The 59,314-nt window shown below is 36.8% G+C and overlaps 3 protein-coding genes across 5 annotated transcripts in view; 1 reads left to right on the top strand and 2 right to left on the bottom strand.

Moving 5' to 3' along the window:
• Positions 1–22,343: 22,343 nt before the first annotated feature.
• Positions 22,344–32,055, bottom strand: LOC306858865 (uncharacterized protein). The gene is made up of 7 exons (XM_079399636.1): positions 32,006–32,055; positions 31,359–31,505; positions 28,102–29,820; positions 26,423–26,503; positions 24,868–24,906; positions 24,705–24,746; positions 22,344–23,370 (listed from the first exon to the last, which is right to left on the bottom strand). Exons 2-7 carry the CDS (start codon positions 31,441–31,443, stop codon positions 23,156–23,158), a joined length of 2,181 nt encoding a protein of 726 aa, XP_079255762.1. The 5' UTR covers positions 31,444–31,505; positions 32,006–32,055; the 3' UTR covers positions 22,344–23,155.
• Positions 32,056–34,784: 2,729 nt separating this feature from the next.
• Positions 34,785–46,336, bottom strand: LOC306858942 (membrane-spanning 4-domains subfamily A member 4A-like). The gene is made up of 9 exons (XM_079399756.1): positions 46,267–46,336; positions 45,617–45,816; positions 43,639–43,749; positions 41,966–42,034; positions 37,939–38,103; positions 37,499–37,630; positions 37,009–37,089; positions 36,468–36,855; positions 34,785–36,206 (listed from the first exon to the last, which is right to left on the bottom strand). The coding sequence occupies exons 2-8, from the start codon at positions 45,788–45,790 to the stop codon at positions 36,787–36,789; spliced, it is 801 nt and encodes a 266-aa protein (XP_079255882.1). The 5' UTR covers positions 45,791–45,816; positions 46,267–46,336; the 3' UTR covers positions 34,785–36,206; positions 36,468–36,786.
• An 11,871-nt stretch (positions 46,337–58,207) lies between these two features.
• Positions 58,208–59,314, top strand: part of LOC306858860 (NACHT, LRR and PYD domains-containing protein 3-like) — a 16,241-nt gene continuing 15,134 nt past the window's right edge. The window contains exon 1 of one of the 3 annotated variants that reach the window (XM_079399628.1): positions 58,208–58,355. The gene's annotated coding sequence lies outside the window, so the exon portion shown is untranslated. Of the gene's footprint in view, positions 58,386–59,074; positions 59,177–59,314 lie in introns of those variants that run through there. The other 2 variants (XM_079399629.1, XM_079399630.1) reach the window with 2 other exon arrangements.

Raw genomic sequence — 59,314 nt, 5'->3', positions numbered from 1 at the left:
TTTTCATTAATTTTTAAAATATGTGATACAGTGAGGTAAATAGCATTTGTCATGACTGCTATGCAATTATTAAAACGTGATACAGTAATACAACATGAAAATCACCTCAGTGGTACTTGGGGAGATGCAGAACAAGATTCTGGTGGAGTCTGCAGAAAACAATTTGATTTTATATTTTTATGAATTTTTTAAATGTCTATATAGCAATGTACATAGCATTTGCCATGACTTTGGTATGCAATTATTAAAAAATGATTAAAAAATTACCACTGTGGTACTTGGGAGATGCATAACAAGAATTTGCAGAAACTATTTATTTATTTATTTTTTCAAAACAAACACATTTTAAATGTTTTATTGAAAATGTTATGAATACGATTAAACAATAAAATACCATTAAATAAGAAGTGCTTGTATAATGTGTTTTTTTAATCAGCTTATTGTTATCCAGACTGGGCTTCAGTTTGATACGTGATCCGACCCACTCTTTAAAAAAAAAAAAAAAGATTTGCAAAGGTTTGGAAGCTCCACGGCTAACACTACCACGCAACGCCATGTAGGCGCGCAACAAAATTTTCTCCGAAGCGCAGATGGCGTGACAGCAGTCCTGTAGCTGTTGCGGCCCGACATGACACGAGCCTGTCGCAAAAATGATGAGTATAAATAACATAAGTAGACACTGAACATCCTGCGATGCGACTATCGCGGATACACACATCACGATATCGATTCTGAAACGATGTATCGTGCAGCCCTATCTATCGCTATTTGCACTTAATGTAAATAGCATCTATCGCTAAGAAAATATGCTATTTGCACTTATTGCAAACAGCCGCTTACAATAATAAAAGCCCTAATGGAATTGTTTGTAATCACATATAAACATAGCACCTACAACCCAACATGCATGGGTGTTCTCTTTTTATATGAAATAAGGATAAATATGACAAATTAATAAATTGCTATGTTTTTGTCATAAATTATGCATGTGCACCACCACACTAGCTCTCAATGATGATTAGTTAATGAGTAGCCATAGTGATACTAGAATAAAAACAAAAAAATCTTTTTTTTCTCTGAGGGGTTTTCAAACCCGTCCTGGAGGACCCCATGCACTTCACATACCGCATGTCCCACTTATCCTTATCTGACACACTCAATTCAGGTCTTGCAATCACTATTAATTTTACTTTCACACAAAGAAATATTAAAGCACGTGACTTTGCAGCTGCATCTCTAAGTGTGATGGCAGAATACATTTTCCACATGAAGCCTCATGTGTACGTTAAAGTTTCCTTTAAACCCGAAGCTCTTTCCACAATGATGGCAGGTGAATGGCTTCTCTCTAGAGTGAACTCTCATGTGAGTCTGAAGGTTCACTTTAACGGCAAAACTCTTTCCGCACTGTTCACAGGTGAAGGGCTTCTCTCCAGTGTGAACTCTCATGTGATTCTTAAGGTGTTCTTGCTTTGTGAAACTCTTTCCACAGTGATTGCACATGTTAGACTTCTCTCCAGTGTGAGTTGTTACGTGAATCTTAAGATGATTTCTGTCTGTGAAACTCCTTCCACACTGATGACATTTAACACTGTTCTCTCTAGAGTGAATTTTCATGTGGTTACTAAGAGTTGATTTACATCTGAAACTCGTTCCACACTGAACACATGTAAAGGGCTTCTCTCCTGTGTGAATTCTCATGTGAGTGTTAAGATTTCCTTTAAATGAGAAGCTCTTCCCACACAGTTTGCAGTTGTGAGGACTCTCTCCGGTGTGAATTCTCATGTGGGCATAAAGGTCTCCTTTACGAATGAAACTCTTTCCACACTGATCACATGTGAACGACTTCTCTCCAGTGTGAATTTTCATATGAGTGTTCAGATTTACTTCTTGTGAGAAGCTCTTTCCACACTGTTTGCAGGTGAAAGGCCTCTCTTCCGTGTGAACTCTCATGTGATCCGTAAGGTATTTATTGAAATGGAAAGTCTTTCCACACTGGTGGCACATGAAAGGTTTCTCTACGGAGTGACTTATTACATGCATTTTAAGGCATTTTGCATCTGAGAAACTCTTTGTGCACTGATGACATCTAAAGCTGTTCTCTCTTGAGTGAATCCTCACATGGTAGTCGAGCTTTTGTTTACATCTGAAACTCTTTCCACACTGATCACACACAAATATCTTCTCTCCAGTGTCAACACTCTTGTGGATCTCAAAGTTTTGTTTTGGTATTCGATTGTTAGGTTTAGTCTTCTGAGCTCTTTTTCGAGAGGAAATTTCAGTTTGTCTGGGTTCTTCACCAGTCATGAAATCATGGTGTATGTCATACTGATTTTTCTCTTCCACTTCATTGAGTTCTTCACTCTCCTTTTTCAGTGCCATCGGGTCTAAGGTGAAAAAAAGAGACAAATATATATTAAAACCAATGTCACAATTTCACCCATCTATACAGTCTTGATGAATGATGGTGAACAGATTTGGCTGTCAGTGTGTAATCATTGGACAGAGGGGAGCTGTGAGCATAGAGCATAACCATTCATTCAAAATGAGCATAGAAATATGCAAACCCAATTTTCTATGCATAGACTTGGCGAAAATATGTATGCACCGTACAGACAATTTAGACCAGGGGGGTATTCCAGAAAGCAGGTTATGTGACATACCCAGGTAAGTTAGTGGATAACCTCAACTTTCGGTTCCAAAAACGGAGGTAACTTTCTGGGTATGTATGTAACCATAGGAACTTACTCTCTGAAGATAACCTGCTCGGTAGCAGGTTATGTTCCAGGGTTAGTTTGTTTCAGAAGGTTACTGAGCATGGCGTGCCCTTTTGATGACGATCCTGTGGACGTGGAGGCACAAATTATACAAGGTTTTTTTCGCCGGGAGAGAGTTATAAGACCGCAAATTGATGTATTTTCATTTCCTAATGATTATTTGAAAGAGCGTTATCGATTTTCAAAAGATTCGCTAATTTATTTAACACATCTCGAGACCACATATTGCAAATGTCACAAACCGCGGGTACAATGTGGGCGATGCAGAGCATGTGGGAAAGGCAACTGTGTGTAGAGCCGTTCGCACAGTATGTCTGGCACTTAAACGATTCTTACACACGTTTGTACAGTTCCCTGGCCATAAACCTCTGCGTGTTATTAAAGAGGAATTCCACAGAGTGGCAGGTTTGTCCTTTGTCGTAAAATCTATGACGCATATTAAATATGTAGTCATACTATTTATATCTATACATGTATTCATCCTGCACACACACACTTTAAACTTCCATATATGACTTTCTATTTCAGGATTTCCAAATGTAATTGGGTGCATTGATGGCACACACATTCCTATTAAAGCTCCTTCAGTAAACGAGGGAGACTATGTTAATAGTATAAATATTCATAGTATCAATGTGCAGGTAACAATTTCATTTTGTGTTTCTAATTTTTTGTCTAGTTAAAATCATTAAACTCATTACTTTTTCCCACTAACTATAGGTAATATGTGAGGCAACCCACATCATTACTAATGTGGAGGCAAAATGGCCAGGATCGGTGCATGATGCCAGAATTTTCCGCGAGTCATCATTATGTCAGTCATTTCAAGAGGGTATGTTTTGCTGTATACAATTTTTTTTACTATATTTGTATTGTACACTTGAATCATTACAGGACAGTACAATGGTTACTTGCTGGGGGACAGAGGATACCCTTGTCTGCCCTATTTAATGACACCCTACCCTGAACCTGATCCCGGACCACAGACCCGCTTTAACCTGGCTCACAGCCGAACACGGGCCAAGGTGGAGATGACCATAGGGATCCTGAAGTCTAGGTTTCCAGGGTTTTGCACACAACAGAGATGGAAGACTATTGAGAGACAGGATTTGTCAAAATTACTTTTATTAAAATGTTTGCACTGGTCTGCTCTGCAGTTCATTTCTTGATTTCCTGCAAAACAATTAAAGTAAAAATGAAATAAAATGTTTTTTTTTTTTGTTACAATGCTTTATATACACAACACTTTTAACATGCAACAGATTAATCAGAAGTTCTCACCTTAAGGCGATGCACCAGTAATTCAATTTCAAGTTTTGCTTTTTTAATTTGAAGCTGTATAAGGTCCATCTCCGTGTCACTTTTTCTTATTTGTTTTTGAAGATGGACCTTATACAGCTCCTTTGCTGGCAACTAGGAAGGCAAAAAAAAGTTAAATAAATGAGATTCTGTCAGACAATAAAAGTAAAATATGGACAACTGCACTATGTACTGTGAAAGGACAATGACAGTTTGTTACTCTAATGTAAAAAGGGGGCATGCATTATAATGGTGTGCATCATACCTCAGTGGATCTACCAGCATTGTCCACTTCTGTCACAGCAGCTGTGGTCTCTTCATCGTCATCTTCATCCTTCAGTGGAAATATGCAAGTATACATTATCTGGCAAAAATAAACATAAAAAAATATCTAAAAGCAACTAAAGGTACCTGACAACAAAACACTTACAGCTGTGACAGACTGTGTTCTTTCTGTAGGGTCCAATAATACAATCCCTCTGTCACTAGCTATAAGAAAATACAACCCATACAATTCTCAATATTATCAATGAGAAACCAATAATGCAGGAAAAAAAAATATCAAAGCAATATAACTAAGACCACAGTAGCCTATACATCATATAAGCCTGCATAAAAACGTTAAGCATGTTCAAAAAGCCTTTATAAGTGACAGAGTAATTTATTAAGTCGTAATGAGAACAAATCACAGTGGCAAACTTACATTTCACCATGTTACTTGTGGTGCATGGTGTGTGTGATGAAGTGCCCCCTGGTCGCCCTTTATTAAGGGACAGAGCCAGCTCCTCAGATGGGGTGAGGGGAGGTGGTGGTGGGCCCCCGCCAGTTAGACGGGCTTCAGCCTTCTTTCTATTAGCTACATGATAGAAAGAATATACTAAATCGTGTTTAATAAATAGTTCAGTAATTGTGTAATCAAATATTACCTTTTTGCAGAATGTTTTTGTGTTTCATTTTGACTTGGCTCAAAGTTCTTCTGGCTCCAGAAGGATTACACCTTATTAAATAAGAAACCGTATATTCCTAGTCAATATACACTGGTATTTTAATCTAAAGAAATGAATGGCAGGAAAAGTAAATGCTTTCGTAGTGATTTAACAGCCAAAGGGATGCGGAAGGGGTGTTTAATTATTGTGCACTATAATAAAAGGGGAGGCAATATCAAATTTGCAATTTAATACACTCACGCATTTACTCTGTCCGTTATTTTTTGCCAAGCCAACTCTCTTTCTTTAGCCCATGCAGCCGTATTGCTTTTTTTCATTATTATTGGCTTGAATTCTTCGTATGCGTGCATTAAAACCTCCAACTCCGCCTCAGTAAAGTATGCCGCTCTCTTTTTTTCATTGTCATTTTCCATTTTGACTCGTGAAATCGGCGATCCATTGAAAACGCCTTTATGCACGCGCATTAACTCTGGGTAACCAGTAGGAGGTTGATTAAACTAACTCTTCTCAGGTGTTTTGGAACCGACATACTCATGGTATGCGGGTTTGGGGTAAATCAACCCAGAGGTTATGATTTACCAAATGGTAAGTTAACCAAGCTTTCTGGAATACCCCTCAGGGGCGTCAAACTCCTGGAGTTCCTGGAGGGCCACAGACCTGCAGAGTTTAGCTCCAACCCTAATTAAACGCACCTGTTCCAGCTAATCAGGGGTGTATTCCAGAAAGCACGGTTAACTTGCCTTCAGCTAAACCCTGAACTTTGGGTTGATTAACCCTAAACCTTGCTTACTCAAGGTATGTGGTTCCAAAAACGCGTCCGGGAGTAAGTTAATTCAACACAGAGTATGTTCCTGGTTAAGACGAATCGACGAGTCACTATGGAAACGGACACCATGCCGTTTCTTTCTTCTTTTGTTCAATGGTCGTTTACATGCTTAGTGCATATCGCCACCTAATTGGTGGTTGTGTAATGATTTTTTTTTCCCATTTAAACTTTAATCCTTGAGAATGAGACTTATATTTTTAGTTTGATGCTAATTATATATTAAGTCACAGCAGATATGTATTTTTATTATAGAAATACATTATAGAAAATGCCAATCCATGTGTGAGATGATAATATAAAATGGAATAAGAGTAATATAATAAATTAAACATTACCTTGTCATAGTGTTTTATAATTCATACAAATAACTCTTATTTATGCCAATAAAATAACCATATTAGAATAATATATTACCTTATTTATTACACACATATATATATATATATATATATACATATATATATATATATATATATATATATATATATATATGGCTATTTTATATAATCTAATGTTGTGCGCTATCTGCCAGGCCCACTGAAGGATGGTCAGTATGTCACGCGTGCACTGATAGCACTGAAGTGAACCCTGGAACATATCTTCAGAAAGCAAGTTACTATGGTTACTTACATACCCCGAAAGTAACCTCCGATTTTGGAACCGAAAGCTGAGGTTATCCGCTCGCTTATCCTCAAACTTACCCGGGTATGTCACATAACCTGCTTTCTGGAATACACCCCAGGTCCTTCAGACTTATTTGAAAAATACATGGTTTGTGTGTCGGAGCAGATTTGGAACTAAACTCTGCAGGGCTGCGGCCCTCCAGGAACCGAGTCTGACACCCCTGGTTTAGACCATACGTACAAGCTCTTTTTCCTAGAGTGAGAAATGTAATGTAGTAACAATGATTTTAAACTCATTTACATTAAATATTGTACTCTTATTAATGGAGATTAGCACTGAAATTACATTAGTAATTTGAAATAAGAAGCTTAACAAAAATTATATTTAGACATATTTGTAGTGGATGCGCAAAACTGCAATGTAATTTTGATTTGAGTTCTTTAAAACAATTAAAGTGCCCCTATTATGGATTTTTGAAAATGATGTTCATGCAGTAACACAGCTCTAAGCGAATTAAAATATCCAGCAAAGTTTTAAATCTGAAAGTGCACCATATATAAAGTTAGTGTCTCTTAAAAGAAAAAGTCGACTCGATCATTGATACAAGTTACTTTTCAAACAAATCCCAAGCCATTTCATGTTGACGTCAACATGAAACATTAGCATATTGCCCGCCCACTTGTTGGTCTTTTCGCATTGGTCTGAATGAAAATGCTAATTCATTCTTTGCCACTAGGTGGCGCTTTTTGAGCGGTAAAAATAGCCGTTTTCCCGGTAATGCTGTACACAAAGCAGCACTGCGCTCAATGAAATCTAATCGATTCACTGTGCTGCATTATGCATGATGTCGTCTTACAGCGGGGAATTAAAATCACATGAAAGAGCTAACGCACTGTCAGTTCACCTCTGCAAACTTGACCGTAACAATATTTAATATGAGAGCTGTTTCTGCGCAAATGTTGCGATGTGTTTAACAACACTAGCTGCGCGGATCATAGTTCATATCCCGACCGGTGCAAGTTTATGTAAACATATTTCATATTCTCCCATGCTCCAAACATGATCCAGCACGCACCCATATCATATATACGTCTTCTTCAAGTAAGGGCATGCGCTGATACAGCGGCGGTGGCGGCTTCTCTGATTATGAACGCGATGACAAAGGGATGTTTGCACAAGTTCTGTCATGGTTTTAAAAGCCCAAAACACAGCACGATTTTAGCAATCCTATAAGATCACTGCATGTCACACTGTGCGACATGGATCTAATAAACTTGGTTATGACATGGCTGTAGAAAGTACAACGATGACACCTATCGACTCGTACACTACAACGCACGTTACTACAGAAGAAAAACGTCATGATCACCATACATGCCTTGATTGCATACATGAGATGCAAAAGATAAGAACACTATCCATTACCAAAGTCAACATGGTAAATACAACAGCTTGATCAGAAAAATCATATAGGCTATCACAACAGTGTATTTATTTGGTTACACATTTTTTTTCTATCAATAAATCTAATCTCTTTATACCTGACTGATGTTCATATTTAGATCATAATATATATTTTTTTTGTTTGGGTGCTCCCTCTCTTTCTCTGACAGAAAAAATAAATGGTTAGGGACTGGAGAAAAAAAGCTACTTGCATTTCTAATATAGGTTGTATTTTTTTATGGGAAAATTCTAGAAATAATCATTCTTATATGTGATGTTGACCTAAAAATACTGTCTGTGACTACAAATAAACAGAATCATGCGCGTCTTTCTTTTGTTAAATAACAATAAATACCATTTTATTTCAGTGACGACAAAAAATGCAAACAAATGGCCGCTTTTATCATGTTTGTTTTGTGATCTTGCTAGCTCCAGTGATTTATTTCAGATTAGTTTTGCAATAAATTCTCTTTGTTGGTGAAATGATGGGGTTGCGTTATGTTGTTCCTGAGAGGCGTGTAAAGGGCGGGTTTTAGTGAAGCGCTGCGGAGCTTCTGACCCGACGGTGGAAACACAGCATGATTTTGGGCTCGGTGCCACAGGTTTGAGGTTATTAAAGCATTGGCTCGCACTGGCTTAAGCCACACATCCCAACCATTTTTCCAGCATGGGACTAGCTGAAAGAAAACTAACTAGATCACAAAAAGTAACATGGTTGTACTTTTCAGAATCTCCATCAGATCACAACTGGAAGTTATTTCAGACACCCACTGCTGTATGAGATTAAAATAGTTTTAAATGTCTTAAATGGGAAAACATGGAAAATGAGAAGCAGTTTCGATTCAGTTTCAGATTAACTTTGTTCATGAAAACGCCAAAAGCCCGCCTGCTGCCCAGAGGCCTGATCAAGCCCTGGATGTGAGCGTGGAAACACATACTAACACACTCACTTACTGCCCGACAACAGACATGATAGTGTGCAGCCTACAGATAAAGCATCAAAGAGTGTGTTCCTCATTTCTGTCGTGTCTTAACATGAAGAAGATCCCACACAGAGTACATGAGAAAAAAAAAATGCCAGATCAGCTTAACTTCATAGGATGAGGTAAAAAACTACTGATTTGCATATTCAGGTGTGTTAAAGTGTATTATGATAACTAATTGTTTTGACTATCTGAATAGTTTTTACTATAGACTCCATGTATTTGTTTGATACTGTTGCATAGTTCAATTAAAAATAATAATGGTGTTTTCAATTCAGAAGTTGATTTGGAGTTTAATGTTACAGACAATAATGTAATCATGGGCGGCGCCAGGGAGGGGCTAGCAGGTGCTTCAGCACCCCCAAGAAAGACCAAAGCACCCCCAAAAATAAAGAAGAAAATATTAAATATATTAAAAAAAAGATTTGACTCATTACGCAGACATAACATGCAAACAATACAACATGACGTGATTTGCAGTCGCACTTTTCGTAATGTCATAGCATTTTATTTGAAAAAATGAGCCCGGTCTCATGAAAATGCATATAAATAGTACTACAAATAAAAACAAAAACTCGTGGTATCGATACGCAAAAATATGATACGAACGTGTTTGGCGTGCATATGATACGCATCTACCGCACAACCCTAGTCCTACCCATCGCGTCGCATATACACACCAAAGTCCATTGCGTATCAATAACACAAGTTTTCATTTTTATTTGGCGTACTATTTATACGCACTTCCATGAGATCGGGTTGAAAAAATGGATTGGCTCCTTCTATGGGATTTTTTATCCATTTAACTATCCACCATACAAAAACCACAAGTCTGATCACTTAGGCCTGTGCCACTTCTTCTAGTCAACTATAGTCCCACGTTTATGTTAAATTGATTAATAAAATAACCTACTAAACCATCCTTTAATATAGGCTAGTCATACTTGGGTATTATAGCAGATTACGCGCTCAAGTGCGCGCATAAAGCTTGCTGCAAAGTAATGATTATGAATGCGTCTGGGAAAAAGACGACTTTTTTTTATTTATTGTTTATTACTAAACTAGTGCTTTCTCAGTGTTGGCTGCAAACATGAAGTTGCCGAATGCTGACGCTGACTCGCCATCTCCACAGTAATGGAGATAAACCTTTTCATACAGACTACATAATTAAAGAATATCTGTTTTTATTTGAACTGGTTCGTATAATAGTATAGCCTACATTTCAAGCTTTCTATAGGCCTAGATTTATTTATGTCTGTGGGCCGGTTCATTGTTGCGACGCGGTGAATTTCACGGAGACAGCAGAAAGCGCATCCAAAAATGACGGATCAGCTATGTATTTTAAGTTCTGTCCACAGGAAAAAAAACAAAGCAAGGGATTGTGCAGACGCCTCCATGCCTCGATAATACTCCCACACTCATAAACAGTTGACATGTGACCTGCGCAGCGCATATTCATCAAAATTAACGTGTGAAAGGCCAAATATATATATATATATATAAATTCTCTGTAATTTAGGCTACTTTTGTTTTATTTCCAAATCTAATGCAATGACATATCGTTAATAATGAATGCATCCTAATGTGGAAGCAGGGTCTTCTCAGCTGCACTCGAAGGCAGCATTAGTGTCTGTGTGGTCATGCTCCATGACAAATTAAACCACTTAAATTACAACGATCGTTTGAGTTTCTTCAACAATATCATTAATTTCTGTAGAGCTGCACAGTTTAATTAGGATCAAATGATTGAGTTCACAATATAAGGATGTAAACCAACCTGCTTGTTCCTCAGTATCATCTTCTTCTTTAACCCTGAATGCGTCTTCAATCTTCTCTTCAATAAACGCCATCTTTATAATAGTTTGTCACAAGGATCTCTGTGTTTCGTCCGGTTTAAGAACAATATACCCAAACTGAATCTCTGGGTGTGTCTCAATCAGCTCCCTAGTTCAGTAGTCAGCACACTAGTGAGGGAGTGACTCAGAGTGAGAGCTAATGGACTTCAAATCACCTGATAAGACAAAAACAACAACAAATGGCATTCAGAACACAACATATTAAAGATTTGGTATTTTCTGATTTGTAGACTATATTTAATAGATTCAATTTCCATAAACACGTCAAGTTGGTTTGTAAAAGCGGTCTGTGTTTGTTCTCGTTGTATTTTTGAGCAGCAGACTCGAGTGATTCAAAACAGTGAATCATTTTGAGAAGCAATTGATTCATTTGACTCGTTTCTCCATCATTAATTCCCAGTGACTGAATTCATGTTAATAACAAACTAATTCACGATACCGGGAGCGAAATGAGACGCACCGTTTCTGTGTGTGACTGAGCTTTGCTCACACAACTAACCATTATTAATATCACTAGATCCATTATTAATATCGCTAGATAAAGCAGATATGAGACGCACCTCTTCTGCTCCTCACGTGCGGGAGCGCGTTACTTATGCACATATCCTTTATTAATGTCACTAAGCATTAAAATGTTACATTCGATAATAATTTAGTTAAACGTTATATATATATTTCTCTAAACGAGTGGTATTGATTTAAATACTAAATGATTAAAAGCCCACACCTTTTCTTCAGCCGAGCGAGAGCGCGACGCAGCCTTATGACGCCGCACCACGAGACCAAAATAAAAGCATTCTGGCTAAAATCATAGACTGTATCCGAAATGAAGGAATTTGTTGACAAAATTTTAAACATGCTTGCTTTTTAAAAGACATTAGAGTTTTGGTAACAGGACTGAGAAAAATGAATCCATCTTCTATTTAAAAATTGTGTAAAAAATGTAATAGAGTTACCTGAGATGGACCAATACAGATTTTGAATAGTTGAATACAAGTTGATTTAAGACGGCACTCTTCCTGCGGCCAACGGAGATAATCCTTAACATGTTTCTCAGCCTCTGCTTCAGTTGGCGAGGGAAGCACGGGATTCTTCAGAGCTGCTCCTGTATGTTAAAAAGGTCAAACTAGAATAAGTTTAACAAATACAACTTTCTTCCCTTATTGGTTACTTAAATCCGCAAAATATGTTTTATTTAACTGGGTTCTTATGAATTAATATAGAGAATTGATGTGCAGTTAATGCTTGTCAACTGTTTTTAATGTCAGTCAAATTGATTGGTCGCTGTTCATTTTCCAGTGGTGCTGAAATTCTGCTTCAGTCATAAAAACTTTACACTTCGCTGCTATTGTCTCTCATGTAATCTGTTTCAGGTTCTTTTACTGTGACTCCCAACACTAAACATTAGTGGGGAGACAGCCTGAGTCAAATATTAATAATTGTATATTAAGTCTACTTCAAAAACTGGGCTGGTCAGATTCAAGGAATCGACTCTTTTGGAGTCGACTCCTCATCGCTACTGCGTACATGCTTCGCCGCGGGAAAACTGAGATACGTAGCCTGATTCATTGTCATTAATATGTGTGGTGGTCAGTCAAATATATATTTGATTTTATATAAAGTAAATCGAACAGATAAAGCATTACCTTAATTTTGACAAATAGGTGTTTCTGTGGTTTAACCAAGTCGTGGTAACAGCAGATTACAGACAAGCACAAACATTATGGCCCTGTTTCACAGACAGGGACAGAGCTGGGTAGTTAGCAATGAAATCCATTACATTACACATTTTAAATCATGTAATCATGTAAATAATTTTATTTGTTTACCTGCACTTCATGTGACCATAACCAATGTCAGAGAACCAATGAACATACACAAGTGATACTTAATTATTCAAATATTCAAATATTTATTTTAAAATCTCAGGAGTACTCAGGAATCATACTCAGGGGTTCCCTTAAGCATTTATGCACATGCACACTTTTCAAAAACGGCAATTACAAAAATACATAATAAAAATGCATTTTATATTTAGATTGAATGGAATATACAGACAGTACTGCATGTTCGCTTGCTTGTTGTGCCCAAGAGCATGTTTAATTAAGCCATATGTCTTACAAACAAGAAACTATGCTCCTAACCACAGGTCGAGAACTGTAGTTCCAACCACGCAAGTTTGTGAATAAACTTTCATTATTAAGAACCTCATGCTATGTTCATAAACAAATGAAAAGTGTTTATTCATAAACTCTTACAAATGTTTGCATTTTTCTTGCAAGTCTTGTTTTTGTTTCTTTGCTATATTTTCTTTTCAAATCATCAAATGTTTTCTGAGGTACAACTCATCTTCACTGTCAGAAAACTCCTCTCTTTTTATTTGTCTGTCCGTAAATGTGGGGCTTCTCTCGTTCTAGGCTTTCTTTCTTCAGTGCTTTTCAAACGCCTCAGAGTCTTTAGAGTTTTTTGTAAAGCAACATTATCAATAAAAATAATGTAACAGATGTACAGAGATAACAAAAATGTTGTACAAAATTGTAATAAGTCACCAGCCAAAAGTGTCATTGTCAAATAGATCACCAAAGGCTACCATCAGTAACACACTACGCCGCCAGGGACTCAAATCCTGCAGTGCCAGACGTGTCCCCCTGCTTAAGCCAGTACATGTCCGGGCCCGTCTGAAGTTTGCTAGAGAGCATTTGGATGATCCAGAAGAGGATTGGGAGAATGTCATATGGTCAGATGAATCCAAAATAGAACTTTTTGGTAAAAACTCAACTCGTCGTGTTTGGAGGAGAAAGAATGCTGAGTTGTATCCAAAGAACACCATACCTACTGTGAAGCATGGGGGTGGAAACATATGCTTTGGGGCTGTTTTTCTGCAAAGGGACCAGGACGACTGATCCGTGTAAAGGAAAGAATGAATGGGGCCATGTATCGTGAGATTTTGAGTGAAAACCTCCTTCCATCAGCAAGGGCATTGAAGATGAAACGTGGCTGGGTCTTTCAGCATGACAATGATCCCAAACACACCACCCGGGCAACGAAGGAGTGGCTTCGTAAGAAGCATTTCAAGGTCCTGGAGTGGCCTAGCCAGTCTCCAGATCTCAACCCCATAGAAAATCTTTGGAGGGAGTTGAAAGTCCGTGTTGCCCAGCGACAGCCCCAAAACATCACTGCTCTAGAGGAGATCTGCATGGAGGAATGGGCCAAAATACCAGCAACAGTGTGTGAAAGCCTTGTGAAGACTTACAGAAAACGTTTGACCTCTGTCATTGCCAACAAAGGGTATATAACAAAGTATTGAGATGAACTTTTGTTATTGACCAAATACTTATTTTCCACCATAATTTGCAAATAAATTATTTAAAAAATCAGACAATGTGATTTTCTGGATTTTTTTTCTCATCTTGTCTCTCATAGTTGAGCAGTGGCGATTTCTTTAAGACTGCAAGGGAAGCTCAGCTTCCCCTATAATGTCACAAAATTAATGGTCAAATTATGTACTATTGTATTAACATTTTATTGACTAAAAATGCGTTAGAAAACGTTCATCTCAAAGACGAGTTCGTTCAGAATCAGTTAGATATAGCAGGTCGGCTGACTTGATTTTCTTCTCATACATTCCCGTAGCGTCACAGTGCATTTCCCCGTTGAAGCCCAGCGTCCATTGACTTCAATGCGGCTGCTTTGAATGTTTTTTTTCAGTGCTTTGAAACTAGACGGTCATTGGATAAACGCTGCGATTATGTCCCGCCCACGGACGCTCAGCGTCTCTGGGGGTGAAAGAGGAGTGGGCTGGCCTGGACTCCGAGCTTCTGCGTGATGATTGGAGGGTCTGTCGAAAGATTGCATCTCCTTTTGACTGACAGCGATTTTGTACTATAAGGAATCGCTGAAGCTATTCGCGCTCAGTCCCATCGCGGATTTCTCAAGTTCAGTCGAAATAAAAACTGCTGCAACCTATTTCTTTATATTTGCTTGGCGAAATTGCTTGATTTTCATCATACATTTCACACAATTATACACCACATTCCTTGTTTCACTTTTACAGAGTTTAATATTTTTTTTAGATCGTTCATTCATTCATTCATATAGTAGGCTAGGCTAGCGTCGTGGGTGAAACTGCACACGATGGCAGACAGTGCTAATATTGTCGACCTGATTTTGGCGAAGCCATTTGAAAGTGTTCCTTATGAGGAAAAACTTAGAATTAAACAGCAGGGCAGATCAACACCTAAGATTGATTTAGTGCAAAAGATAGGGAAAAATAACAGGTCTTTTCAGCTCTCCTGGTATGACAAAGTTAGCTGGCTGACTGGAAGTGCTGTGACAAAGAAAATGTACTGCTGGCCATGCCTCTTGATGAAACCATCTCACGGATGCGTTGTTTGGTCAAAGGTGGGGTTTGGAGATCTGTCTAACTTTGACAGGGCATATAAAAGACATGAAAAGAGCAATGAACATGTGAGTGCATGTGCAAGATTAAGTTGCATGGGAAGGATCAGGGTTGAGCATGCAATAAATGAAGGTGCTCGCATTCAAGTGGCTAAACATAATGAAACAGTCAAACAAAACAGGGCCTTCCTAAACCGCCTTATTGATGTGACATCCTTGCTAGGCCGGCAGGAGCTGTCATTTAGGGGACATGATGAGAGTAGTGAATCATCCAACAAGGGGAATTACAGGGAGTTCACAGAAACATTAGCTAAATATGACTCTGTCCTGTCCACACAATTCCAGTCCTCAACTGTGTTTTCTGGTATGTCCCATACTATTCAAAATGACTTGATCTCTGCTCTTGCAGCCACCATTTCTGATCAGATCAGAGATGAAATTCAGGATGCTCACTTTTTTGGATGGCAGGTGGATGAAACAACTGATATATCCTGCCGTGCCCAACTCTCTGTCATTGTTCGCTATGTGGATAGTGCAGGTAAAATTCAGGAGCGCTTTATTGGATTTTTTTATATTTCTGGGGGGCGAGATGCCCAGTCCGTTTTTGAAATATTAAATGAGAACATGCAGGGCTACAATTTTAAGGATAAGCTTGTGGCACAGACCTATGATGGGGCTGCTGTCATGGCTTCAGATCTCAATGGTCTGCAGGCCAAAGTGAAAGCAATAGCCCCCAGTGCAATGTTTGTGCATTGCTATGCACACAGGCTGAATCTGGTGCTGTCACAGGGGGCTAAATGCTTGCCTGAGTGCAGAATCTTTTTTGCATCACTCTCTGGATTTGCCACATTTTTTTCAAAATCCACAAAGAGGACATCTTTTCTGGAGTCTGCAGGCTGTTCAAGGTTGCCCAGAAACGCTCCTACTCGATGGAATTTCACATCACGGATAGTGAGCACTGTGGCAAACAATTATGATGGCCTCCTGCAGACATTTGAGAACATCATTGCAGATACAACAATGGATGATGATATGATATTTTGTATTCAAAAGCATTCATGAATTATTACAATTTAACTTTAAATAGTGCACTTTCAAAAAGTTTTCAAAAAAGGGGGGGGGGGGGGGGTGACAGTTAAGGGGTTAAAAAAAAAAACACCAAATAAATTTTTAAATAACCAAGATATAGATAAAAATAAGTTAAAATGTTCCATACCTGAGAACAGTAGCAGTGAAATTATGGCTGTGGAGAAAAACTGTGTTTTATTGTAAAAAAAAAATTATACATTTGTTAAAAATTCACCAAAGGATTAACCAAGAAAGCTAAACAATTAACTTTGGTTAAGAATTAACCAAATTTAGTAATTAAGTTGCCTGTCTCACTAGCCAATTTCTTTCTATCGCTCTCTCTTTCTCTCTTTATTTATTTATTTTTGTAATTCTCTTTATAGCAAAATGCATGTGGGTGTGACTACTTTCTTTAACATCAGAAAACCTGTTAGGTGGCCTATAATTAAGCTACCAGCTTAAAGAATACATGAATGATTTTTCAGCCACTTCCCATTCAGTTTCTTAATTTTATATTTAAAAAAAAATGCAATCAGGATCTTTATTGTTTATGATGATTTAAATTCTAACTTATACATTTTAAATTTCAACTTTATTCTAATAGACATAAAACATGCTGTCACACCCCATTGGACTTTTGTTGTGTTTTCTTTCATAAAACAAGTTTTCCAAATAAACCAGGCTTATTTCTTAGTCTGACTTATTTTGAACCAAATCAAATCAAATGACAATAAGTCTGACTAACTGAAATAAACCTGGCTTATTTGGTAAACTTGTTTTATGAAACAGCCCCCTGTTGATACCTTCCAGTTCCTGTTTGCCTTTATTTGGTTCCGTTCCTGATCTAATTAGTTCATCATTAGTTAATATTCAGCTCACCTGTTTGTCCCTCGTTAGTCAACCTACTTAAATTCTCCTCTCTGTACAGGTTTTTTGTCAACTATTATGTTGTTTCATGCTGCTTGTGGTTCCCTGTGTCTGGATTGAGCGTCATCTTCTTGGATTTTTATTAAACGTTATATTGGACTATCATCGTCTTCATGAGTTCCTCTTCTACAAGAGCGTGATGCATAAAAGGCAAGAAAACCACCTACCTAAAGTATAATTTAAACTGGAAATCAATCTAAACAAAGAAAATTGACAAAGATCTAAATTCTGCACTGTTTCAAGGTCACAAATCAAAAAAGCCCATTTGTGACAATGAGCCTGTGAAGGACCGAGTTTCCTGCTAGCATTGCAGTACTTACACAAACACGCATACCAAAAAAAAAAAAGTAATAATTTGGCAAGAATGCAGAAACAGAAATATTTTTCAGTGGTTGACTGCCGGACCCCGTCCCTCCACATATAGTTTTAAATAACCAAGATAAGGATTCAAAATAAGTAAAAAGATTCCATACCTGAGAGTAATATCAGCGAAAACATGGCTCTGGAGGAAATTATGCCTGTTTTATTGTAATTTATGTGTTAAAGTAACTAAGTACCAGTTTTGTATTTATTTATGTGAAGCACTCGTATAGTTGTATTTTTTATCCTTTTAGTTTGTATAGGGTAAATACATTATATATATATATATATATATATATATTAGTATACTTATAGTTAAATCTGTTAGTAGTGTATAGGTTTATAGTGTTTTTTTACTTCATTGTTGTTATGTCTGTATTTATGTAGCACCGTGGTCCTGCGAGACACGACATTTCGTTCCACTGCATGTCCCCACATGTAGCGGAATGACAATAAAGCTCAACTTGAACTTGACAAAATTGTTGTTGACTTCAAGTCCCCTGGCTGGCTCACCAGTTTATGTTTGGGGCTGTCTTTATATTTAATGCAAAATGTGGGTGGGATCTTCTTTAAAATCACAAAACCTGTTGGGTCACCAAGCAGTATGAGTTTGTTCTGCATAAATTTACAAAATAAAGATGTGATCTGTATCTTAACACGACATAACCAAATCTATTGTAAACTATGGATTTCTGTTCATCAGCTTTCCATTCAATTCCTATAGCTTTTCATACAAAAAAGGCACTGGCTCTTCAAGAAATATGAAACCAGAACTTTATATCATGAAAAACAAGGGAATCATGTACCAAAGTCAAGACCTGACAAAGCACAATTAGTCAGGAAGATACATATATATATATATATATATATAAAAAACAATATACAATAACAATATATAGCAAATCAAAGTAACACCCACATGAAAACTGGCAAGAAACACAAGACCAGTACAACAGGAAGTTAATTTCTTTCAAAAGATTTTTTTAATGTTATACCAGGTCTCTTCTTCCATTCTATAGTTAAATACAATACAACGATAATACAGATTATGTCCAAAGAGGAATTTATGTATCAGATGTCTGTGAGCCATGGTTGTGTCTTAACAAATAAATATGATATAGCTACTGGCTTGAATGTAGACTGTTTGCACGTTTTAGTGAAAGAAACCCTCCAAAAAAAAATATACACAGATTGTTTCAGAATGTGAACTGTTTACCTGAATTCAGTAGCAACATTTATCTAACCTACTCTCCTAAAACGGACCAGCATTTACTGAATTTTTGTTTGGTATTTGCAGCACCAGACCCATTATATATATTTTTTTTTTAATCAACAACATTGCCGTGTAACTCACCACTACCTTTTACAATGTTTTCACAGCTATTTTTGACTGGTCTGTAAGTTCTTATTGCATTAATTTGTACTAAATGATCGGGCTGAAGCAACTGTCTGCGCTCACACAATGCAAAACCGAACAAGGTGCCAGAGATTTGAAACAAACCCTGTGAGTTCACATTACTGGCTGCTATATGAAAACTAAAAGTGAGGAACACATGATATCGTATAAAAACCATCGATTATCCCAGTCCTTAATCAAAAACACCTGTGTATGCATGACCTTTATCTCATCCACCTGAATCTAACAGCTTTGTTAATGAAGTAATAAGTCCATCATCAATCTTTTTTTGTCCTGTATGCATGACAGCCTCCATCCTGTACATTCAGTCACTGACTGTAACACTTCGGCTTCAGCTAAAAAACCTAATAGATTTTAAATGTTACAGTAAGGATCCATGACTAAATATTTAGGCACAGAACACCTGATCCACCTATTGTGCCATTAGCACCCTATTTTTATTAATTTAGTACTACCCTTCAGAAGCTTCATAAGGTTGTATTGTTTTTTTAAGCCGGGACGTGTCACTTATGTATGTGTGTGGCACGGCGCCAATTACAGACGTCACGAGCGTCATAGTAGCCACTATCAACAATCATAAAGCCCCACCACATGCCACAAGTGTATAACAACTTCCCAAAATTTTTCAGATAATTTTTGTACTTTTATTGTGATTATTTTTATTTATTTTTTTTCTCCACTTTGTTTCACTTCTGGTGTTCCCGGTCAAAAATGACGAGCCTACAGAAATATCATATAAATCTCTCGTTATGCTATATTATCACCAAATATTTCAGTTAGGACATGTTTTAAATTGTTTTTACTGATCTGATTGATTGAAAGCCTCATTAATATGAACTTATGCACCTCTGTTTTTGAGTGAAAAAGCATTATTTGTACATAATTGTTAATATTCAGTAAAATATGGGGGGAAATGCACTGTTTATCACACTAGTGTGCCTTAATATTTAAGCAGGAAGTTTGTTTTGAAAGGCTTTTATCTTGTAAATGGAACAAAGTCATGTGTGGTGTTCCTGTTGTAAAAAAAAACAAATAAAAAAAAACTTCCTGTTTAAACATTAAAGAGCATTAGTTTGATAAACTACATTTCCCCCCATATTTTACTGAGTATTAACAAAATTATCTTCAAATAATGTATATTTAACAGTTAAAATCTTCTCACCTGATTAATTGTTTGTTTTCTCACGATGTGGGGCATGCTTTAGGACAGGGGTTTTCAAACAAATGAAACCATTCTAAATGTGTGCAAACTCAGCAATCTGAAGGCGGCTCGATGTCATCAGTCAGCAGCCAGGTCCTCCTGGAGCGTCTGATACCCACAGGCCTACATAAACATCACTATTCCTCACAAACTTCTCCAAAACACACTTCTTCTGCGAGCATCCGTTACAAAACACTCGCTGTACATCAATTTTGACAGCAATGTGAATATACTGAAGTGTGTTCAAGCAGAAATATGATGATTTAGATGTGCCAAGAGCACACATACACGGTTTGTTTGCGCATTAATATAACGGATAAACGCGCGCATAATGCACGACTGCTGTATGTCACTAATCGTCCTTACCTTGATTACAAAACCTCGCTAGTGCAATACTGGGTTCTTTTATCCAGCCGAGAGCTGTAGTTTGCGTATCATATGCTCATGCAGTGCTCGGGTGTTTTGAGCCGCTGTTCAGTCTGTATTTCACACAGCGCAATGAGAAATTGCTTGAGCTGCTCCGAAACACAGAATAATAGGCTATCACAGAATACGTACGGGCGAGGTGGTGCTGCTACTTTTTCATCTTGATTTAAAAAAAAAAATAATTATATTAATCATAAAATTTGTGAATTGAATATATACTTATAGTCTTAAGTTATCTCGCGCTCCCCTTGGAGGATCATTGAGAACCACTGAGTTAAGGCATGTATTATTCAAGAAGTAACCTTAACTCGGTCAGCAGTAGTGAGTAGCCGGGAGCAAAGGTTTAAATGATTAATGATTTTGACCTTTTGTGACCTCATAATAATAATAATGATATCCATATGTGACCTTTGACTCATGAGATCCAGATTCGGAAATCGGCATGTTTTGAATCTTCCACATAGGCACATCTGCAGCACGCGTGTCCGTGGTATCAGCTTGCATTCCAAGGCGCGCTCGCATTTTGGGTCGCTCTCTCTCTTTCTCTAAGGGAGCTGTGAGAAAAAGAATGAACAAGCAGTATTAAAAAGTAAAGGAAATGAAAAGATCAATTTTAAGACATGCGCACACACAGGCAGATAAATTGAAATAAAAATGTGTGAAAAAATCTTAATGAATAAATAAAGAAATGGATAAAATTTCCCTTACCGTTTTTCCAAGAGAAAAAGTTTTCCTTGTGCAAGGAAGACTATCTAAAATGGGTAAAAAATATAAATGGTCTTTCATTTTTCAAGAAAACAGAGAATACTGTTCTTCTACTGTTGAGCTCTTTTCTCAGGGCTTGCTTCCCTTTTTCCTCTTCTCTCTTACTTTTTGGTTAGAATCGCTCATTAATTAGGACAGCTTTCTTAGTCACCTTCCCCACTGAGTCTGTACAATTATATTGAAGAGACGCTCTTATTAGTTCATATAGTAACTAATACCACATTTTTAATCCAGATCTGTCAATAAAATCTGATTAAAATCTAAATATAATAGGTCGTATATAGTTTTTCTTCTACGGTGCTTACTTGCTTTCTCTATATTGCCATATACATATATCCTATTCAGAAATCTGCAATTATTGTAGTAATTATTGCAATTCAGGAATCAGCTACCAACTTGTCAGATGTAAAATAAAAAGATTCTGCTCTATTATTCCCTATGAAGCGTGAATTAATCTACGTATGTAGCCACAAGCTGTTTTTTTTTTTAATTAACCACTGTCTAATCTTTTCTTTTTTCTTGATCCACTAAAAATTGTTACTGGTTATTGATTGCTGCTTTTTTTATTTTTAAATAATTGACTGACTTCATAAATCCCCTTTTGACCTCTCTTAATGTCTTTTTTTGTTTTTGTTCTCCTCTGATTTAAATCACACAGAATCAGTAAATTACTGGTCTCAGGTCTTCAAATTACAGGATTGGAAAGAACTTCTGGATATTTCAAACTCATATATAATTTGTTGCTCAAAACTTAACATGTCCATGTAGAGAGATTTAACTATTTGTTAACGGTTCAGTTAACTATGTTAACTGAAACGGAATCATTGTCAATGTATTCATCTTATTCCTGGAACATAAAGGCAATAAATCAAATTAAATTTGATTTGGGACTAAATATGTTTCAGAAACAGAAAATAGCACAGTTAGGCTACGTATTTTGCTCACAGCTCCATTTCCTCTCTGGAGACGCATTCAGTCTTTGCGCTGTGTATACTTCATTTAGACTTAACAGGCTCTTAAAGGGAATGGGAGATGAGACTCTGATTGGTTTATTGCAGGTTATGCCCAAAACACATTGTTTCCCAGTTGATGGGAAAGGTAATCTTAACATGCATTCAAAATTCAGAATAATTTGTAATAATCATTCTTAGTATTTTGAAGTGCCCACGATAACAATATTGAGCATATTCATTATCGTAATATAGGCCTATCGCATTACCGAATACCAGCACATTAAGCCTTCGTCTAGCGATTCCAGTGCTCCAAATATTAATTAAACATCTAAAATTATCTTTATTTGTACATTTTCTGAAATGAGTACCCTTTCTTCACTCGCTTATCATGAAGACTGCTTCCCCACATAACGGCGCTTCCACCAGTGCAGTACTACAGTAGGACTTAATAGGCCATCTGTCTCATTAATGTTAATCTAACTATAAAAGAAACGAGGGCATCACTCGCTGCTCGATTGAACTGCTTTTGTAGTATTTTTATTAGTTTCACATTGCACAACAAAATACAAAATAATAAAATTATAAAAGAAAAAAAAACAGACTTGTAAGTGCAACCAGGGCATACAAGCAGTTTCAGTGGAAAAACAAAGTAGCACTCGATAGAGGGCAGAAAATACTAAGCACTACATTGCTGGTCAGAGTAAGCATTACATTGATCCAAATGATCTAGAAATGGTTGCCATATACTGTAAAACTTATCAAGATTACCCATAACTCAAGCTGATGTACCCCTAGAGTTACAGTTTTTAAATTTTTCTTCTCTTTTACATTTGTCTTTTCTATACATCTTTTCTTTTGAACTTCACTGGGTCAACAAAACAAACTAATCTAAGAACATTTCTTTTTTAACTGCACACCTCGGTTCCTCACGAAATCCCTTATATTCTGTACTGTTCTTTCTCTTAGAACAGAGTCCTCTGCAGCCTTGCACTGCTTACACTCTGCCGTTGTTACGAGGTGTCCTTTTGAAATATGGGCTTTGAAATGTTTCATGACTGCATTCACTTCATTTGGGCTCCATGGCCTTCTCCTTGATTTGGCCTCTGCAAAATAAATAAATAAATATATTCACTGATAGCTGAAACTATAAATGCCTCCCTTCGACCCAGCTGTTGTATTTGTTATAAAATTTTCTCTTGGCTGGAGAGGATCCTCAGATCATCCACCACTGTTGTCCTCCATGGACGTCCGTGTCTTTTAATGTTCCTGAACTCACCAGTGCATTCTTTGTTTTATCTTAGAATGTACCAAACTGTCGATTTGGCCACTCCGAATTTTCCTGCTATCTCTCTTAATGGATTTGTTTTTGAAGTCTAACAATTGTCTGTTTCACTTGCATGGAAAGCTCCTTTGACCGCATGATGTGGGTTCACAGCAACAGCTTCCAAATGCAAATGGCACACTTAGAATCAACACCTGGTTATTTCATGCGTCGGATATCTATCTGATTTGTTAAAACGTTTCAATTTACACATGGCCACAAAGTCAATATAAATCCGATCTTCAATTCTTGCGCTATATTTAAATGTAACGAAGTTCGTTTACACGTGTTTTGCGCACGAGCCGCACGCACCCCAAAATGAAACTGCTTAATCGACCATCGATAGCTTTTATCGACAATTAATCGACCCTACTCCAAAGACAAAGGAAAACCTGAAATTGCATCATATGACCCCTTTAAGCCCATATTCATATATAACTGTAACTTGAATATGTTTTGGTTAGCAGCTAAAATAATAAAAATTGTGCCTGTGTCCAAATATATATGGAGCTAACTGTATTTTCTCTCACCTCAGAACAGTATGTCTGCTGTGCATCTGCTATGGTAACTTTTAAACTGGTAATTCAACAAATAAAACAATTAGTTGTTACCTCTATCCATTTATATTCACCAGGATCTTCATTTTTTTTAAATCATCTTAACAAATGATCCAAAAATGATCAGAATACAAACGAACTGTATTATGTATAGATATGTTTTTTCCAGTGTTTTGTGTTCCCTCAGCATTATGTTCCTTGAATCTTATGTTCTGGTGACATCTGACAGTGTTGACAAATTTGGCATTTCTTTAACAAAACAAACTGAGTTCCTGTAGTAGACATTTTGTTTTCTCTGTTGATGCTAGATGCCAAAAGAACCTGCTTCAGGAGAATAAAATTATCTAAATATTTCAAATAATTCCCTCAGAATTTGGAAAATGGCGCTGATATATCATCGTTGTGACACCTGTGTACTCTCTGTGACAGTGATGTACTCTGCAGAGGAGGACTGTGGCAAGGGGTCCTTTATAGTGACAGCTGCCCCTGATATTGCCTGATTTTATTACATTTTAATGAATGTCTGACGGTGTTGACACAACGCACACCCTAAACATACCTGTGGAGCTCTCAGCCTCATCTGGAGACATTTTTCTTTTTCCTATGGAAAGAAAGCAATACTTTATTCCTCTTCTTTACAATGCAAACAATTTCTGACCATCTTAAATCTGAATATGTATAAATATAATACAAACATATATTAAATTTCATTTAAAAATTACCATTGGAACTTTCTGCCTCTTCCTGGGTCAACTTCATCCCTATTTTAGTTTTTAATTGAAAAAAATATATATATATTTTTTAAAAGAAATTAAACGTATTTCTTACTTAAACTTGTCTGCAAGAGAGAAAAACATATTGGACCAGATTTACAGTAACATATAGCTGCTATCAGGCACGTTAAAACCTGTGTTGATAACATTGTGGTATATCTAGATCACTTTAACAGGCACAATCAAAAACCATGGATAAACTGTGAAGTTATTTCTATTCTGCATGCCGGTTGTACTACATTTGTCTCAGGTAATGCCAGTGACTACAAGAAGGCCAGATATGACCAGATATGAGCCATTAGGGATGCCAAGAGACAATACAAACAAAGACTAAAGTGTTACTACACCACTGTTAACACCCGGTGGATGTGGCAGGGGCTACTGAGTATCAGTGCAGGGCTGAGGTCATGGACACACGTTTTACACCGGATGAATTTGACTAATTCTTTGCCCGCTTTGAAACCCCCTTCATTGATCCTTCAAAGTTAAAACTGTCTGGTGGAATCACAAAAAACTTGCCATTTACAGTCTCATCTGCAGATGTGGCACAAAGTATCAGGCAAATAAACCCACAAAAATCACAAGGCCCAGATAATATCCCTGGATGGGAACTCAGAACCTGCTCTTTTTCTGGACTCTCACCAACGGTCGTGTTATAATAAATGATGCTTTCTACATTGCACAATGAATCTCTTACTTGCATCATGTTTGCAGTTGATTATGATGAAAGCATTCGTGAGAGTGCAGAGCTCAAACTGCAATGACGAGATGCACTCAACATCGGCTGTCATTGGCTACATTGTACATCGCTGCAGCCTTTCATGTGACAGGAGTTGCCCTAAATACACTGCTATAATCATTACCTTTCACAATTAGATAATCTCGACAGCTGTAATAGTAAAAATGTAGTAAATGTTTTCGAGAGAGCTCCACATGTAATACATATTTCATATGCATAATGTCAGCCAATTGAAGTAGTGGGTGTTTATACTTAAGTCTGACAACAGACGGAGCATTAAAATCAGAGGGCTAAAATCAGGGTAAAAAATTATCTAAAATAATGTAAAAATCATACTAACATTAAGTGCACCTCAGGAATCATTATGAAATTATAAAAAATGCCGTTCATGTCCCCTTTAACAGGCATAATTATGAATGAAGAAAACATCTATTTGCTAAACAAAACAAGACAACTAATAGTCATATTCTTTTGCCATCTCTACACAATATTTTTATAAACCACAAAAGAAATGACAATACAGGAATCTGTAATTGGTATGAGCAAATACCAAAACTGAACATATCGATAATAGACTGCTTACATAGTTTATTGGATGCATCGCTATTTAGGTTCATTTAACTTTTCTTAATAAAGCCATATAAACTAGAAGGAGGCCACTTGCAAGCCTGTATGAAGACTGTAGTGGGCCTCCTGTGGTAAGTTCTGTAGTGAATACACTATAGACTATACCATTGACACACTGGAATAAAATTCATTACGTACCCCTTACTCCATGGGCAGGATCTGAGTCTTCGTCATCATCATCACTTATTTCTTCCTCGTCTGATTCCAGATCAATTTCATCTATAGAAAAGCATATTTGACACATACACATGCATTAAGTACACACACATACAGTCATGGCCAAAAATATCAGCACCCTTGGTAAATATGATCTAAGAAGGCTGTGAAAATTAATCTGCATTGTTAATCTTTTATTTAAAAAAGTCACAAAAATCTAACCTTTCATTGGATAATAAGAATTTAAAATGGGGGAAATATCATTATGAAATAAATGTTTTTCTATAATACACGTTGGACGCAATTATTGGCACCCCTAGAAATTCTTAGTATATTCCCTTAATCACCCATCACAATGAGAAAAACAAAGAATATATTTCTGATGTGCAGCAAAAGATAATTGAGCTTCACAAATTAGTGAAATGGCTTTAATAAAAGAGCTAGAGCAGTGAAAATGCCCATTTCCACCATCAGGGCAATAATTAAGAATTTCCAATCAACAGAAAATATTACGAAACTGCCTGGAAGAGGACGTGTGTCTATATCGTCCTAATGCACGGTGAGAAGGAGAGTTTGAGTGGCTAAAGACTCTCCAAGGACCACAGCTGGAGAATTGCAGACAATAGTTGAGTCTCGGGGTCAGAAAACCTTTAAAAAAAAAAAATTGTCAAACAGCACCTACATCACAACATGTTGTTTGGGAGGGTTTCAAGAAAAATTCTCCCAGCTAATCCAAAAACAATCTCCAGCATGTTCAGTTATCAGACACGACTGGAACTTCAAATGGGACTGGCTTCTATGGTCAGATGAAAAAAACTAACTAACAAAAACAAAACAAAAACTAAACAATTAGCTTTTTTAGCAGCAAACACTCAAGTTGGGTTTGGTGAACACAGGAATAAAAAAGTATTGTATTTTTGATGTTGTGGGCCTATATTTCTGCTGGAGGTCCTGGACATCTTGTTTAGACAAATGGCATCATGGATTCTATCAAATACCAACAGATAACAAAATCGATAAGTGACTGACTCTGTTAGAAATCTTATAATGGGCCATGTTTGGATCTTCCAACCGTACAATAATCCAAACACAAACCTCAAAACCAACACAAAAATGGGTCATTGAGCACAAAACCAAGCTTCTGCTGGCCATTCCAGTCCTCTGACCTGAACCCTGTAGAAAATGAGTGAGATGAACTGAGGAGAAGAAGCACCAACATGGAGCTGTGAATCTGAAGGATCTGGAAAGATTCTGGATGAAGGAATGGTCTCTGATCTCGTCAGGTGTTCTCTAACCTCATCAGACATTATAGGAGAAAATTTGGAGCTGTTAAACTGGAAAATGGAGGTTTCAAAAAGTATTGAATAAAAGGGTGCCGTTAATTATGGCCAATGTGTATTAGAGAAAAACATTTATTTCATAATGCTATTTCCCCCCCATTTTAAATTCTTATTATCGAATAAAATGTTAGATTTTTGTGACTTTTTTAAATAAAAGATCACAAGGATTAACAATGCAGATTCATTTTCACAGCCGCCTTTGATCATATTTACCAAGGGTGCCAATATTTTTGGCCATGAGGGTAGCTCCTGAACTTCTATTATTTAAATAAATATTTCATATTATTATATTATTATTATTATATAAAGCTATGCACATACCTTCAATCTCAATTTCATCAAGAGTTTTTCCTTGGAATCTTGCAAGATTTCCTTTTTCCATTGCTAGTAGCAGCTTTGAGATTTTTGCAATTTCTATAGTTGCATCTGGCAACCGATAGTAGTCTCTATGGACCTGAATGTCATGGCCCAACAAGTTGGCAAGTTGGTCCAGCTCGTTATCCTTAAGACTGAGAATCTGGGACACTGTTGCCACTTGCTTGCGGAGCTGTGTAGACCGGAGATGTTCTGGGTTCTTCGCACCACACTGACTTGCAAAAAGCCTGATGCAGTCTTTTCCACTGAAGAAGCTGGTGGGTGAGCAATTTGGTCTTCCAAATAGGAAGGGGTTGTCCCTGTCTACTTCACATGCATCTCTCTTCTCCACAATAAGTTTAATTGCTCTTTCAAGTTCAGGATTTAACAAAATAGCAACTTTTCTCCCATTCTTGCCCATGATTTCTACTCTGCTGAAATGCTTGGACATTTTTTGTTCAGATGGAGAGAGACCGAGAGCTATGTCCTCATGGAGCTCAGTCTGGCTTCTTTTCTTGAAACACTCAAGTGTCATTTTTGAGACTTCTCCTGCACAACGTCTGTTGAAGATTATTACTTGTGCAAGTGTCACTTTGGCGAGTTCTGCATATGTATGCGAAGACTCGTGATTTTTCAGGCTTTCAAATGCTTCAACTGATTTCTTCTCTAGGTATTGGTGGAGAAGCTGCACGTCCTGTGTGAATGGTATAGTAGATGGTTTGCTGAACTTTGATTTGCTCAAAGTAGCAAGAGCAGCATGGGAGACATGTCCTGCCCATTCACTTGAGCACAGTCTTCTGAATCGCTCTGCTGCTTTTGTCATAACATCATCCTCTACTGCGATGGCCCTGCAGAGAATAATGCCACCAATCTTGTTAAGTGAATGTCCTAACTTCAGTGCAAGACTTGGTGTCTTATACAAATGGCTCTTTTCATCGTAACCAGCAACATCTTTCACAGCCTCAATGACTTTGTAAAAATTGTTCGGTTTCACAGCATCTTCAAAGCTATACATGGAGTATTTTCTTCTCAATCTTAGCAAGAGTCTGCCCATTTCTCGAGCCTTCTGTCTGACGTATTCAGATTTTGATGGATCACTGCCTTGCTTGTTGTAAAGACACTGACTCAACTGAAGTATGAGGAAATCATTTCGAACTACTGATGAAATGTCATCATTCTTCATATTTCCCAAGATCTTCCACAACTCAGGAGATATTGGTTGGGAGAATGTTGACTCTGCAATATCAGCCAAACCTAATACTTTGGCCTTCCCAGTTGCTTCGGATATCTTTGAAGGGCATCTCCGTGTATGGCGCCACAGCTCCTTGCGAACATACAGGCCTTTACAGTATACACAATGCACAAATGTTTTGGCACTCAGTTCGATTTCTGATCTTCCTGAGCGCCTCCTAATTTTCAGTCGTCCTCTTTTTCTTTCTATAACCTCTTGATTGTGTTGGTAATTGCCTCTGTTTCGTAGCTTTTCAAGTAACCGTTTTCTGTCCTGGGAGTGTTTAGGAAGAGAGAATGCAGCAGCAATTTCCGTCTCACTGTTTTGATGCTGTTTGAAGTGACGTGAAATTTTAGACTGAGGTTTCTTGCAGACGTAGCAGTAATTTTTGTGGGTGGCGAAAGTTTCTTTGGGGTTTGGTACATCCTCTGTTGCTGACTGTTTATCAGGAGACTCTGTTGGTGTGTAATTTATTACATGTGAGTTCTTGAGCGGAGCTGGATTTGTAAGACACTGAAACAGCTGGTTTACTTTTTATAATATGGTGGATTGAATGCATTGACGAGAATATCACCACTATCGCTCGTTTTCCAGTATCATGCAGTTTTAATTAAAAAAATATAATTTAGGGGTGTCACACCAAAGGACAACAAAACTTAGTAGTTTTATACTGGTTCCAAAAAGTTAAATATTTGAACAATTCTGAGACCGATATTTACCATGTGCACGTCATTGACTTTACAGGGGGCTTCAGTAACATGACCTTGAATGGGGTCCTTCAACTAATTAAAATTTGTCTGTGAAACGGTCCAATTTAAAATAAAGATATATGGTTGGGAATCAATACCAACACTTTGCGTGTGAACGTCAGCTCCAGACACAGTAAGTATCATTTGTTTTCCAAATTGCAGTTTCTATGCCTTCTTGGCACTCTGTAAGGCTAATGTTGCTAAAGCTATCATTATCTCTGGCTGTTGTCACTGATGCTGCCTTCACGTGCTACCAGAATGATCATACATAGGAATGTGGTAGATAAAAATTGCAAATGAAAGCAATGTGAAGTCGACCGATTGGATTTATTGAGCTCATGATCAGGTGTGGGAGTTGGGCTCATGATCAATAACAGCATTGTTTACATTCACTCAAACACGTGATACAATTTTGTTTTTATTTTTCGAATAACAATCGAAGAGTTCATTTGCAAAAACATTTTTCCTGATGTGAACTCGCGACGCCTTGAAAAGTGGACAATACCAGCTGTTTTTTTGACAAAACGTGTTTAGGGTTCAGATCACGCTATATGTAAGGGATAATGTAGTTATCGCGAAATAAGCCCCTTCAGTGTGATACAAGACCCTCCGCTTCGCTTCGGGTCCTGATCACACTGTTGGGGCTTATTTCGCGATAACTACCGGCTGCCTGTACATTATCCCGCTTATTACACGGCTACTTGCCACATAAGGAAAAAAAACTGGACATGAATATGAATTTGAAACATTTTATTGGCATATTTGTTTTAAATTAACATTTTTATCCTTCCGCGAAACGATATAGTACCACGTGACTAACATTATGTTTGTCACAAGATGGCGCCAAACGGTAATCTTTGTTGGCGCGGAGGGATTTTAAACATACAAGTAGTGCCGGCTATGCGTTATTACTTTGGAGCAGTTATTATTTGAAAAGAACGAACCTGCAAATGTCTCAACTGACCAATCAGAATCAAGCATTCCAGAGAGCCGTGTAATAAGTGGAGAATAATGCATGGCACTCATTTCATGTTTTTTTTTTCAAGTGACATTTATCGGTTTTTGCAAATGAACTCTTCAATTACAGACTGATTATTCTAATGTTCAACTATTTGCGCACACCCCTAGTTTAATGTTACTTAAAATGATTATTTCTGTAATATTTACATATCTGTAATTCTGTAGACCCTGTAAATATGTGACCCTGGACCACAAAACATTTCATTTTGAGAAAGAAACCCAACCTGTTTGTTCCTCAGTATCTTCATGTTTGAGACTGAACACTTCTTCAATCCTCAGGTCTTCACTCTCCTCTTTAATAAACTCCATCTTTATAATAGTGGGTCATGTGGCTCTCAGTTGCTTCAGCAGTTGTGTTTGGACACTTTGTCCTGTTTAAGATGAAAAATAAATCCAAACTGAATCTCAGGGAGCGTCTCAATCAGCTCCCTAGTTCAGTAGTCAGCACACTAGTGAGGGAGTGACTCAGAGTAAGAGTTAATGGACTTCAAATTGCACTCAAATAAATAAACAAATTATACATTTGTATTTAGTATTTACTGATTTGTAGATTATACATATTCCACTCTCATGTTTGTTCTCGTTGTATTTTTGAGCAGCAGACTCGAGCGATTCAAAACAGTGAATCATTTTGAGAAGCATTTGATTCATTTGACTCGGAGTTTCTCCATTAATTGCCAGAATTCATGTTAATAACAAACTAATTCACGAAATGAGACGCACCTTTGCTGTTACTCATGTGCGGGAGCCCGAAATAATTAATAAACAACTAATATCACCCTTTAAATATTACAAGCGTTTCATTTTTATGCTTAATACTCTAAACGAGTTGTGTTGATTTAAACATTTTACACTATAAAAAACCGCTCACCTTTCTCCAGCAGAATCAGACGCAGCGTTATGTCGTCACAACGCCAAACCAAAATAAAAGTCTTTTTTGCTAAAATCATATAATTTCACACAGTATGTGTGTTATTATTCTGTCTCACTTCTACTAAATATTTATTAAGATAGAGGACAATTCAGACTAATATCCAAAGTAAATATAACAGATTTGTTTACACTTATTTATGTGCTCAAAATATATTTTTCACCATATAGGCAGTAAGTGGTGAGAGAAAACAAAGCACTTGTCTTTACCTGAGAAACATATAACAGTGAAGCACAGATTCTGACACAAAATTCTGCTAGTTTCTCCAGCCCTTTAAAAGGATAGTTCACCCAAAAATGAATATTTGCTGTTAATTGACTCACCATCAGGCCATCCAAGGTGTAGGTGACTTATTTTCTTCAATAGAACAGTAAAATGGTCCTTGGTGATTAATCAAATGCAAGTGAGGAACATGGCATGTTTTTGAGAATACAAAAAGCATATCAAGGAACACAAAATTAATACCTATGACTCCTGACAATATATTGAGGTCTTATGAAGCAAAACACTCAGTCTGTAAGAAACTGAGCATTATTTAAAACATTATTACCTGTAATCCATAGCCTCAGACAAACAGATCTTCAAGTAACTCAATCAAAACTCTCTTTCGAACGTGCCCGACAGTCACCAAAATACCAGCATATATGATCCTATGATGCTGGTTTGCTAACTTATTCAATTCATTCTTTTCTGTTTTCTCTCGACTTGTACAATCTTCCTCTTTATACTCACAGAGAACTACAAAAATGTAATAAAAGAGATTGAGGAGAAGCTAAAAAAACAAGGAAAGGAGATCAGACGGTTACGAAGGTTGAACCTCCAAATGCAAGAGGGTAAGTGGAGCACTTCATTTCTATTAGTGTATAATAATAACTGTAATAAATCACAACTTAACTGCTCATGTTTTAAAGTGAACTGTTCATAGTAACGTTAATTTGAATGTAGAACTTGCAGATACAATCACAAAAAGCTGTCAAAGATGCTAAATAATGTGATGGTATGTTGGTGAGTGGCAAAATGACTGCAAAGCATAGTGGTGCCAAAGCATGTGAATTAAGCATTACACTTATTTTCATAAAGTTAGCAGATCTGTGTAGGGGGTAGACCGAGTAGTTGGTACATTTGAAACACCTTAAATAACTAGTGTGTGCAACAAGTCTGATCTATGATATTTGCTTCGCACATGCGTATTAACAACCTCTCCGATCGTGGGAAATTTGAAGTACATGCGCTTCTCCAGTCCCAAGTTTTTATTTTATATATTATTTTGTAACCAGGCTGTTTTGGGGCACCATTGACTTCCATTGTAGGGAAAAAAAATACTATGGAAGTCAATGGTGCCCCACAACACCTTTGTTTCCCACATTCTTCAGAATATCTTCCTTTGTGTTCAGCAGAATAAAGACATTCGTACAGTTTTGAAACTACTTGAGGGTGAGTAAATGATGACCGAATTTTCATTTTTGGGCGAACTATCCCTTTAATAGTCATATTCAGACAATGTACAAAGCAAATTAAAACATTTGATGTTTGTGATATTTAAACTTTCTACTTCTTATTGACATTTTTTCCAACATGAAAGACATAAGGATGGTGGTAGGTGGTAAATGGGAACAGTTGATACACCCCTTTCCAGGTGGTGAGATCTGCAGTTACAGAGTTCATTGGGGTCAAGAGGTCATCGGATGCCAAATTCACTTGACAAGTTGCTTGAACATAAATGTGTGTTGGAAGTGTGTGTACTCATCCATCCTATAATGATAAAAATCCATCCAATGGTTTAAAATCCCCTTTTTCGAATCAGGCTGACGTAGTTCTGAATGACGTAGTTCTGCGCAGGCCGCTTCCACGATAGTTGATTGACAGGACCGTCTTACCTTAGACCCGTCCTGAGTGAGCTGTCATCAGTCTGCCATTGTGTCAACTTCGGTGCGATTGAGTGATCGATGAGTTATGTTGTTGGATGTAATAATGAATATAGCAGTTGTCATTTACTCCCGACATCTGAGCCGCTGATGACGCAGAGGATTAACGTTAGTTTTAAGTGAATATGATGATCCCGTTTTGGCAGCTAACTCCAAATTTGTTTACAAATTTTAATATAATTGATGTTATTTCTTATAGACCATGTCAAGAAAGTTCACAAAGGCATCGGAGACACTGAGATTAAAAAAAAATTTGAGGCACAAAAATTACAAAATCGCAGAAAACGAGCAGAAAGGTGAACATATTTATTCTGTATATCAGGGGTGCCCAATCCTGTTCCTGGAGATCCACACTGTCTGAAATCACTTACTTCTCTAATCCCTATATAGTGTACTGCAGCTGAGTGCACTATATTAGAGAGAGCGAACAAAATGAACAAATTCAGACGGTGATGTGCAGAACTGCCGCAAAAACATCTCCATCACATATTTACTTTTATCTTACATGTGCTTTATTTTAGAAAATAATATTAATAACAATAACAATTACTTTAGATTGTAATTATACATTCCTCCGAGTCAGCTTTGTGGTTTCATCAATGGTTATTATCTTCATTAATTTGTTTTTTAATGCTTATGTTCAATGTATCGTGTTAGATGTACACTCCTGAACAAAATCTTAAGACCGGGGGAATCATTACAAGTATTTGCATTTCACGCTGGTGGATCATAACGAGGTTGTAAATACTGCTTCAAAATGCCGAAAGAAGAAACGGGAGCAAGAGACAAAAAATAGAGAATAGGCAATTTATTGGAAACTCCATTTAAACTCAAACAGGCTGTTCATCAGCTGATCAAAAGTTTAAGACCATAGCCTTAAAAAGTTATAGGAACTTCATGACCGAAGGAGTTTTTTCAACAATTTGTTGTCTCTCCACGTCATCGTAACGCCATTTTGGAGATTATCCACTGAACGCAATCTGCGTACGCTCTTCTTTATCAGCCGCAACACAAGGATGCGCTATTTTCGTTCAAATCAAAGTGTAAAATACATGTAGAAAATGTATCCTTGTGTTGCGGTTGATACAGAAGAGCGTATTTTACATCTTTTACAGACACTCACTACATCTCCAAACCAGCTGATGGTGCTCGCTTTATTACAAACAGAATCCAGAATATTTTATTCTTACAGATTATATGGTACTAAACAATTACAGTTGTTCAAAACAATCTATCCAGTTTCAGTGATGATTACACAACTTTCTTGAAACTAAAGAAAGAAAATCATGAAGTAGCTTATCTAATCTTGAATAGTTTTTTTTTTTTGCACACGTCATTTTTAAAAATCCAATTATTTTCTGATAAAGTCCCTTACGAAAAATAAGTTTATTCAAGTGTGCTATTAGTATACTTCTTTTAAACTAAAAATAAAAAAGTCTACTTTGTTTACTTTTTATGTACTTCTCAGAAATATACTTAAAATGACATTTAAGCATACTTGACTTATACTTAGGAAAAGTCTAAATGTATTTGAGCTATACTTGTGCTCCTAGAATCTGTGTTTTCACGGTTATATAATAGAAAAAGAAACAACAGATACTTCCACATGTAATCTAACATGATCATCTGACATAAAACAGCATCAAAACTGTAACGTTATGGAATAAAATGTCGATCAATTAAGAGGTAATAACGAGTGTCAAGCTTTGGGGTGTTGATCGACTCCATCTACGTTTTGATTATCATTCTGAATCCAATTCATAGTCTTTTTTCAGCTTTTTGTTCAAAATATTGTATATTTCTTTATTTTTTGATTTATGAAACTTACCCATATTAAAGTGTTTTAAAAAAAAGAATGAATGAAGCTAGAATAAAATGTTTTTGTTTACAAGCAAAACCTGTTACCTGTTCTTTGTTTGGATGTTTTGCATGTTCAGATATTCATATAACAAAATATATACAAATTAATTCCTAAATAGGGACATAGTAGTATACATAAAATATGATGTAAAGTTCACTTAAAGAAAACTTACGAGTATACTTGTAGTAGCATTTTTAGTACACTTTGAAGTATAGTCTCAGTACTGGTTTAGTAGTTTTATACTGCTAGTATTGAATTAGTCAACTATCAGGATACCAATAAGTTCACTTTTAGTATAGTTGCAGTACAAGCTAAAAACATCACAGGTGAAAAACAAGTACACTTCCATAATGTACTTAAAGTGCTCTATTTTCGCGCACTAATTTTGTACTTAATACACTAAAAATTATCCTTTAGTACTCCTTAAGATAAACATAAGATCATCTAAGTGTACTCAACTGTGCTATTTTGAGACACCATGAATATGAACTAAAATGCACTTTTAGCATACTATCTTTGTATTAAAAAAATGTATTTAGCTACCACTTGTAGTACACTTGAGTGTACTAGTGTACGAAAGATGGGTTCAAGTGTACTACAAGTGGTAGCTAAATACATTTTAGAAAGTATACTTAAAATTATACATTTATATACTAGAAAGTGGGCCAATTTAGTCCAAAGGAGTATTTAAATAGTACATTTTCAAGTATACTACTAGTACACTGATATTTGTATACTACATAAAGTATACTTGAACTTTACTTAAGTACACTTAATAAAATAAACTTGAAATATACTACTTTTTGGTAAGGGGTGATGAAAGGACATTAAAGATAATGGACAGGAAATCATTGGGAAACCCATGTGTCCCATGAAAGTCCCATCACACACTGCAGGACCTAACTTTGCCCACTTTTTGTGAAAATAATTAATATTTATTCACAATTACTGTAATTATTTTCTTCATTATATTGGTTCATGGAGGAGCTGTTGACCACAGGTATCTGCAAGGGGGAAAAAAGCATACTTTCAGCTTCCTTACTTATTGATTGCTTATTAAACAATTATTGCACCCATACTGAGTGCTTTACACATTTCCAGTACATATACACTGAACACTAAAGCCAAATAATGCATTATTTACAAGCCTCTCTTACCTCTGAGCTTTTAAGATCATGGAAATTATTGGGCCTGAAATCAGGGGGCTGTGGAGTTAAAACTTGTGGAACAAATGACACCTTTGGGAAAATGAACATAATTATAATGTGTTATGCCTTCTTGCTGTCAGATGGTATAAATGCAGTAAAACTGGCAGACGGTTCCAGTATTACAGGTGTATAGACCTGATTGTACTTCAAATGGAATTGAAAAAAGAATAAGGCGTGGAAACATGCTTTAATTCGGATTTATGAAAATAATTTCACATAATTTCCAACATTTTTGTGGACAGAATCATGAAAAGCTAGAGGGTTTGAACATTTTAAGAGTGAAGAATTTAAGACAAGTTTTTGTAATGTAACTTGCAGTGTTTGTTCTTGAAAAGTGTGAACCCTAATGTGTAGATATATCCATGTATATACATATCTGGGTGGTTCAGCCTACCAAAGAAATAAAGCTTGGGAACCGTTGATTTCATGCATCACTCACCTGAGGAGGAGGAGGAGGAGGAGGACAACAGCAATAGGAGACTTTACAAGCAAATGCTGACAGACAGATGGAGATGATAAACTGTACGAGGGTGAATACCAGCAATACACCTCTGATTCCCTTAAAGAGAGTCTGAGAGAAAAATCGACTTTAGCTCAGGGATCAAACAGCTATGGCTTCTCAGCAGTCAAGAATCTATTATGGTTGATGTGGTAATATATTTATTGATCAAACTGGACGAGTACAGTTAATGTATAATGTCAATATGTTCATGCACTGTAAATGATAAATAATAGTAAGAGATCTATAAACTACTTCTGAAATGTTGGGGAAAAGACAGGACAGATGAGTGCTGATAAAGCTTGAATTTTGACAAGTGTACTGACCACACAGTGATCTTACTGTAAATATAAATATGAATTTAAAAGCTTATGACATACCTCATACTTTACTGTAACATTATCATGGTAGTAACATCCATAGTCGCTGCAGTAACTGTACGGGTAATAGGCGTATGGTCTTACAATCAAATCCAGTGAAACTGTAATAAGGGCAATGCCTGCAGTTATAGCACTGAAAATGTTCACTCCGAGTGAACCGTTCACCTATCAGCAGAAAACCAGCATAACATTATTTAACATGCAGTGAAAGTATATGGAGTGCGATAAAAATAAACTACTTTACATACATAAATAAAATATTCATCAGGGTCCAAGCACCAATGCCTTATGTCGATTATTTAGTGATACAACTCCGATGCATTTTTTTAATAGTGTTTTTTTTACAGCAAAATACAACCAAACTTCACTGAAAGTTTAGGTTACACCGCTCCTCTAAGGGCAAATATTGCCCACAATCCATTGCTCTTTGGTGAAGAATTCGGTACAGCATACATTTTTTTAAAAACTACAAACATGGCGGATTTGTGCCCAATCGACAGTTAGGTAGAAGAGTTAAAAGGGTTTGTAACATAACCCTTTGATAAAAGGGTTTGTTTTTTTAGTTACTATTAATCAATATTTAACCTGGTATTAACGTTATCTGTGTTATACTGCATCTGCAATAACAATGTGAACTTTTATAAACATCCTTTTGGCCATTAACTTTTAAATGCATCATTATGGAGAAAATATGAGCTGAATTCTCCACATGAAGACCCTCGGCTAGCAGATCAACTTTGCTAGTTCTTTTCTGTCCAATACGGTAGGAAGTTAAATTAAATTAAATGTGGAGGATGTTAACTGTGACAAGATGATTGACAGACCAGTTTACACTGATAAGGTGTGTGTAACTATGCGACAGAGCGTCCTTTAACCTGTTACCCTGCGCCCCTATTTTTGAGCATTTTGTAAAAAACGATATAACCAAATAAAAATGTCTGTAGCTCTTGAACCCTAAGGTCTATATTTAAAAATCTGGTGTTGTTTGAAACTAGACACTTGATCCTTTGTTACTCTAGAGTCATAATAACTCAAAATTAGTATAGCAATAGAGTAAAACAAGGTAAAATATACATGAAATTGACTCGCGATATGTTTTAATGAAGCTCACTAAGGGAAAAATGGATGAGACTTTCATGCCAAAGGCCTGAAAACACCATAAAGATAAAGCTGAACATCTGACCATGTTTTGATTCAAATTTGAGGATGATACTCCCAAAAATGTAGTTTCTGTAAGCTTTTATTTAAAAAAAATCTAGGCGTCCTTTCAAAAAAGCCATTTGGAGACCCCAAATAGACACTTTGTAAACAAATGTCCAAATGAGTCAAAACTACATAATACATATATGTATATCAATTCAGAACTGCTCTGCCCACCAAAACACACAATAAAAAACTATTTCTGAACAGCATTTGTAGTGCTGACTCATTTAGTCATTTGGTTAGTCTACAAATGGCATTTTTGAAAAAAAACGCCTAAATATTTCCTGAAATAAAATATGAAATAATAAATTTTTTATAGGTAAAGACTTACAGAAAGTACATCTTTATGGTATTTCATTTCAAGAAAAGCTTTGGAAAAGTCATTTGGATATTTTATTTCAAGAAAAGTCTAGGAATCCTTTCAAAAATGCTATTTAGAGACTCCATAAGACACTGCATACTACATATGTATATCAATTCAGAACTGCTCTACCAATGAAACCACAAAAAAACACAAAACTATTTCAGAATTTGAACATAACTAAACAGTCTTTATTCTGAACAATTCCAATAATGAAAACAGTGAACCAAAACAGATTTGATCATTTTTGAACTAGTGAAAACACAAAACATGCAAAATACATTGTTTTTACAACATTTGTATTTTTTATTTATTTTATATGGTGAATATTATGAATATTACTATTTTACTAATATAGTAATAGATTACTATTACTAATATTACTAAATAATAATAAAAAAAAACTATTTACAGTATTTACAGTGGAGGAAGACGCTCTAGCAGCCACTAAAATGTTTTTTTTTCTGACCATCTGGATTCACCAGACCTCTGAAAAGACAGGGAAGAGTGAGAGAAAAAGAGTGAGAAAGTGTGTAAGCAAAACAAATCAAACTTGCAACACTGTTTACATTTTGTACACACACACACACACGCGCGCACGCACACACACACAATAACCGGGACATACCCACAAACAAACACACCCACCCACCCACACGAACAAAACTCATGTAATCCCCTCATATTATCCCTCTCCGTTGTCATTTTTAGAATCTAAAACAGCTAACATGAAACAAAAGCTGCAAATACATGATAAAGACACATAAACATTCAAGAGGAGGGTGGAGACACTTACGTGCTAATGCTATCCACGCTTCCCAGCGATCTCAGCGCGTATTCGGCTACTAAATTAGCCATTTTTCTCCCCACGTCCTCCAAAACACCACCAAACGCCACAGAAACACTTCTCAAGTCGAAGATCCACGATGGAGAGATTCAGATGTGAGCTTTGGACAACATCTGTTCGCTGATAGCCAGTCTGTGTAGCGCTGCGACGCCATTATGTGTACGCTTCATGCGTAACCCGAGAGCGCACGAAAACACACGGACAATACGCCGAGCTATTCTCTAAACAATCTTACGTAAACTATTCAAACTGTCAATCACTTTAAACGTCCTTGTGGTTGGCTAACACTTCCATCCATCAAAACTGTGCTGGCGAGGCATTGGCTGGGTTCAAACACCCCTATTGTGATGTGTCCGGATTGACACCTCGCTGACCCATTCACGGACGCGCTTACTGTCCCGGGTTATAACAGCTCCTGCGATTGAAGGAGAGAGACGAGGGAGGGCTATTCTTACTCGGAAGAGACGATTCTGCTGGAAATAGATGGCGTTTCAAAGCTGGAATACGAATTATAATCGATATTTATTGGAAAATGGACGCTATCGATAACTATAACTCGAATCGCTTATGTAAACAAAGGAGGATCTATCGTGTTTTCCCCTATTTTTTCGTTGTTTTGGATTAAAAAGTGGATGCATTTTGAAGAGTGGACCCTTCTCTTGAAATGTATGCTGGTGTGTCTTGGAATAGTCTGAGCTGACCAGCGCTATTGGCGATCAAACGTGAGTACTGCGGTTCGTTTTGTTCATTTTAAATGGCCGGTCTTTCAGCATTTCTGTTAACCCTTTCCTCTCTGGTGTATTGATTTCAAAAACAAGCTCACATCGTTAATCTTGAGTGTTTTAGCTTTCAAATGATATATAGTTAATGATAATTGATTGAATATTGTTCTAAAACAAAGGTAATAAAAAGTCCGACCACGCCCGACCACGCCCTTCCGGCCCGCCCGCGGGCCGATGCGGGTTAACAGGTTAAAGACACAGTTGTATGACGTGATAGTAAGCTTGCCTACTCTTCTACACAGACAAAAGTGTCTACTTTTTTTTCACAAAAAGAGTTAATACATTAAGGGCATAGTATAAGTAGGCACACTGGGACGTGCCACAAATATAAACAGAACATAACCCTGAGACTAACCTTTTTAAACAATGTATTTGTGTGTGTGTGCTTGTATTTGTTGTTGTCCTGAAACTGCAAATGTGCAACCAAAGCTACAACAACCAAACCACAAACATGTCGAAACTGCAAATTGTAGAACCAAAACTACAAACATGTCAACACATTAATAAATATATTATCAGCTCAAAAGGATTTACAAGTATTTACTCGTTCATTCATTCATTAAATTTGGTACACATACTTGCTTTCGCAATATGTACAAGTATGCCAATTTTCATAAAAGTAGGCCATTCAGATTTTATGTTATTTATCGCAGAAATTTGATTACTTTTTCTTGTAACTGAGTCATATTAAACACTATATTATGACATCGACCAAATTTGGTGCATGTCTTTCATTTTCAGAAATGAAAAATCAGAAATCATTACAGAAAATCAGTACACACAATAGTGTTTCAGCGCTTCAGGTGCTTGGACCCCTGTATGTTGTGTACATACCAAACACAAACTGGAGGGTGAATTAACTTTGTTTTCTGCAGCAATGCAGAGTGAGCCTGCAATAATGTACTGAGAGGAGAGAGAAGAGCAAATATTGAGGCTTTTGTTGGAATATTTACAGATGGTACTCAACCAGAATGAGCTTTTTACCGCAATGTGTATCATAAGATTGTTACATTTAAGATACTTGCTTGATTGCGTTCCCCATAGCGTCAACAGATGCAGTGTCTCGTTCCACCTCTCGGGGAACCATGGTTACATTTATAATCTGACACATTTTACTACACTTTATCTCTGTTTAGACGTAAACTTTGAGAATCAAGGTTAGAGAAATGCATGTAAAAGTGATGCAATGACATGGATATCATTAAATGACGAAACTGTTAGTTTGTGTTGTGTTCCTCTAACCACATGCACACCAAAACTGTACGAAGAAATGACATATTGGCTTCAGATCAGATTTTGCAATCCTCATTTATGCATCAGATCACACAAGGAACACAATCACTGAACTGTGTAACCAGCGTTTAAAAGGGATAGTTCACCCAAAAATGAAAATTCTGTCATTAATTACTCACCCTCATGTTGTTACAAACCCATAAGACGTTCGTTCATCTTCAAAACACAAATTAAGATATGTTTAATGAAATCTGAGAGCTTTCTGACCCTCCCATAAACAGCAAGGATCCTAACACGATCAAAGTCCAGAAGCGTAGCAAGGAGATCGTTAATATAATCCGTGTGACATCATTGGTTCAACCGTAATTTTACAACGTTACAAGAATACTTTTTGTGCACGAGGAAAACAAAAATAACGACTTTATTTAACAATTCGTCTCCTCCGCATCACCCTGTAGCACTATTTTGGAGAGTATCACATACGTATGCAACGTATGTACGTGGATACGCTGTTTACGCTTTGATCTGAATGTAAAATTACGGTTGTACATTTTTGGGTGAACTATCCCTTTTAACTCAGGCTTTATGTAGACCTACACTGCAAAGTGTAGCCCATTTATGGAGCTCCATGTGTGACGTGCGGGGGAAAAAATACAAATTTGGGGTGGGGGGTGCTTTTGCAGGGTTCTGTAAGGGAATAGATGTCAAAAAAAGGTCAGATAAGTGTAACGAATAAGTATGTCTAAGACCTGTTGAAATGCATCAGTGAATTATTGTAAATTATTTATGTGACATAAGTAGTTAATGTGGTCACAATGTTGACGAAATAAATAAATATGTTAGAAAAGACACTCATAATGTTCCCATTATGATCCATATTTTCGATTTATTTTATAGTATAACTGCACACCAATACAATAAAAAGTAAGCACACTTCAAGCACTACCGTCACTGTAATATTTTACTGTAACAGTAAAACAAACTGTAACTAATTAGTTATGATTAGATATTAGAATGCTACATTATTATTGATATTATTATTGCTGCCAGTAATTTAGTTCATTGTTTTATCTTAATTTATAAAGGACTAGTACAGTTCTGAGCAATGCTGACAGCTGTCTCTTTGCACCACCCGGTGTTGATTTCTCAAACGGCTGTTTTTACTGTCATGTCCTTGCGGTGGAGGTACACATGGCGGTAATAGGCATTTTGGTTGACTACCTACTGTAGCTTATATTATAAAAGACAGAACACTAAATTGTATAATTTCTTACGACGATAGATCCCCAGTAAGGAACACCGATAACGACAAAGATGGATTCTGTATGAACTGTAGACACAATGCCAAACAGGAGAGTCATCACACCAATCATTATCTGGACAGTCTGTGTAGGACAAGAAAATTGTACATACTGAATAGCACAGAAGAATCTTTTATAAAGTTAAACAGTATTAAATGTACAATACAATTTTTTGGCAGCTGTAGTTATGGAAATTGGCTCTGTTGGCTGTGGAGTCAAGACATTTGCAAATATGATTAAAAGATGAATATGAGACAAAACTACAGAATGTCACATTTTATTATTAGCCGTTTCAACGCATACATGTTTTACCAAATAAAAAGAACAGCACTTTTAGAGTTCATCCCACTCATTGATGTGAGCATAAGTATTGGGACAGTTGAACATAAGGCAGATATAAAAGATTAAAAGCTATTATTTAGTTGCAGATCCCTTGCACACAATCACAGCAGTGAGTCTGTGACCCATAGACATCACCAGACTCTTGGCCTCATCCTTTGAAATACTTTTCCCAGACTTTTCTCTCCTCTTCAGCTGGTGAAATTCATGTTCAATTGGATTTAAATCTGGAGATTGACTTGGGCAATCTGAGACTTTCCATTTCTTTGCCCTTATAAATTCCTTGACTGAACTGGCAGGGTGTTTTGGGTCATTGTCCTGATGCAATATGAAGCACTTCCCAATGAATCTGGTGGCATTTTCTTGAATATTGGTAGGCAAGATGGTTTTGTACCCTTCCAAATTCATTCTGCTATTGTCATCATACATTAAGTCATCAGTAAAGTTGAGAGGGCCTGTTACAGAGGCAGCCATGCATACCCATGCCATGACACCACCTCCACCATGCTTTACAGATGAGGTTGTATGCTTGGGATCATTTGCAGTTCCCTTTTTTTCTCCACATTTTTGCTTTCCCATCACTTAGATAAAGGTTCATCTTTGTCTCATCGGTCCATAAACACAGTTCCAAAACTCTTCTGGCTCACCTTTGGGCTTTTTTGCAAACTCTAATCTTGCCTTTCTATTTTTGGTGCTGGTCAGAGGTTTGCATCTTGCTGTGTAGCATCTGTAATTCTGTGTCAAAGTCTCCTGAGGACAGTAGATTGTCAGAGCATCACCCCAGCTTTCTGGAAGTCGTTGGTGATTTTGCAGACATGTCTTTAAGGATTCATTTTCACAGCTTTTATGATTTGTCATCAGCCAATCAGGTAGTTGTTGGTTGCTGGTGTCGCTGGTGGTTTCCAAACTCTTGATATCTCCATGCCCTTTGTTTTTGCTAGAGCTCTAACTGACTTCCTCTTTTCTTTTAGCATCCAAATCGCTTGCTTTTCTCTCAAAGTCAGCTCCCTCATCTTCATCCTGGTTTGTGTGTGTCATCATTGAATACAAGATTCAGAATACAGAAGTAATGGATATAACTGATACGACACATTCCCTGCTTTTAATATCTGAAGAATTAATGCAACAGGACACAGCTGATCACTTAGAAAGACCTGTGAGGCAACTGTTCCAATACTTATGCTCACATCAGATAGAGGGATGAAACTCTAAAAGTGCTGAACTTCTTAGAAATTCTGTAGTTTTGTCTCATATTCATCTTTTAATCATATTTGTAAATGTCTTGAGTCCACAGCCAACAGAGCAATTTTGTCTTTACTGTTCCAATACTTATGGAGGGCACTGTGTGTGTGTGTGTGTGTGTGTGTGTGTGTGTGTGTGTATATATATATATATATATATGTCAGCTCTTGGTGACAATGCAGTAAAGACACAAACATAAGATAAGATTTATCATTTACAGAGTAAAATTGTCAAATTTACAATGTTTTAGAAGCAAACTATCAATGTGTTTACTCCCTCATTCTTTAGAATTTATTCATGTAATTTTCTTCCCTAGCACTAACATGCACATATAAAAAACAATTATTTGGGTTTATTAAATATTTCTCACCCCAAGGGCCTTTGGTTGGCCTTTTAGAAATGCCCGAAGTCCATGAGGTGGAATTCCTGCTACCTGTTGGACATAAACAGGCGCCTGAGCATTTGTGGCAGTCCCAGCTGCTGTTGTTTGTATTGGTGCTTGCAGCTGGATGACAAAAGAATTCATGGGTATGACAGTCGACATTCTCGTCTCAGGATCTGAAAATTGACCTGCACAGAATCATAGTGAATCAAAACATGTAAATGATAGGATTATAATATAGATGTTTTGTTAACAACAACAACAAAAAAACGTATAAATCGTATTAAAATAAATGTGGTCTTTATATTGATTACATACATGAATGCAGTTATGCCATAGTAGTTATTACCATCAGTAGACTTATAGTTATCAACTATAATAAATCTGTTAGACATTGAAAACATGGAATATACTGTAAAAGAAACAGCTCATGTTTAAACTGGTCTATATCATTAGCAGATGCTCTATTCCAAAGACACTTATATAAGTGCCCCACTAGCCATTATACATCCCCTTATTACCAAATCAATTCATTATTAAGGAAACTGATTCATTAACATTCTAGTTTTATATACATACATACATACAAATTTGTATAAAGATATTCAGATGTAGTGTTAATAAATTTACAGCTTTACCAGGGGGGGAATCCTCTCTTCAGCTGGTTTTTCGTGCTTTACTCTGAAGCTCTGTTCAGTCATCTGAGGTAAGCCAATGCAAATTCTATGTCATATGTGTAACTGCTCATACTTTTTCCCAGAATGAAAGGGGAGGAAGGTGGAGCTCAGGTGATTATGAAAAATGGCAAAGCTGGCCATTTCATTAGAAATATAAAAGAAGTTTTCGTAAATGTGTAGTAAAATGTCGTGAAAATGCCATAGTGAAACCAGGTACTGTTTAAAAAAATAAAAATAAATAAAAAAATAACTAACTATGGTCGTAAGTTCCATTGAACTGTATTGGTAAAGACAGAACTTGCATCCATGGTTGCTTTTGGGAAACGCACCCCAGATTGTCACCTAGCTAAACCTCGGTTTAATCTCAAGCACCTTTGTACAACCCCAGTTCCAGAGAAGTTGGGACGTTTTGTAGAATCCAATAAAATCAAGAATCTGTGATTTGTTCATTCTCTTTAACTTTGATTTAATTGACAAAAGAAAAGAAAAAATGTCCAAAGTTTTCAATGACCAACGTAAATGTATTTTGAAAATATGAAGACATTGAGATTTTAATGGCTGCAACAAATAAACAGTATCAGAGACTTAAAGGGATTTTCTGCAATTGATAGTTGTTATTCTGAGTCTTAAAGACAGTAACAAGTTTAACAATTTGCTAAAACAGACTTACAATCTGTACAAACTGAGCAGCATCTGAACAAAGCCCTGCATCTAATACACAGGAAATTCCAGTCTTCCCGTGTCAGCCATAAAACTATTGGATTGTTGTTTAATTGAAAATGATACAGAAAACACTGGGTTGGTTTGATCCAAGTGCTGTGTTTTTGCCATGTTCTGGGCTATTCATGTGAACCCAGTCAAAGTTTGAAATGAACTTTGGGTTAACAGCAGGGTTAAATATTACCTATACTTTGGGTTATTTCCCAAAGTCGCATCCTTCATATCTCTTAGTCTTTAGTTTTGAGTGGGAAGATGTTTCTTTGTCTCGTCTGACACCTTATTTGCATGTTTATGGGGGTCTGGAGGATTTGTGCAATATTAAACCGAAATGTATTAAACAGTATGATGCAAGTTATGGTAACATACTATACATCATTATTTAGGATATCAAAAGAAGGTCTGTTTTACAAAGTGAATGAAGTTGCAGTATTGTGTTTTTGATGCCTTGGGTGCTGGTTCTGTCTGGGTGTTAGTTGCAGTATAGTTCACAGAACTCTACTATATAGTTTGCTTGTTGGGTGAGAAGTATTGTGGATTATTTGTTAAATAATATCTCAGACACTACACTCTCCAGGAGTGTATTCATCTTGATCTTCCCGTGCCAAAAAGTAAAGAGAAAACACTCCTATTTTATGAATTTTTAGGAATTAATCAAAAGTTAAGGAAGCCTCTGAATTCCAGGGTTGGTGCAGCCAGAAAAGATGTAGTTATCCTATTTCTATTTTTTATTTTAATGAGTAGAATCTCCTAAAAGACCAATTTGTAAACTTGACTTTACAGAGCAGAATTATAATTTAGACGTGAGTCAGAAATTTTGCACTACAACATCTTTTGAATGAAATTGATCATCTGCATGGGTAGTGGTGACCTGCATGCAGAAAAGTAGACAGAAGTAGCACTCATGTGTGAGACAACATCAAACCTTGAGACATCTCAGAAAATATATTCTGGATTAAAAATGTTATTCATGTACAGTAAATGAAGGTGTGAAGTTTATTACGCTGTACTGTCTTAAGTTAGGGCTTTAGGGCAAATTACTTTTACACAAGTCTGCTCATCTTGCTCATTCCTGACAGAAAATTTAATCCAGCATTGTTGGTCACCAGCATATGTTTTTTGCACGCTGGGACCAGCTTGGGATGCTGGTGGATCTTTTGGGTGCTGGTCTGATCTAAAAAAATATTATATTATACTATGGTATGTACTTTATAAGTACTAATAAACAGCCAAAAAATGTTAATGGAAAACAAATGATAAAAATAGAAAATGCAAATGTTGAGGCTGAGGTTGAAGCAGCTATGGAAATACTAAGTACAGGCCTTCCACTCTCTAGAACATTCACTTGATAATTAAAGACAGGTGTGTTTGATCAGGGTTGGAACTGAACTCTACAGGAAGGTAGATCTCCAGGAAGCCAGTTCAATGAACTGGCTTTAGCTGGAAAACGACTCTTTTATTGTCCTCTTGCTTCAGTGATGTCATCATCTAGTTCAGCTCTCTTCCAATAGTGTCTGTGCAATCAGTCAAGCGTCCCCGACTAAGCAAGCCAAAGGCGACAGCGGCAAGGACCCAAAACTCCATCTGTGACAGAAATGGAGAAAAAACCTTGGGAGAAACCAGGCTCAGTCGGGGGTCCAGTTCTCCTCTGGCTAGATGAAACAAGCATGGTGTGGTTTAATTCCAGGCTGCAACACAGGTCAGATTGAGCAGAGGACTCATCTGGTTCCCGTGGTCTTGTGTCAAGGGATTGCACTGCATACAAACCTGGTGTAATGCTGCAGTGCATGAGTGCCACCAATCAATCAAATCAGTTTAATAAATTATGAACTGAATAGACTTAGTACCGTATTGACCCGAATATTTTTCTTGGAAATACATCTGAAAAAACGCGGTCGTCTTATATTCAGGGTCTAGACATGTCAATAATACACCCACAACAATAGGTGACGCCAAACACAATTAAAACGACTGTGTCATGAAATATGTCATGTAATGTGTGTTGTAAAGATCGCGAGTGAAAACAAAAGAAAAAGAAAATGCTTACAGCAGGCATGAGTCGTGACTGTCATTAGCCTAATTGGACCAAACTTCCTCTGTCAGTGATTTTAAAACATAAGACAGATTTGAAGACTACAATAAGATTTCACTTCTACTGTTAATAACATTTTGGTAGGCTATTATGAGATGGATGGACTAAATGTTCTATAATTCAGATGGGCTACCTGTTATTTTGATGGTATATCAAAAAGTGTATACATTTTATCAGTATTTACCATACTTTCAAAACTAAAATTAAAATAGGAAAAATATGCAATATGAAAATAATTTAAGAAAAAACAGACTTCAAAAAGCCTTTTTCCAAAAGATACATCTGTCGTCTTATAGTCAGGGTCATCTTATATTCGGGTCAATACTGTATATGATTTTATTCTTACTGTTCATTAGTAGAGCACAGTCAATTATTGACCTATTTTTTCCTGAAACTAGTTTGTCTTTTTAATTCAGATTCTGTCTGTGCAATGAATTCTCAATTTTTCTCAAAGGCGAAGAGGTAACTGTTGCATACAGCCTTGTTTGTTAAACAAATCAGATGTTCAGTGTTTATCAATGCTAAACTCTTCCGTGAACACTGCATCCTGCCTCCATGCAAATCTTATATGCTTTCACTGTTTCTTATATCCCTCCATGTTCTAACATGTACTGGTTTAAAATGTGTGTAAAATTTCAAGAAAAAAACTTGATACATTTTGAGAAAAAAGTCAAAATAAAATTGAGAATGAACTCATTAAATTACGAGAAAAAAGTTTAATTAAAATGCGGAGAATAAACACACTCGTGCCATGTTCATTTCATCTCGTTGGACAGTGTCTAAAAAAAGCATCTGCAGTGGCGTAGGTTGGAGAGTAATACACATGAATGTAGTGCTGTCGCGGAAAACAGGAGAAACACTGTGTGAGAACAATCAGTTAGAGTACTTTTCCAACCACAAATTCATATTTACAATGGTACTGTAGTAACAGTACACCTACCCAAGTCATACATTTTTAAACACTCAATAGGCAGTTGACTTCCACTTTTCTGATGTGATATCTGATATTCTGATACGTGATATATGATATATAAAACGAAGAAAAGCGAGTTCAGCAAAATATGGACTCGAACCCCTGTTGACAACATCATATGTTACATCCATGTGCATTCAACCTACACCACTGCAGACACTGTCCAACGATATAACATAGTTACCGATCAGTCAATTACATAGATTAAAACGTAATTGTAGTACGGAACATGAATTCGAGGAACAGGTAAAATTGCTATTTCAACGATATCATTCTAAAGGGTATCCACAAAGTTGGTTAAATAATGCATTGGATAAGGTGAACAAACAAAATAGACATGATCTTTTGGAAAATAAATAGACCCATTAAAAAACAAAGCAATTTTTCAGTAAATAGTTCATTGACATACAATGGGCACAGTAATACAATAAAATCGATCATTTATAAATATTGGCACTTCTGATAAATCTTTAAAAGATAAATTTAAATATCGCCCATTGTTTACTTTTAAAAGATCACAAAATCTATCCGATATGATGGTAAATTCAGATGTAGTAAGGAGAAAAAAGACTGCATATCAAGGCTGTTTCCCGTGCAGAAGCTGTGCTGCATGCCGGGAATTTAGTGACGTGTAAAGAGTTTATGAGTCCAGTAACAAGGAAATGTTTTAAAATTACATCTTGTATTACCTGTGCAACTCGTAATGTGATCTATGTTAAAATGTCCCTGTCAAAAGATATATATATATAGCTATAGAAAATCATCGCGTCAGTTGAAATTGAGACATAAATCGAGTATACGACGACAAGATTTAACCTCTTCAGTAGCGAGACATTTTAATGAAATGGGACATGACATCAAGCAATTGGAATGTATAGGACTAGAAGAGGTTTTTGGGTCACATCGAGGAGGTAATATAAATAAGCAACTATTGAAACGAGAAGCATTTTGGATCGTTGACGCCAAACGGCATGAATGAAGAACTAGAACTTCAATATTTACAGTGTGAAAACCATAATTTCTTATGACGATGTATTTCTGAATTTTCCATTGTTATACTATTTAAAGTCAATTGATGGAGTTGTTGAATGTTTATTTAAACAGTATGCTTGTTTAAAAGCGATTAAATGAATAATCCTCGATAATTCTTGCCTTAGTCACGGATGTGTAGTGTGATGTACTAGTGAATATGATGTTTTGTGTTGTGAAAATTGTTTAGTAGTTAAAAAGGAAATGTTTTAATGATTGTGGTGATTCAACATTGACGAATCTTCATTTCTGTTTTGAGCTGCGTGCGCTGAAGATCACCAGTTGCAATGAAGCACTTTGATCGTGAGTTTTTAATCAACAAAATATTACAATTTACAGTTCTTCAGAAGGCTGTGAGTGGCTGCACACGCGAACTTGACTGTGCTAGCATTTTTCCATAACAATGTGCTGAAACATGACATACTGTTTTACAGTCATGTTCTCATTATAATTTTATGTAGCCTACTGTATATGACAGATTTATTCTGCACGTTGCCCTTAATGGTACCTTCCTTTTCAAAGCGATTCAAGCAATTAAAAACCATTATTCAGTTTGAATATCGTTACACACTACTGCCTACCCATGGTCTCTGGGATGAAAAGCTGTGCAGGACCACATCTGCCCACAAAGCCCACATCCTTCAGTCCAAAGTAGAGTGTGTACTAGCAAAGCGTGCTGTAGAGAAGGCTCCAGCTGTCCACAGTGAATCTCAGGCCCATCCTTGACTTAAGATGTAGCCATGTTAAACCTTAAGCGCTCTGACACACCAAAACGAAGTCAGGCCGTCATCACTGAGCATGCTGAATCACATGACACCGATGGTGAGAGAGAAAACTCGGATTGGCTGTAAAGCAAAAGTGATCAATGCATGCAAAGAATTTGAGATGGCGCAGACAAAAGGCTGTTGTAATTTTATATCATCTTACCTGAGAATTTCAGTACGTCAATACGATCGTAACAACATGAGCCATCTGGAATGAACAAAGTTATCAACATTATTCAAATTGGTAAGCAAGCACTGCTTTGTTTACAGTTTGTAAACAGTATGTGCAGTCTCTTTTTGAATGTCAAATATAGACTGTTCTCACCTGCTGATATCGACAGATATATAGACTGCGACCTCTAACAAAATGTAGGCACATCAGCAGGAAAAAAAGATCACAAAATGCTATAATTTGATTGCAGCTTATGAGATCTTGTCAGCTCCTCAAAGTGCACACATATACATATAATTATTTGTTGGTTGGAAAATCTTTAAAAACAAAAGAGGGTTGTTGAAGTACAATAAATACAGAAATATTCTGTGATAAGTAAAAAAAAAAAGTTTTAACTTATGCAGTTACTTTAATTCTTAAGTTTGTTCCCATTACACCAATGAAATGCAAAATGGTTGCACAGCAACAACTTATTTGAATGTTTCTATTGTCAGGTTAGATTTCATGCTAAAGAGGTTCCTGGGGTACTCTTCTGGGAAAGCACTGTGCAATCACATGGTGGCATTATTGTTTCAAAGTGCTCACTACAGTACCATGGGTTTGAAGACAGTGCCATTGCCACTATCATGCACCAGCTCACTGCAGACCTGGCACCGGCCAAGGACACAGGTAAGAAATTAAAATTTGTTACATTTAACTATGTTGGTTATAGCGGTTTATAATGATTGTTGTCAATTAATAGTTTATCATCATATTTATGTAACAGGGAATTGCACCGGAGGCGACAAATGACACGACAGTGCGTAAACCAGTACCAAAGACCAGCTGGAGTGAAATGTACACTGTACAGAGCATATGATGGAAAGTCTGAATGAACCTACAGCTGTCCATGCATTTGAATAAATTGTAATCTAATAAAGATATGTATCTTTCATTTTTGTAGAAGTCTTCAATTGATATTATTATCTGATGTAAATGATTAATCTCATGATATAAGGGTTTGGGGCAGCTTAACAAAACACTTCATACTTTAATGTATATTTGAAGAGAGGTGATAAATTAATCTCTCTGGTGTCTACTACAGTATGAAAAGTCTAGTGACATTATAATGATATATATAGATTATACTTGATATATCTCACTTTTATGTCAGGGCCACTTCCAGATTAAACATCGTATACAGTTTAAGATCTTGCTAATTACCTATAAGGCCCTGAATGGTTTGGCACCTCAGTATTTGAGTGAGCTCTTATAGTCCTTCATGTCCGTTGCGATCTTAAAAATCTGGCCATTTGATAACACCTAGAATATTAAAAGCTCCCAAACTCTGGAGCATTCTACCTAACACTGTTCGGGAAGCAGACACACTGTCAGTTTAAATCTAGATTAAAGACCCATCTCTTTAACTTTGCTTACACACGCAAAATTTCTAATTTAGATTCGGATTGTGGAAGCGTTCAATTCTCTACAACAAATCCCACAAAGATAAGAAAAAAGGATTCCGCTTGGAGAAGCATCACTGAATATGCATGGTAAGTTATAAGTTTAGACATTTTCAGCTATGTTGTGCTAATGCTCTTACCTTTCTGTGAAGCATCAATCTGTGTAAAATATAATGGAGGGAAATCCGCTTGTATTTTTAATGTTAAGTAACAGTAAGTAGAGTGACCAGACATGCTGATTTTAAGCGCTGTGTCCCTGTGTCCAGACAATCTATTAAAAAACACATCTGTCAGGCACATAGCATGTAAACACTGTCAGTGTCATGTCTCTAGTTAGCTAACGTTACTGTTATCAAGACCATGTAATCGAGACACGCCAACAGCACATATCTATAACATCTTCCTAAACTGACCTATCTTTTTGCGGTTGTGTTTTGTTAATAGTTATTGTTATTGATATGGACGGACATATGGTAGTTTACCGTGGCATGTAGATCAATAGTTTTTGGTATAATTGAAATGCTATGTCTGTTCATTAACACAATGCACACATATTGTGGACCATGACTTTGCACATTTGGGATGTTTTCCCATACTGATTCAAATCATAATCTAATGGCAGACTATAGTGGCAGAAATATATCTCAAATATACGTTTGTTGAAGACAAAACAGTTGAACAGAAATGAATCATTTTTATTCTGAAGTAGTGAAAAAATGCCACGAGAGTAAATTATAAAGTTTGCATCAATCAGTTGATAAAACTATGTTTGAGTGATTCTGATAACATTTCGATGTTTTGAAGTTTATTGGTCAGGAACAAGCATTCCTGCCTGAGAGCTGAAGTAATCAGCAAATTTCTCTCGCACGTGACGCTTCAGGAACATTCAGTGTCTTCCCCCTCATTCCTCTGCCTAGTGTTGAGTTGCTGTAGACACCTCCATCACTGTTTTTTTCCAAAATCACCTACTTGGATTACAGTGAATTTGTAGTTTGCATCAACAAGGGCAAGCAAATTGATGGAGAAGGAGCCTTTGTAATTGTAAAAAAGGCTTCCAGATTTTGGTGGAGCAGTGATGCAGATGTGTGTACCATCTAGCACCGATTTTCAAAGGACAGTGCTATGTCCTTCCACATTCCTTCTGTGGGCTTTGGGAGATATACTGGCAACATTAGCTTTTCAATGGCCCTACATGTCTCTTTCATACAATCAGACAATGTCTGGACTCCAAGATGCTAGCAGTACGCCAGACTGTGCATCGAGTCTCCTGTTGCCAAATACCTGTAAATAAAAAAAATTAAGAAAATAAAGAAGAGAGAGAACAGTCAACGGATGATGGGGAAAGAGAAAGTGAGAGAGAATACACAGTAAGAAAAGACCAACAAGGAAAGGCAACATCAAGACCTAGAAAGAAGAGGTCATCAGCCCAAATGGAAGCTTTTTTTATTGAGTTTGGCACCTGAGCTGAGGAGAGTAACAGTAAATAAAGGGCAATTCAAAATCTAATTGATGTCACTCATTGTCAACTGGGATGAGGAGCAGCATCAGGTGTCCAGGCAAACATCTAATTATCAATTTCCATCTCAATACCTCCCTCATGTGGAACTTCACAACTACATGCCTAAAAATACGCACAGCCTGCCAAATCATCCTAATTTCTCACCTGCACCATCACCTTCACAGTGTAGCTGGGGAAATTCACACACTTCCAAGTCTTGATGTGCGCGCGCACACACACACACACACACACACATACATTCTCAGGAGCTAAGTAGTTTTTATTTCTGTATTAAATGGTTTGAGTTTGATTATAATTTTCCTTCCATAATTAAAGTTATGAGCTTTGTTTGAATTTCCCTATGAACAACAACAAATAAACTGGTTGTCATATGAGAAAAAATGGCACTAATCGGGTACAAATTATTTATTTTTAGTTAAACTATCATTGTGTGTTACTTTTAAGAGCCACAGATTTTGAAAACTGTTAAAACTGTGAATTCTGTGCAAATTAACAACTGTATTTCATAACAAAGTTTGTCTAACAGTCACTGAGTATGTATTTATTAATAATGGAAATTATTTATTTATTTGATTATTTACTCAATGCGAGTGTGGTACTGAAGTGCGCTTCCAAAAGAGAGCCCGCCCACCTGCTCTTCTGATTGGCTGTGATATTTGATTGATTCTGTCACGTCACGCTGTCGCGTGTAGTTAGGACACGGTGTTAGAAGAATGGCATCTACGCTAATATTAGTCTGTTTCTTTCTTATTCCGAGGTCACCGTAGCCACCCAGATCCAGACTGTATCCAGTCCAGATGGTGGATCAGTACCTAGAGATGACCTCTACAGCCCTGAACGTCAGTGAAGATCCAGTCTCCTAGACGGCCATCGGGACAAGACCACAGGAACCAGATGAGTCCTTTGCACAATCTGACTCTGCTGCAGCCTAGATTTAAACTGCTGATTTTGTCTGGCCAGAGGAGAATGACACTATTTCGACACACTATTTCCCGTCTAAATACTGTAAAGCTGATATAAAGCCACCCAGCTTTATATCAAGCTGATGTAAAGCTGCTTTGACACAATTTGCATTGTTAAAAGCACTATACAAATAATAGTGACTTGACTTGATTATAGAACTATGTTTTAGACCCTGCTCTGTTTTTTTATGCCCTTCACTCGCAAACTTCCCTCCATCTCGTTCACTCAGATGTACGTCATTGATTATGTTGCATGAGTGCACACTTCTGGTGGAACCCTTGGAATGGGCTGAACTGGAACTTCCTAAGCCCTTGATCACTTAGAATCTGCTATGGAGTTGGTTTATTGTTTCCATTTTTTCCCTTACAGATTTGTTTGGTGGATCATTCTATTTGTAAATAGGTATGCTTGGGCTGTTATAAATGTTTTTAAAAAATGATATATTATAGAGTTGTTTGGGGTTGGGATAAATTAAAAGCGATCTGCGATGACGTCACAATCGTGGTCTATTGAGCAGCCTGAAGTGTGCATATGAAGCTCCCTTGGTCAAAATCAAGGGATTGAGGGTCTGTCCATATAAACTTCCCTCGTTCCCCACCAAATAAATCCATTCCACCTTTCTGTGTTTGGGTTTTGATGCCATTATATAGCAGCTGCAAGTCTTCATTAATTCTTTGTAACACACCATCAACACCACACTCATCAATATCATTAGCTTTTGTTATAGCAAGGAGTCTGATTGCAGCAAGCTTCGACCTGAACTTGGGGTCTATATTTCTTAAAGTATAATAAACCATCAGTATTTTATTTACAGAAGCATGTAACCCCAGGGGATTGCATATCTCTTTTTCATCAGTGTACAAAATCAGGGTTTTACTGAAAACAATGGGGGGGGATTTGAAAAGACTCCCATCAGCAACGTCATACAAAAAAATCATCTTTGTGCGAGCTCTGTGGTGTGGTGCTGATCATATCCAAAATTCTGGAATTGGGCAACAACTGTTCAAGACTCTTAATTAAGGGTACGTAGTAAAAACTTTTGTTTTTGATTGCAAGAATCCTTGATTGTCCTTTCATAACTCTACAGACCCTTTGAGACAAAACAATCTCCTCTGGTTTAACTGGGTTAAAAAGCTCCCTGAATGGTTTTGTCCTGCTTGTACGTGGTGGCCATAATGGAGAAGGGATCCTGAAAATTCTCAAATGCTGCTAGTGCCTCCTCTTGGAGCTGCTCTGCACTGTCTGAATATCTTTCGAAGATCCCTTTTATTTGGTTCCTTAATGTATCCAGAAGAGAAGTTTGATACTACTGAACTCCAGAGACAATATTGTAAGGCACTTACACAGCAGTTAATAGATCTATGTTGGATATGTAGGTCCAGGTTGCTAAAGACCCAAATATTTTATTGGTAAAACACCCATGCATTTAACGGTTCATGTATTAAAATCTATGGAAATTAAAGGCATCATGTAATTTATTTTGGTATTATGAAATTGTGTAGGTGCTGTTCATCTTGCCAAGTAAACCAAACAATTGAAGGTAACAACTGTTTATTCAAGTTAGTGTAAGCAACTGATAAGGGATTTAAGCCATTTTATGTTGCGGCGCCCGGGGAGCAGTTGGGGGTTCGGTGCCTTGCTCAAGGGTCTCACCTCAGTCGTGGTATTGAGGGTGGAGAGAGCGCTGGACATTCACTCCCCCCACCTACAATCCCTGCCGGCCTGAGACTCGAACCCACAACCTTTGGATTACGAGTCCGACTCTCTAACAATTAGGCCACGACTTATAAGATAGTAGATGACTTTTAAAACCAGGTCAGTTTTTACTTGTTATTTTCAATGTGGACAGAGGCAACACATTCCTTAATAAGTGTTTCTGATAAACAGTTATTGCAAATTTGGTGTTTGTGTACATTGTGCAATGATTTTTCTCTTATTCTCCTGCAGAAATGAGTCAGTTTAGAGCAAAACCATTAAAATGGAATTTGGGAACGTGTCTATTATATCTCTTTTTAACTGTTTTGGTGGGATAGGAATAATAAATGTAGAGGATATTACAATATCAATAAGATCATAGAACAGAATGTCATTTACAAAAAGCCTTAACTAGGTCATCCATGATTCCTCATCATTCACTCATGTGACGAGCTGTACAAAAGTACATTAGTCTCCACCTCCACCTGTTTGAGACACTCCACCCTTATGAAGAATTCCCTTGTGGTTTTAAGACTAGAGAGTGGCTTCACTAGAGAGGGGGTGGAGTTGTAAAAACCAAGTAACTTGATTCCATGTAAGCAAAGTGAAAGTAAAAAATAAGGAAAAAGACACACAATTTCAGTGCTTTCAATGACGGGAATCTACACGTCTGTATATTTTGTGGTAAGTCCAGACATTTAGTTAACAAATATGGTCATATAAAATAGGCTGCCATTTGTACTTTTTGAAGGGGATTTTTAGACTGCGTTTGTAGTCTCGTATTCCTAAGGTTACCTAAACGGAAATGTCAACAGGTGATCATGGATTTAATCAAGTTGGATTTTATTCAGACGGGTCAAATACATGTTTGTATTAATGTGTTAAAATCTATGGAAAGGAAGGCTTCATGTATTTACTTGTTATTTTCAGTGTGGACAGAGGCAACACTTGGAGGTTATACCTGTTTCTGATATTCACTGCAGATTTGTTGTTTGTGTACATTGTGCGATGATTTTCCTCTTATGCTCCTGCAGAAATGAGTCAGTTGAGCAAAGACCATTCAAATGGAATATGGAAATGTGTCTATTATATGTCTTCTTCACTTTGTGTTTCAGTGGGATAGAGATAATAAAGGTTGATAATATGACAATATTAATAAGATTGTCATTTACAAAAAGCCTTTATTAGGTCATCCATGATTCCTCTTCATCTTGTGATGTGACCAGGGAAAAATACTGAGCAGCACAAATTTAAGAGAATAGTACATTAGTCTCCACCTCTATTTGAGACACTCCACCCTTATGAAGAATTAATTTGTGGTTTTAAGACTAGAGAGTGGCTTCACTAGAGAGTGGGTGAAGTTGTAAAAACCAAGTAACTTGATTCCATGTAAGCAAAGTGAAAGTAAAAATAAGGAAAAAGACACAATTTCTGTGCTTTCAATGACGGGAATCTACACGTCTGTATATTTTGTGGCAAGTTCAGCAATTTACTTTACAAATATGGTAATAAAATATATAATATATAAAATTGGTTGCCATTTGTACTTTTAAAGGGGCTATTATAGACTGATATTTGTATTCTTGTGTTCCTATATGTAAACTGTGGAAATGTCAATGGGTGAAGAGATTTAATTTAACTCA

Source organism: Barbus barbus (genome assembly GCF_936440315.1).
Source record: "Barbus barbus genome assembly, chromosome: 39".
Lineage (NCBI taxonomy): Eukaryota > Metazoa > Chordata > Actinopteri > Cypriniformes > Cyprinidae > Barbus > Barbus barbus.
This window is presented reverse-complemented; position numbering and strand designations above follow the sequence as displayed.

Excerpts from the sequence above, each read along its gene's own strand:
- LOC306858942 (XM_079399756.1), bottom strand. The coding sequence starts at position 45,790 with ATGTCGACTGTCATACCCATGAATTCTTTTGTCATCCAGCTGCAAGCA. Across the intron at positions 37,090-37,498 it reads CTCCTCCTCCTCCTCCTCAG|GTGTCATTTGTTCCACAAGT; the intron begins GTGAGTGATGCA and ends ATTTTCCCAAAG. Across the intron at positions 36,856-37,008 it reads ATGATCTTAAAAGCTCAGAG|ATACCTGTGGTCAACAGCTC; the intron begins GTAAGAGAGGCT and ends TCCCCCTTGCAG.
- LOC306858865 (XM_079399636.1), bottom strand. The coding sequence starts at position 31,443 with ATGGAGTTTATTAAAGAGGAGAGTGAAGACCTGAGGATTGAAGAAGTG. Across the intron at positions 26,504-28,101 it reads TGATGAAATTGAGATTGAAG|ATGAAATTGATCTGGAATCA; the intron begins GTATGTGCATAG and ends GCTTTTCTATAG. Across the intron at positions 24,907-26,422 it reads TCCTGCCCATGGAGTAAGGG|GGATGAAGTTGACCCAGGAA; the intron begins GTACGTAATGAA and ends AAACTAAAATAG.